At 39.1% G+C, this 72,089-nt stretch overlaps 2 protein-coding genes across 3 annotated transcripts; both read right to left on the reverse strand.

Annotated features, from left to right (window-relative positions):
• Positions 1-8,715: 8,715 nt before the first annotated feature.
• SLC30A9 (solute carrier family 30 member 9) lies at positions 8,716-48,562 on the reverse strand. Its single transcript, XM_086463732.1, has 18 exons — positions 48,466-48,562; positions 46,366-46,542; positions 40,803-40,865; positions 36,776-36,875; positions 35,335-35,427; positions 34,875-34,957; positions 33,482-33,540; positions 32,648-32,715; positions 27,851-27,953; positions 25,228-25,283; positions 23,711-23,846; positions 23,243-23,282; positions 22,736-22,807; positions 22,202-22,309; positions 20,744-20,909; positions 16,463-16,592; positions 13,996-14,109; positions 8,716-11,673 (listed from the first exon to the last, which is right to left on the reverse strand). Exons 1-18 carry the CDS (start codon positions 48,560-48,562, stop codon positions 11,629-11,631), a joined length of 1,710 nt encoding a protein of 569 aa, XP_086319858.1. The 3' UTR covers positions 8,716-11,628.
• A 10,769-nt stretch (positions 48,563-59,331) lies between these two features.
• Positions 59,332-68,948, reverse strand: TMEM33 (transmembrane protein 33). Of its 2 annotated transcripts, XM_086464040.1 has the most exons (9): positions 68,925-68,948; positions 68,755-68,819; positions 67,547-67,641; positions 66,923-67,110; positions 65,892-65,959; positions 64,452-64,585; positions 62,456-62,539; positions 61,040-61,106; positions 59,332-60,012 (listed from the first exon to the last, which is right to left on the reverse strand). In XM_086464040.1, the coding sequence occupies exons 2-9, from the start codon at positions 68,809-68,811 to the stop codon at positions 59,959-59,961; spliced, it is 747 nt and encodes a 248-aa protein (XP_086320166.1). In that variant the 5' UTR covers positions 68,812-68,819; positions 68,925-68,948; the 3' UTR covers positions 59,332-59,958. The 2 variants fall into 2 exon arrangements, with proteins under 2 accessions (XP_086320166.1, XP_086320165.1); XM_086464039.1 differs by having other exon boundaries at positions 59,973-61,106.
• Between the last annotated feature and the right edge of the window lie 3,141 nt (positions 68,949-72,089).

The following is a 72,089-nucleotide window of genomic DNA, read 5'->3' on the forward strand; positions in this document are numbered from 1 at the left end:
ATAAATCCTCCCTGCTGCAGTGTGAAGTCCCTTGAAATACTTGGCAGGTGTCTGTTTATGACCTTGCCCTGTGAATACAAAAACCCTCCTACAAAGACTCTTCAACATCTGAAGTATAAAAGCAGCTTCTATTGCAGATGTATGGGGGGGGGGACACACACGACACGGGGGGACGGGGATGGACACCAACACAAAACCAAAAACACATACCAAAAAAAACCAACCCACCCACTACACCAGCAGATCAATTACTGAGTCCAGAGGAAAAAAATCTGACATGAACTTACATAACAGTGTTCAGAAAAAGCTAAAAAACCTTTTGTCCTTAAAAACACTTCAAACTCTCCCATTTACCTGGCAGATATAATTGCCACAACCAAGGCAGTCTTTGTAGAAAAATGGAAAGAAACAGGTTTGCTAATGACTCAAAGTAGTTTCCCATTAGAAAAGTTAATATTAAATTTAGTTCCCATTTAGGAACAGGGTCAGTACTACAGCAGAAAAAGTCTAATTAAACCTTTCAAAAATGCCTTGTAATGTGAGTGAAAAGATGAAAAGTCTTCTTGCAAAAAGATGTGAACCTGAAAGAGCCAACAACCAAATTACTTACTGAACTGATGGAAAGAGTCATTTCTTTCTGAAGGATAATCCAAAAGAAGAAGCAGAGCAGAAAGCAGTCCTAACACAGTCTCTTGACAAAAGGAATGTGAAGGAAACACCCAGGCTACATTTTCCATCCACAGCATCAGGAAGACAGTTCCAGGGCGAGACTAATCCCCAAGAAAAAAAAATAATTATCCTTGGCACATTCATAAACCCACCAAACACTAGCCAGAGCATTGCTGTACATCTCCCCTGAGGATCCAGAAGTGTCCAGTTGCCTGCTAAGCAGATGGAGACCTTGGAACATAGACTTTGGAATTAGTCTTCTCCACCCAAAACCCTTGTTTTGAACCACTTGGAGACTGAAGCTGTATACTGAAGGTCAGAACCAAGGAAATCGGTGCAAGGCATAAAGGGGAAGGAACAGAATGGGTCAAAGTGCACAAGCTTCACATAGGCCTAGCTAAAAGCAGCAGTTATGTCCTTTGCTTAGTTCTCTATGATGAGATGCTGTATTTACCTATTTCCTTTGATCAAAACCTGTTGCGTCCACTAAGAGCTTAGATCTGAGCTCTTTAGAGAAGCTGGGGACAATCATGTTCTAAGAAAGCTTGGCTTTCTTCAATGGCCGAAGAAAGAACAAATGCCCTCATATTTATGCTCAGCGAGAGTTAAGAAATGTGAACAGCCTACCTATTCAGGAGCTTCACTCCAGCAAGAGACGTAAGTGTTTGGGGTCATAAGCAGGCATATCATGGAAATTTCGCACAAATGTAACTTGCAAGAAGAACATTTCCTCATTCAAATTCAACAGTTACCAAAGCAAACATTATTTCGTGTCTTATTGCCATGGGACCAAGTCTTAAAGGCAGAGATCTCATTCAACATTAAGAAACAAGCCACCACCACAAACGTGGCTCCTCCTCTCTCATCCCTCTCCTATTTTTCTTTGCCTCTTGTATTTAATAGACCAATATCTGCTGAAGGAAATTAAAGGCTGCAAAAAGACTTCTCCCATGAGAAACTCATCCCCAGGACAGGACTTGGGGTGCCTTGCCAGTGCCTCAACCTTTGTCTAAGGCTAGGGCTGAAAGATGACTATATAAGAGGGAGGGTATATGATTTTCATTGCTCTCTGCTCACTTTTGTTCTGCTGGGGATACATCATTTTGATCCTTTCTCCAGGGAATGGGCTGTCGGGAGAAACTGATTGCTGCCAAAAGTATTCTCCCACCGAGGAAGTCATCTGAGCTCAGCCCTGGATGTCCTGCTTAGGCATCAGCTTTTGGTAAGGATTAGCACTGACATACCTTTAATTTATCCTTAGCATAGAGAGGTCAAAATTACGCATCCCTAGCAAACAAAAGTGAGCAGAGGCTGTGAAAAAAAAAACATACATCTCTACCCAAGTCACTTGAAAATTGTTTCTTTTATGTACATTGGAGACTGAGTATATCAAAGCAATAAACGGAATAAAACTATTCAAACTTTTCCCTGTTGTGAAGAGCATCCCTTCCATTTCTGTTAACTGCTTTAGCTTGCACTGTAACACGTGATGGTATAGCTCAGGTATCCCCTTGCAAGGTGTCTCGCTTAATATACATGTGAAGTTAACCACCTGCTCCATTGCTGAGTTTTCCCTACCTTCCTCCTCTAATGTCAGAGCAGCTAAAGACGTAAAAGCAGGCACACAGAGTTCAACCACAGGTCTGTTAAACCTCTCTATGCTGTCTCTGATGGCAGCCAGATAAAAAACATAGGACAGAACACAGACCACCACAAGTTTGGTCTTCCCAAAGCCACAGCCTCACTGAAATGCTTTCCTTTCAACAAGGTTTCCAAATTGTCCAAATTCATTAAAATCTTCTTCCACGGTATTTAATTATTTTTGCTAAGAAAGCTATTCTCTTTTGTGAGAAACACGATCAGTGAGGTACAAATCTACAACCAAAGATACCTACATACAATTATGCATCAAATGTAAGATCGATTTTATTACTGCAGCTTGCTTTGGAAAAAAAGCATTTCGACTCTAAACTTAATGCTTTATGTATCCAGAACCACCTGATTTATTTCAATGGTAAACTGCTGTTCAATCAGTATTTCTGGGGGAAAAAAAATAATTCTCTAAACCACTGAGTATCAGTTTACACTACAGCACTGAACAACATTTAAGCTACCTTGTTTGTAGGAAAGAGGACCTAGAAAAGATCCCACTAAGCCCCAATTCAGCACCAGAAGAACTGAAGGAGTGTAAATTTAAAAAACAAAACCAATCGCTACAGAACTTGGGTAAGTCAATATAGCTAATTTACTAGAGGCTGAGCTGGCACAGCTTTTGTGAAGGCAGAAATTATGTCCCTTTCCTAAGGTTTTCAAGACGTTTAATTCAAATTATGAAGGAAGGTTCACTTTCCATGATATTTTAATGAAGTCCCCCATAAAATATTAGGAAAGACAGGCAAAACTGATTCTTGAACAGGACTGTTAAATCTGCCTCCAGCCAGCTGACTGCAGGTTCCCACTTCAACTCATTACCAACCATTTAACACAGTTACTTAAGAATGGCCCTGCAACACATGCCACAGATGGCAAATAAAGAAAGGATTTTGAGGATTCCAGGTTACATTATGTGAAAAGACAAAGCTGTCCTTCTTTCGAAGTGGCTGAGAGCATCTGCCCGGTCATTCAAACAGCCCAGAAGACAGTCCAGTATTTGGACCTGACCTCAAACAGACAAGGCCCTGAAGTCTGTCACTTCCCTGCTCAGGCAGGATTTGTGCTTGTCCTTGTTTGGGCTAAACCAGACCTAATTCTGTTTTAGTGTTTTAACTTTTCAGTTAAGTCTCCTCTAACTAATGGCACTTTCTGAAACAGCAGCCTGTTTTGCCAGACAGTGACTGCTTCTAGCAGTGATAAGGCCTGATGTTTATAGTCCGTACCAAGGAATGGGATGCAGAGAGGCCCTTGCTTATACTTGTTCTTGTAGCGACCGAGGTCACTGCTAAATCTTGTGCTCCGTGTTGGGGTGCCGGGAGTGAAAAGGGTCACAAGCACGAAAAAAGTCGCACCTGCAGGGAGGAGCGAACTGGACAGGTGACCCAAACCTGACCAACAGAGTGTTCCATCTCATAGACGTCGTATTCAACATAAAGCTGAGGGATCATGAGGGTCTCTCTCTCTTCTTTGATGGCCGACATCTGAGGAGGACTCTGTCTGTTCTTCTGTCATCGATCCCGGTCCGTGCATCCCTGAATCCAGCACCTGAGTCCAGCTCCTGCATCCAGTCCCTGTCTGCTGCCGAGTCCAGCCTGGGACTGCCCCAGTGCCAGCCCTGCAGCGTGGCGGTGACGTGTCGTCATCAGGGTCGGGGGAGTTGGGTTCGATATTGGTGTTGTATTCATTTTGTATACATTTGTACATACTGTATATATTTCATTATTTCCTTATTCTTATCTTTTATCGGTTTGTTCTATTAAAGCTGGTTTAGTTTTCTTTTCCAAACTGTAAAGTCTCTCTCCCTTGCCCTTCTGGAAGGGGAGAAGGGTTAATAGAGAGCGTCTGTCATTCGTAGATGGCCGGCTCACCCTCAACCCATGACAGTGCTATTTGGTTCACTCAAAAAAAACAAAGCAAAACTAAAACCAAACACAACAACAAAGAAAACCCCACACGACAACTGTTGGCAATGGTATCACCACCCAAAAATAATGTTGCTGACTGTAGATGAGTTTGTGACACACAGCGTTTTGCAGCTGACCACCACACATTACTGTCCAGTGTTCCTGTGAGACAATCCCTTGAGAAAGGGAGTCTCTTAACTCTGAAACATCTTTAGCAATCAAGACATATGCTGCATACCCATAATCTTTCCTGATATATGTGGCTTGACCTTTCCGATATCTGATACCATAATGACAAGAACTCCACAGTTTTTCAAATTTCTCCACTTTATCGCCCTGGCTTCTTGCATTTTTGTCTCTTCTTTCCAACCATATACAGACTTTTTTAGCCCAATTAGAAGTAGTTCTTTCCATAACTTGATAAATTGCCAGTTTTCACCAGTATTAGTGATAAAAAGTGGCACTTTAATGAACAAGGCAGTATGTTAAATCCTTTCTAAGCTGACTAATTTCAAGTGAATGATACCTAGCTTTTTCTTAAGAGGTTTGGACAGCTTTGCTGGGGTTGTTAAACTACAGTTATTATGTAAGCCTGATACACAAACCCAGCCTCTTCAAGAAATTCTCCATACCGATGACTACACACAGACACGCAATGCATCTGTCTTACCACCTTTCTTCACATCATCCTTAGATCTGGACCAGGACCGGTAGTCGAAACTGGAGACAGTGCCAGTGCGGAGCCTCTGGGCTAGGCAGAAAGAGGTTACTCTGTACTGGGGAAGGAACTGCACTCTGTGGGCTGGGAGTGAACGGGATGAAAGGCACAGTCCCCAGTGCAGTAGGGAGCATCAATAAATACAGCTTGGCTATCCTAGGCAGGCTGCTCACGTACCGAGTGCGTGCTGTTTAACAGAGTGGGTACTGTCAACATCACAAAGGCAAATTGAGTAACTAGTACAAACAGATGGATATAACCTTTGTTTTGCATCCATAAAATACTGTTACATGCATTTTGAATTGAGAAATGTACCAAACCATCAACTGCCTAAAGCCAGTGTTATTGCTTACTTTTAAAATTTATATAAAATTGCTTGAATTAACAGAACACAACCTTTACCGGCTATGTAACATTTTACTGATTAAAACTTCTAGGCATTTTACAGGATGTACCGAATTCAACTGTATTTACAAAAGAACGAACATAGGCAGAGAAATATTTAAAGGCCTACACGTCACAAATCAAAATTACTTCCCCATACTAATACGAAGTAACCAAGACAGAGAAGGAAAAAGCCAATACACCAAAAAAAGCATGAAGCAGGGGGAATACATTTGATTAAAAGGCTGCATGGAAAAACATGTTTCAACTTTGAGGTCACCCTTTCAAAGTCCTCATCATTGACTTTCAAATTTAATACACTTTTGGCAATAGCCAAAATGCTTTCCAAATGCTTCAAGCATTTTTCAAACACTACTTCTCACATAGTTCTTCAGCATCTTTAATTTGAAGAGAAATTTACAACAAATGCTCTATATTACATCATTTATAAAACATTGCATATTTTTTTTCTCCTTCTGTCTTCAGATTTGAAGCAGCTGATCACAACCTCAAAAGTTTTAAATACAGTCTAAATTTAGGTTACAAAAAATCAAACATATCCTACAGTGTGGAGCTGTATTCCACTATTTTAACAGACACCTCCTCCCAATAACAGCACAATGAACACTGGCAATACAAAAATTTGACCAGGCTTACTGTGAGTGTAACGCTTTTAAAAAGCTAGCAAGACCTTTTATTTTAATTGGTGGCTTTAATTTATACAGAAAAAAGTAATTGTCCTCAAGAGCCTCAAGTAATATAGGATAGAACGACAATTTCCTGCCTATTTACTATAATCTATTCTAGTATCTGCCTGTGATATTTAAAGCGTACATCCTTTTCACATTATGTTTTGAATGTTTTCTTCAGAGTGTGATGATTTAACCAGAAATCTTTGTTAGCCACAGACATTTAAGCAACTTGAAAAAAATACGGACTAACATAGTCACCAATGGTTACAGTCCACTGCAAGAATTCTGTAGACCTTAGAACACCACACCTCTTTTTTTTTCCCCCCGTAACATCTTCAGTATGGTCCTTCACTCATTTTCTGCCTGGAAGAATCATTTCAATTTCTCTTTAACTCACTCTGTCTCCCATTTCCACAATTAAAATTACTCACTCTGTGCTTACCAAATACATACCTCACCAACAAAGCTCCAGACTAAGATTATGCCACCACCCTTAGCAATACGACTAAGTTTTCAGAGGACAAAACGGTTTATACCTGCAAGACTGAATACCATATTAGGAAAGCGTTAAATGGAGGCACTGGTTTTCATTACAGGAGAAAAAAAGGTAAGTCTTTGCTGGGGGTTGGAGGGAGGAATCACCCAACTATCTGAATATTGCTAAAAGAAAGAGACATACCACATAGTTTTAAGCATTCTAATAAAATATAATTTCTCACTGTTCTCCTCTCCAATCATAATCTCTTATTTCTCGCCATATTTTTTAGATTGTGGTCATGTCTTCCTTTTCCCAACCGCTCAACACCTTAGTTTTTTCCTTCCTTGTATTCTTTTCTTTTTACCACACACTTTGTTATAGTTTCTTTTCTTTTGCTTCAGCAAAGCCTGATTGACTGCAGTTTCTATAGTCCACACAACCACTTAGAGCTCCTGGCACATTCTATTTTCCTCAAAGGACGTGCATTTCAAAAATCTGACTATTGTGCTTTAAAGCCTGGATTCCTATTTCTTTTTATATGTAATAAAGATATAGTCCGTCCACTTTTGATCTTAATTATTTGTGTCTCACTAACAAGAAAGGAAGAATTACTTAAGCTTCACAACCTTGCTACCAAAAAAAAAAATCTTTTTGGTACAATTTGGCTTCTCATTTACATTAAGCAAGTAAACTGCAAAGAGATGTTAATTGTACTCTCTATTCAGAGCTAAAAATAATAGAAGCAGAACAATACTTAAGCTAGAAGGAAAAAAAGCACATTGTCTTTTTATATTCACTTCTGCAATGCAAGCCTTCAGGCAAGCACAGAAGTTCAGTTTTTTTACAGGAGTCAGTATTAATCAATTGTTGTATTCTACCAAGCCAAAATGTCTTAAGAATGTATGACCACAAAATGAAATACTTTCAAATCTTGAACAATATGCTTCTGTGGATTCTTTTGTAAGAAACACATCTAAATCAACTTCAGAAAAAGCATTACTTAACTGAGAATTTTCAAAAATTCCCACACTTTCAACGCACAAAAGCCTAAAAGCTTTTTGCAGGAAGCCTGTATTTGAGGCACTTCCATAATGTCTAATTCTTGCCTTGTTGCGGAAAAAAGGTAAGTCAGCTAAAATGATAATAAAGAAGGAGAACACGGAATTGCAATCAGTGTATTACCTAGACAAAACGTACCTAAAGCTCTTCCCCATGCTCCTCCTTATGAAAGAGGGGCCAGTAAAAATCTCTCAGTAAAAACTGAGTCTCTGGATATAGCTGAAAAAACTGCACTGCCAGAATCACAAAACTCTGGTAGTTTTGGCTATAGCTTTCAAAACAGCAATCACTTTTGTCAGCTCTCAATGAACAAGGAGTACAGTGCAAAATCCAGAGACCAAGAGTAGCATCTAGCCCTGCTATTAAAAACGTAACATGCTCGTAATGGCTTCCTCTCCTAAAAGTAATAGTTATTAAAAGACCCAGTAAAATCTGTGTGGGAATTCAAGGAAGGGGAAAAGCTAAGGCTAAAAAACCTTCAGCTTCAGCATGAGTCACAGAGGACAAAGGATGCAACTTGTCCTTAAAAAACAGGTTCTCCTGTTCCCTAAGTCCCTCCTACTTCTGGACCAGAACAGCAGCAAACAGTCTCTGTAACACAGCAGTCCGCTACAGTATTTCCTACTACAATATCCTTAATAAATGCTTTAGAAAGTGGAGGGGTAGAGGTGGACCACATAAAATACTGAATTCCACAGTGTAGAAAGGAGACAATTTAGACTTGAAATGGATTCATGGGGGAATGATAATCACTTCATAATTTTATCTTTTACAGAAAAACAAATTCTACAGGAAAACACATGTTATTAGTGTCCAGGCAACCTTGACATTAAGATGACTCAGTATATTGGAACACTAAGACAGTATTTTCAAACACTGCAAGTTTTACAGAATTATGAGACATTGTGCAACATTTAAGCCGTCTTCCACAAAGCAGGGGGTAGTACTTTGAATACAATTTGAAAAAATAGAACAAGCAAGGCCAGTCTACAAAAATAAATTCTTTTAAAAGACAACACCTTCATTGAAAAAATGCTAGAATATAACTTTATTGTTAGCTAAATCTTTACTCCTTTTCCTTAAAATCCTTTTCCTTAAAAATCAGTCTAAAAGAAACATTATGTAATTGCATTTGTGATAAAAAAAAGTCTACTCATCCACACTTCATGTTTTCTTTAATTCTGAGGACTCTATCATGTAAATGTATTAGCTAAACATTTTCCCCAAAAACACTAAACCAAAAGTAAACTAAGTACTGGACCCACATCACCTCAAGTTTTAGACCATAAAGACAGTTAAGAAAAAAAGCAGTAAAAATGTCAAAACTGTTAAAAACAATCTGCAAATTATAATATAAATTAAAATGTAACATCTTGGAATTTTCCTTTCCAACTCAACAGGCTCAGTGAATCATTATTTTCATCCAACTGCAAGACACGTAAACTCACAAGGTACTGCCCAAAAGGGTCTGCCTGCATTTTTCTGGTACATCACCATCCAGGTAATTTAAAAATGGAACTGAGTCCTCAAACAATGCAACTGTTATGTACCCAAAAACATTCAAGTTCTGGCTTCTTAAATTTAACATACTGTGATGCTATAATCAATAACGTAACTGGGAGACAAGGATCTGAATTTTATCTTGGAATATAAACAAAGGGTGTGAGGATGGGTATGCTTCTGACTCGGACAAGGAAATTAAGATCAGAATTCATACGAATTACATCCCTGGTGAATAACAAAATATTTTTATAGGCTTTTGGAGCAGATGCCCTCTAAGAACATAAACTCATGCCCCCTCTTAAACAAGATACAGGAACGCTTCGGTATTGAGATAACATTGACTAGCCTCTCAGTGACATTTCTGCCCTACAAAGTGCATGCTAACACTACTCATTCACCAGCATACATCACATTGGCTGTCCTCACCAACCTCCCTAGTAAGAACAGTTTCCCAGTTTTACTTCTCTTCAGGTCTTTAAGATTTCTGGAATAATGGTTTATTAAAGTGTTTATTCAAATTCAAAATCCATATAAATATCCTAGGAAGAAGGAAAGAGGTTATATGTTATCAAATTCCAGTGCTCTTCATGAATAAGACTACTATCAGCAGAGTGCATACTGAGATGAGAGGAGATGAAGTTGACATGGAAGGGTGAGGAGAAAGGTAAATGATTTATGATGTGCTAAAATATGCCTTATTTACTTCATACAGTACACTTCCAAATTACCTTTAAACTGCATTTCAAATAATCAGGCTTAAATATACTACCTAGTTCTACAACAGGAGAAAACCAGACACAGGAAGCCTTCTTTTGGATTAGCCATAATAAATTAATATGCTACAAAGAAGCCACCGGTGAACAGGGATTATGGACAATGGTACGAAAGAGATCCCTTCACCCACAATTACTGTGTGTGAAGTGCCATCTGTAACTAAACTCTGGAATGTTTGTCTACTTAAAATGACCAGCATGCGAAGTGCTTTGCAGTTGCCAAAAGGCTTGCTATTTTAAATTCTCATAACTCACTGGTAAGTGACACTTAGTACGAAAAAAAAACATTCTAAAAAGCTTTTAGTCAAATCTGGACATATGGTCTTCAGAATTATTATTTGACGCAATGATTATAATTTAATCTTAAATTTATTTTTGAAGATTTGTGTTTCATATCAACATTTCTTCTTTCAGCAAGTCAGTCATTACTCAGCAACTGAGTCACTAGGAGGGTCTTATTATCACCTCTCATCCACGAGCAATTCTCATTTTACTGAAATATGTTAAAGTGCATAAAGGATTTTCCTCAGAGTTATTTATATGCAGTTATTTCACTTGTATTTCAACTTGCATGATCAGTACTCATGGCCTTATTAATAAAGACTGGGTCTCAAAGAATCTGGTACCACTTCGGTGCTTATCGCAGAAAGCCTTGAGGCTGATTATATACAGTGCTAGCATTGCACATTTCAAAGTTATAAACTCTAAGCACTTAGCTCAGGATTGTTGAGGACCACTGACAAAATTTCTTTCCCAAACAAACAAGGTCAATTCTTAAAAAATGCAAAATAAGTGGTTTAGAATTCAGGTAACAGATAATGTCTGGAAGTAAATAAATACAATGTATTAATTTCTTTAATTATAAATAGTTCTAATACATTTTTTACTATCGTAACTTCCAACTACATTCTCTTATACCTTCTAGCAAAGACCATATCTGGCAATACAGTCTATTAAAGTATAAAAAGCAAAAAATGCCAGGTAACTTTTAATAAGCACTACCATAAATATCTCCCAGATTACATCTGAAGATACTTACAAATAAGAGAACAAGTATCAAAGTAGGGAAAAAAGAACAAAATTTAAACAGAGGAAGTTCACTGAAATCTCTACACAGAAATTTCTTCACAGTAATTTAAGATACTCTGGCTAACCACATACAGCTGACTCCACTGAAGAGAAAAACCTTATTTTTCTGAAGCGCAGTTGGTAATCACAACGGTGGCAAAAAGGTTTCCAGGCCATGGTACTTGAGAGAAGGCCAGTGCCTGTTTGAAAGAATTTATCTCATAGAAAAGAAAAACTGTGAAACAATCACACAGTTGAAATATTACAATTAGTTTAAGGTTGGCAGGTTCCACTGGAACAAACTCTTCCTAGCTAATCTTAATATCTCCCAAGAACCTTTAATGATATCTTGAAAGAAACTAAAGAAGTGCAAACTGACTGCAAAGGGACACAAATGGAAAAACTAAGTGTGTTGTATATTTTCAGGCAGCTATATTTGCCTAACTTAACCTCAAGTCTTAAGTTCTGAATTGCAGTAAATACACTCTGACAGACTCTCCTGCGGAATTTAAGTCAAGTAGCCTTTTAAAATTGATTCTGCCGTGGAAATTTTTGTTTGTAAGTCTAGCGGTCTTCCAGAAACAGAAGCAGTGCTAACAGTCCAGGAAGCCTACAGCAAAAGTAAGCAAGGTATGGTGCTGAGGTCACTGCAGTTTCAGAAGCTTTTCAGCCCTTTACACGAACTCTTCCCAAAACGGTAGCAACTTGAAGATTTCTTCCGCCAAGTTTATAGTATCTCCAAATCCACATGACGAACATCAGGATTTCGTTGCTGAAATAAAATTAAAAAAGAAACAAAACTCAAATATTGTTATTGAAAATACTCAAATGCATTTTTGCACATGGGTACAAATAATGTATTTATATTGGAAGGCCTGTGCTCCATTCAGCAAGACCTGGGCATAGAGGAACCTGGTGAGATTCAACAAGGGCAAGTTGTAGGGTCCTGCACTTGGGGAAGAATAACCCGAGGCACAGACTTGGGGCTGATCTGCTGGAGAGCACCTCTGCAGAGAAGGACCTGGGAGTCCTGGTGGACAGCAAGTTGACCATGAGCCAGCTATGTGCCCTTGTGGCCAAGAAGGCCAATGGTATCCTGGGGTGCATTAAGAAGAGTGTGGCCAGCAGGTCAAAGGAGGTTATCCTCCTCTGCCCTGCTGAGGCCACATCTGGAGTAGTGTCCAGTTCTGGGCTCTGCAGTTCAAGAGAGACAAGGAACTACCGGAGAGAGTCCAGCAGAGGGCTACTAAGATGATGAGGGGACTGGAGCATCTCTCCTGTGAGGAAAGGCTGAGAGACCTGGGGCTCTTTAGCCTGGAGAAGAGTAGACTGAGAGGGGACCTTATCAACACTTATCAATATCTAAAGGGTGGGTGTCAAGAGGATGGGGCCAGGCTCTTTTCAGTGGCGCCCAGTGACAGGACAAGGGGCAACGAGCACAAACTGGAGCACAGGAAGTTCCACCTGAACATGAGGAAAAGTTTTTTTACATTGAGGGTGACAGAGCACTGGAACAGGCTGCCCAGGGAGGTTGTGAAGTCTCTTTCTCTGGAGATACTCAAAACCCGCCTGAATGCCATCCTGTGTGATCACTGGGTGATCTCCAGGGGTCCCTTCTAACCCCTGCCATTCTGTGATTCTGTGAGTTCTGGTACGATGCTGGCAGCTGGATAACAAATCCCCTTTTTCTGGTAACATAGGGACTATTTTAACATGGGGACTTTTTTAACTTGAGGAATAGCGTCAACAAACACTGCCCATACTATAAGCAATTTTTGGAAGGCTAAGTCATCTTTTTATTTGACAAATACTTTTCAACATCACAGATAAACTAGTTCTTATGCTTTATAAAGTATGCAGCAGCTCTCTTGATTTTAAAAAGGCAGTTAGTTTTTATATAAAACTGTTCAAACAAACATATATAGCACTCATTTTAAGAAATTTTTAACAGATACTTTCCTGAATAATGGTTAAGATTGCTGAAGTAATTTTTTCTATGCCACTGAAGTTATTTATAAAAATTCAAAATACTGTTTCTATTAAGAAATATGCATTTTCTGATATTGTAGAAATATGCTTTTGTCATTATGTGGACTGTATAATCCATGACAGGTTTACTGAAAGTCACCAACTTCAAAGTCATCCAGCATGTGATTTTGACTAGTGTATTTAGTAAAGCGTATTCAACAGCAACATAAGCACTGAAATCCCTGCCTATACCAAAAATCAGTATTCATGTTTATAAAATGATTAGTCATGATCCTACCCCTCAAAAACCATGAAGAACTGGATCTGCTGGTGCAATTAAACTCAAAAATAATATTTTGATTTTTAAACAGCACCACTCTAGGGACAGAAACTAAAACTAGAATATTTATCAAATATAATAAGCAAGGACAGACATGCTCTTGAGCAGTGTCTCATGACTGGAAAAGGCAGTCATTACAGGATTGTATTTGTCTGGCAGTCAGTATAATTCTGTATTCATGCCAGAAAAAGTAAGAGATTATCAGCCACAATGTAATTTTAAAATTTAAAATGGAAACAATCCTTTCTTGCACCAACCAAAGGCTATTTAAATTGTAGAATGAAAAAAAAAAAAAGTAGTGATAAGAATGTTATGACAGGCTTATAAAAGAAGTAAACACTGTAGTGCTTCAACAAGAGAAAAAAATGTTGAGTAAAGCCCTCATCACACACTGATATATCTGATACAATACTAAGTATCATATTTAAAAAAAAAAGAACCAAAATTAGTTTCTTTACAATCAAAACAAAATTCAACAGCCTACAAATAACCCGACATTCTGAGAATACAGTAACAAAGACATAATCAGGTCTCACTTCATGAAAATACTGTTCTACAGTCATATAAAACTGAATAAAATATGTAACAAACGGATCAACAGCAAAGTAAGGGTTTGTTGCTGGTCAGAACTTAGTTAATGATACTACAGCAAGAAAATTTGCATTAGGATTATCAATCTCTTCCCCTCTCCCATGTTTACAAACAAAATCCCAAAAAGTAGATGCAGTGATATTGTTTACGATACATCACAGAATAAGCACTCCCTAATAAGCTGCTAAATTTTACCTTTAGGTCCTTCTCAAGTCTGTCTACTTCAGCTCCCAGTGTATCAACGATATTCTCGCCATGCTTAAGCATGAAGGCTTCTAATTCTTCAAGTGTTTTCACTTGTTGAATTTCCTAGGAAGAAATCAAATTTAAGAGGTTGAGAAAGGAATAACACTACAGAGGGTCCTGACATATTTCAAGTGGGGGAAAAAAAACCACACCAAAAAACCCAAACACTTTTCAGCTTTCGCCATTTCTTTTCAAAACATCATCTGTTCTTATGTCTCAGAGACACAGAAGAGTAGCAACTATTCAGTGAAAAGAGCTGGCTTACCATTACATCTGCACTTGATATAAAACCTTCTCCTAGCCTTAACGGATTACCTCCTTTATTTTCCAAACAATTTAAAGAGAATTTTAGTCATTTTCTAGAAGGTTCTGGGGTATCCCTTGCTCACAGCAAGGCAGAGCAGGGTACGTCTGTGTATTCTTTTCTCGCTTTCATACATTCTTACTATTCCATTACACTACTCTGAAAATCCACAAGGATTAGTATGAATGCTGCTGTGAACAACACCTCCTCCATAATATCAAAAAACCTGAAGATAGTTGATAGGAACTCAGACTAGGAGACCCACAGCATATGAGACTGAAGGAATGAGGTTAAGGAAGACAGGATTGTCATGAGCTTTCCTTAGAGGTCTCACACCAGGTTGGCCCGAAACCTTTTTCCCTGTAGTATCTCAGCCACAGTTCAGGCAATACAGCTGCAGTATGTTTAGGACAAATAGAGTAATTATTAAATAGTCAATTCTTCTTGTGTATACAACTACAACACAACACCAGTTTCTCGCCCCCCCCTTACTCTAAAACTGAAGAGGAATAACGTAATTGAGTGAGCTTAAAAGATACCCCAATGACATTAACCTATGACTACGATCACGACAAGTCTTGACATGAAAAAGAAACTAGATTAATCTGGGTGACAGCATTTCAACACATATTTCACAGCTTCAGAAAGAGTAATGTTGATAGCAATGCTAGTTGAATGAGCTAGTTATTTGAAAAACTATACATCAAAAGGCAAGCACCATGTCTGCCCTTAACCTCAGGTGGCTGAGTCCTGCTGAAGGCAGCTATCCTTCAATAACGGTTTTATAGCTGACAGGAGGTTACTACATGTAACTACAATGACCTGTGTAAGAAACAGTTGCCAACCTAGAAACAATCAGGAAGAACCTTCCCAGCAATACTAGTTGGAAGAACCAGCGAAGGTTATACGCAGTCACCAAAGGGAACAGTGGGTAAAGAACAAAATCTAAAAAAGCCTTTGAAAAGCAAAGTAGCATGCTAAACAGCTGCAACAGCAAAGCAACTGAGATCTGGCAATTTTAAACAAAGCAAACTCGCAGTGCCTCAGCTGTCCAAAGCTGATAGCACTCTTCCCCTCAAAAATGTATTAAATTGATATCCAGTAGCTGAACAGATCACCTACTGCCCTATATATATATATATATATATATATATATATATCATACATATACATTCTTATTTTGACATTAAATGGCAGTACTTTTTAAAGTGCTTTTTAAATTACTGCTTAAGAAATTGCAGTAATTTAAATGTAAACTCAGGTAACTTCTAAGTTGTGTTTAACAGACAGACATAAAATGCAGACATCTGACATCTACTTTTCATTTTGAAAGGGTAGCAAAGAAAGAAATCTTGTAGGTACACAAGCAAATATATATAAGCAGACTACTGGTGAAAATGGGTAAGCAACCGAAAATATTTTGCTCACTTAAAACTCTCCTTGTAATTTAGATAAATTATTCCTCACTTCATAGCTTTGCCACGTAGAATCCAACTGAAAGCGGGTTTGCATTTTTATATTGAAGAGAGTGATTAAGAAAAGCTACACTGAACAACACTAAAATCAGACACCCTTCCCTGAGGATGGTTAAGTGTTACATGCTGTCAAAATGCTAAGTCATGTGATGCAAGCAATCCATATTCAAGCCTAGTCTGAATACAGTATTCAGTATATGAATAGTTTACAGGATCTGTAAACTGTAATGCTGCCTTTTCAGCACTCAAAGCAAACAGCTCTGCAAAACAGGTGCTTATTCTCAGGTGACAGAATTCCAGTTTTAACTGGAGATATCGTAATTCAATAAAAATTTATTGGAAGAATCATGCCCTCATCAAAATTATTTTGGATAAATCCATATCTTCTAACAAAAACTCTGCCCTCCTTCTACCCAGGCCCTACTCAGCCCAGAAGTGGCCCTATTTCAACAGCACATAATACGATTCTGTGTACGGACATTTAACATGCTAAGACAAAGTAAAAATGTCTGCAATCCTTCAAAATGAAGAAGTGGAATATATCTCACCTACTTGAAAATCTTGGGTTTAGACATACTTGAAATTGGAAAGTACACATCAAATACTGAAAGTTACAAAATCATGGTTTTAAACATACTTGTAGCAGCTGTTCAATGTCTTGTTTTTCCAGGTAAGAACGAGTAACAACCCGTCCATCAAAGTCTACTTCTGCCTTGAATCTCACTTTGCTCATTCCCATGTCTGTAGCTTTAACATCATGAATTGCTCTGAAATACATAATTTTTAAAGAAAATGTAGAACAACATAAACCAAACGACTAGCTAGTTTGACTTCTGTTGTTAACAATATCACCAGACTCAAACGATCCTGTATTTTTAAAAGGCCACAGGAAATGTTTATGGAATATTTCTTATAATACTGAGGGTGGAGGAGGGTTAAGCACATTAAAAAAGAAACAGAACATGAACTAAATATAGAGACACCAAAAAAATACATCTTAGTAAACATTTAAGCAGATTAAAAGAACTATCAGCTTACTGGTAGCAATAAAGAATTTCCAGCCCCAATCAAATTTACACAGCTATTCTGTGGGAAGCTACCAAATCAAAACAGTATTAACCGGAGTAACATAATTGGCATCAAACTACCTCCTCACACAAGAAGGTATTTAAGATAACAGATGTGGTTCAACGAGGGTTATTGAAGAGAATTTGAATCCATGTGATTCAAAATGTTGAAGATATATCAAGTGCCTATCACAATGAAGCAAGAAGATAACAAGAGTTATCTGAGAGTCTCATTAAGCAGTAACCTGATAAAATTCAGTGGAATGATGCATATTCTGCAAATGTGAAGAAAAACGTCTACCTTACTGCTTATAATCTGTCCAGGAAAGATAAGACAGTGACTTAGGAGGAGAAAAATCACTAATAATTCAAAAATACAAATGTGTATGCTAAAACTTAAGCTCCAAAGCTTGCTTACAGAAGCTTTTGGATGGCTAGTAGACACCATCAATTCAAATTAGGGAAAAGAGCAAGTTTCACATTAAAGAGAAATTTGTCAGAGGACGTCAAGTTATCGGTTTTGAGCCATCAGTTGTGATACTTTTTTTTTTTTCTCCCTCCAAACCAGAATGACAGATTTTCCAGCATGACAACAGCACAATTACTGAAAATCAAAGATGAAACTGTCACTAAGAGTAGTTTATGCCTAGGGATCTGTGATTACACTCCATAAGAACAGAATCAGGACAGTCTGTACCACATCCTACATTTTATTTCACAGTTCTGAAAGCCTAATCTCCTACACTTCAGTTAAGCTGAACACAAGAAAGATTTAGGCACCAAAGGTGTGAATAAGAGTTAAGAATGGAATGTTTCTATAGCAAAAAATAAAATAATTTTCCAGCTGAGAACAACTCTGACCCACTCTGGATCACAAATGAAATAAGGGCTATAAGTAGCAATTACCAAGCAAAATGAAAAGAAAGGGAAAACAAATAGCCATGAGCCTAAAAAAGAAATCATGAAGTCCAGCAAAGTGATAGAAGAAGCACAAAAAAAAGGCAACCAACATATTTAAAAGTTCAGCAAAACCAAAGGATAACCTGGAAACAAGCCTGCTGCTAGACGGAAATGGTAAAACTGTTACTGATGATACAGAATAGGCAGAAACGTGCAATAACCATTATTTTTTTGATCTAAAAAAGCAAAACAATATATTAGTACAACAAAGCATTTCCCTACTAGTATTGGATATTTAAAAGGAAAAAAAAAACTTTTAAATCAGCAGGGTCCATAATTTGCACTCAAGAGTAAAAAGAACTAAGAGTAACTGTGAATGCAAATTAATTTTTTCATCCTGCAATACTGATGAGAGTTTCAAAAAAAAAAAAAAAAAAAAGAGAATTACAACAAACACTGTGCCAAAATTTAAGAAAAGCAAATGAGGCAATCCATTTAACTAAAGACAACTACACCTGACAATCCAAGGAAAAGCAGTGAAAAAGGTGGGGGAAAAATTATATATTAAGAGTATTAATCCCAGTCATTAAGCTTTTAGGGCATGTAGATCTTGTCAAACAACTTTGTTAAAAAAAAAATAAATATCAAGATTTAGCTGAAAAAAAAGATCGACAACATAGAGATTATTTATTTTAGCAGTACAACAGTTAGCATTGTCTGATAAATCAAATATTTTATAATTAGTAGTGGAACATGATGTTCAGGCAACCTACTGCTGGAATAGTAAGTTAAGTGGTGGTGGTGCTGACAGGGGGGAATGGAAACCAGAGCCTCTGGATCCTTTGGTCAATTTGGATCTAAAATACATTCCAATGAATACTACGTGATTCCCTAATATATGCCCTTCATATTTGGCAGAACATATCTGAAAATAAAGATTGTAAACCCTCCCTGAAAGAATGAGTGAGGATGTTCTGGGAAGCAGCAACTGCAAAAAGGACTTCATTGAGAACTCAGCTGAAAACCTTGAAAGGTTGAAATAAAAAGAACAAGTATTAGTCACAGCATTAGAAGCAGACTAGTACTCAGGAGCTTTTTCTTTTACATTTGGTGTCAGCAGGAAAAATGCAGGAGTAGGACATACTACTACGTAACTCCATTTAAGAAAATGGAAAAGTTCGAATGTTCAGGAAAATGATGAAACTTAGAAGCCCAAAGCTATGTAAAAGTAGCCTTCTGAAGAAATATTTGATGCTAAAAGACTTCCTCATTTCACAGGAAAAAGTTGAAAAAAAAAAAAACCAAAAAAAACCCTAACTCATCAAAGGTTGGAATAAGAAAAAAAAAAATAGTGTAGGTAGCTTTTCCCCCAAATTATGCTTAGTTACAAGCAAGGGTAATGTACGTTTACATCTCAGAGAATTCTGGGATCAAGACCAAGTGTCTTATTAGAAGATGTAAGTTAACCAAGCTTAAGATATTAGGCTTGTTACAAGAATCTGGTCAAAGACAACATGTGGGCTAAAAGAAATCAAAGTGGGTAACGTAACGGATCTAAGAGATCACTCAAGTCAAATGGCATACAGAAGGTCCTGAAACAGTGTTATGAGAAGTACCTAAACATGTTTCAGCCTCTAACCTTAAAAGAAACATACAGTTTCTTACCAAGTCTTCACCTTTTTTATTCTTAGTGCTTTTTAAAAATTAAGTTACTACTTGGGTTTTTTTTTTTTAAAAAAAAGTCTACAGGAAGAAGGAGATGAACTGAGTCTGCTCTGTTCAGAAGTTATATCCATCTACAAAATGGAATACCCTACAAAATGGTGCTTGGGATAGGAGAAATTCTATGATTCCAGCCTGAGACAAGCAAAAGTCACCTGTACATTTTGGAAAAAAGAGCTACATAAGTCGCATAAAAATAACCATGTGACCTCACCTACTCTAACACAGCTCTGTTGAGACATGCTGCACCATTCAGACTAACCCAGGGCCACCACAAATACTTGAACAGAGTTTAGTTCCTGATACATGACAATTCTAACACAATTCTACTCCAAAATAGGCATCTTGTTTAGCTTCTGGAATGAAAGGCATGTCGTTCAGACCTGTTGCTTGCAACTGAAATGATGCAGCACCTAGTTTCTTTCAGGTATACTGGCGGTAACTAATGGGTTTGGGTTTTCCCCCCCCTAGAGCTCAGTAATGACTATGAATTAAAAAAGCACTGAAATATTCCAGCTTATTTACACAGAAATATATTCCTGAATAAATATGAAGAAGCAAACAAAACAGGTTTTGCTTCTAAATCTAGATTAATAGGGTTAAAGTTAAAATAGCTCCTTAAAAAGCATTTAAACAAATTTCAGAATTACAATGAGCTGTAAGTTTATTTCGCTACAAATTGCAGATTTCCAAAGAAAAAGAAATTACCATTGAGTTCATTCTGTAAGCTTCTAACATGCAGAATCTATTACATCATAATATTACTGCAGCACTTCACTGCCAACTGCTACAGAATTCCAGACACTAAATATTAACAGTAACAGAACTAAAGTGCTAATAAACTATAAAAGCAACATTACAGTATCACTTAACTGCTTGTATTTCATGCACTCGAAAATAGTTTTAAGTTTGTGATGCTTTCTCATTAAGTCATTGTCAATTCCTGTAATTAATGTTAGAACATATTTGCAACTTTATTTCATCTGTGGAACATCTGAGAGGTAGGAGTATTCACTTACTGAAATGTTTAGCACAGAAATAGAAGTTAGTAATAATTAAGATTCTAAAATCTCAATACTGAAGAATCCACCCTAAAAATAATCAATCACATCAGATTTCTCTAACTTAAAGTGCTTGAACTATTTTTTCTGAATGTTATTTTCTTGCACAGAATCACTGTTTTTGCGTTTTGTTGTTCTTAGTAGAGACTGTGCTGTAATGATTCTTACCTTACTACAGGATCACTTTCCAGTAACTCGGTGAGTCGCTGCAGTTGTTCAGGTTGAATGGATCGTCCCAGTAGGGCTTCCGTGTTAGTGTAGATTAGAAATGCTGACACAGTTCCTAACAAAGTTCCAACACCTAGAGACCCCACACTGTCATAATAAGGGTTTCCTAAACAAGACATGTCAAATGAGTTTCACAGAGCATTTCTAAAACATAGCAGATAATTCAGATTTCACACTGAAAAGATTACATAGTTTTAGGGTTTTTTTGGTTTTTCCTTTTTGGTGGGATTTTTGGGGTTTTGTTGTTGTTGTTGTTGTTTGGGTTTGTTTTGTTTTTAAATGCACTGGCAATCCTTTCTCACTGAGGAACAAGATGAGGCTGGAAGAAAACAAGCTATCTTAAGATAAAGTCTCAAGTTCCTCCTGTCACTCAGCCACTCCTGTCTCCTGCAGGACTAATAGACGAGTAAATTCTTGTCAGATATTTGGGTTTCTGTGTATAGGTTTACCTTTATTAATAAAAAATTATATACACCTAAACACAGGCAGTAGCACAAAAGTCTGTGTTCTTTTATTAGTAACTTGCAAGTATTAGCCATTTCTGGAATACAGTAAAATTTAATACATTTAAAACATGTATTCATTCATATTCAGATTTGTAGAAACAGTAAGGTATTTTTAAGTTTGTGAAAGAAACTAGAGATGGAATAAAAAAAAATTACTTCTATATAAAAAATGAAACTTGCAATTAACTCATTAGAAGCCACAAAGAAACAAAATTCTCATTTTTTTTTTAAAACCATTGAAAAGCCAAAGCAAATACTTAAAAAGCAACAAATGAATAATCTTCCCTCTTTAGAAAACTTAACTGTGCAAAGACAGACTTTGAATCAGTTGCCATATAGATCAACCTACCTGCGTGGGTTAGGTTTGCCACACTGTTCAGGAGCAGCTATTGCAATTTCAAGATAACACTAATACCACTACATATCAAAGGGAGGGAAAGAACTGCTTCCTTAAATCCTCCCCACATGCACATGGAGCTCCACACCACTGAATAAGGAAACTCAAATTATGTAACCCCACTATGGCACAAAGTGATTTACATGACTGACTATAATAAATATACCTTTAGTAAAAAATACCTTAGTTTGTATGACAAAATAGCTCAAAAGGAAGTTAGACCCATCTGCATGTACTCTTTCAAGCTTAATCCCAACAACAGATATACAAAAAAACCACCAAACTTTTTTTTTTAATTTTAAATATTTTCAACTCAAACTACTAGAAATCAGATCAGAGAACAGTATAAACCTCCAGATGCTTACACAGTACAAGTACCACAAAAAGAGTAGAGATGTATTTAAGTCAACCAATATAAACCAAATGCTCCGTGTTCGTATCATGCTCAGGAAGAAATTCACATCCTGCTTGCCTCAGTTTGAGGCAGAATTTTACCTGTTAAAGAAGTCAGACCCATACAGGTAGCAGCTACGGCCACACTCAGAACTGCTGCAGCATCCTCCAGTAACACCACATTTGTACTAGGATCACGACTCTGCACAACTGAGCATACAACAAAAAAAATTACATTGCTTTGGAAAGCATAGCTTTACTACATTATGCACAGTACTTAAACTACACCAAACCCAGCAATTTAAAAAAAAAAATTCCTAAGTATATAGGTGTAAACTGAATTTTTGATTAGGCACACACTTCTGAAGCATTCATAAATACACAGAACAAGGCCTGTGCCAATTATGGAAGCTTCTCCAAAATGTTTGAAAAATTTAAAGGCGCATTTACCCTGAAAAATGCAAGTAGTTCAGCAAGTGTCTAAGTAGCGTTACTTAAATCAACAGGTTTTCACCCAATTTGTAAAATGTATTTGTTACTAGAACAGAAAATAGATCTCATTGCTATCATTATGCTAATACTGGCAAACAGATTGTTTTAAATAATCACATACCTTATTGCTATACTGACACATACCATATTGATAAAACGACAGACCCTTGGCTCGAGCACTCCTGCGAATTTCATTTATAGCAACGAGAAGGGTAGCTGAAACAACACCAAAGCAGTTGCTGAAAATGGTTAGAGGCAAAAAAGACTTGTTTCCGTTTTGAAAAGAAGGAACTTTATATCATGGCACAGATCATCATGAAAGCTCTGATTATTGATACTTTGAATAATGACAAAGCATTAAGTTACCTTCTTTTCTACATGCACGTCTCCCATACAAATCGGAACAGCTATATTCACTGATCGTTTAGTACCAAAAAGGCATTCTACGTACACTTTCCAAATGGTGTGTTCTTCAACTTATTATATAGACAGGTAAAAGTTTTCACACTTTTTTTTTTGTTTACAACACAAGTATTTGCAGAGCTCAAAACTTTACCGTGTAAGCAAGGACCAATTACTACTGTAATTAGTCACATTGTACTCTTAGAGACTATGAATACTTAAACAGAAATAATTCTGGAAACTGCATACCTCCTTCAGATACCAACGACCCCGCTAAAATGCAGTACGCCTGCATGAAAAAAAAAACAAAGAGTCTCAATTATTTTGTTATACGCATATGTCTACAGATCTCTTCACCACAGACTATCCAAACACAGCATTCCAGCACCTCATCACCCACTGTGCCAGGTAGGTGTCCCTTAACAGAAGGCAACCAACAATATTTGAATTATGCAACGTATTGCAAAATAGGAGAGGAAGAAGGAAGACCTCTTGGGAGGGGTGAAGGGAAGATGTAGCGTTTTAAGAACATCTCACTTTGCTATAAGATCAGCTATAGCTTAACATGATTTTTTTCTTAAAACATATTCTCATTAAGGAGGGTTTGAGTTAATTGTGTTGGGATTCAAACTGACTCCGGAAGTGAATTTCAGACTGTGCGATTACTTTCTATCAAGTCACCAGTGTTAGATACGATATCAAATAAGATCAGCTTACCCAGAGAAGAGATTCTATAGGATGAGGGTGGAGTAAACCCATAATCCCATGATACCAAGAAAGTCCTGCGCCCATCATGAAAATGCCCACCCCGCTAATCAGGGAGGCAATATAGCGCATGTTTGTGAAACCATACCTAGATGGAAACAAAGAAAGTGACTTAGGAAAACAAAATTCTGTATCTCTGCAAACATACCCACAAGTTTTTTCCATTAATTTTTATGTGTCTTAAATTATCATCATAGGACTGGACATCTATTTAAGACAAAGCTGCAAAACTCAACCTAATCCAAGGAAGAAGCAGCCACCTGGAAAAGGATTATCAAGTATGGATATTTTTCTAATTCGTTTTTAAACAAGCTGTTTACACAGCTGTATTAGCTCTTCTGCAAAGACTAAGGATTTTACTACTGTAAAAAACAAAACAAAACACAAAACAAAAACCCCAAATGCTTATATCACTTTTACATTTTACTGAAATGCTACTTCTAAACGAAAACTCTAGCCTTACAGGCAGCTAGTCTACATATTTTATAATGCTAATTTAAAGGGAATAAAATTTGTGACATTGTTAAGTAGTTCAGCTAACTGCAGACTTTCAACACTTGCCATTATTAAGAGCAGTGGGAACAGCTAAAGCAATATTAAAAGTGTACCTTTATTCCTTGTTTTGGTATTAACTGCTACTACAAACAGTACATTTCTTTAGCAGCATTTAAAAACCAATAGTACAAAAGACTATATTGAGGACGAAGGGAAAAGTAGTAAGAGAGGGGAAGGAGACAAAATGAATACAGACAAATTTAGGATTAAAATATTTTCCAAATTACCTGATGCTTTTAATGAAGAGAAGCTTAAGTAATTCTGTAAATTAGACATATTTTGAACTAGTGCTTACAGGATGAATGACTTGTCCAAACACATGAAGTGTAAAGCAGGTCAACACCAAGAAAATATCATGGAGAGTATAGCTTCTAACCGTCATGAAGCTGTAAGAACTTAACAGTAATATCCCTATTACTCAGATAAAAATGAAGGGTAGTTTAAGTCAAACGCATCTCCTTATGATACAAATAGCTGCCTTGCAGAAAAGCACTTCGTTGAAAACAGGAAGAGGACAGTATTTTTTATTTTTAAAAAATTTTGTCATTCACATGAACAGTGTTTAAAAACAAGCAAATCTATCCATCGGAAGAGGCAGAAGAGCCCAGAATAACTTAAAAAGAAACAATGTCAACTAAAATAACACACATCAAGAAGTTTACCACAAAAAAAACAAAAACAAAAAAAACCCCCACAAAAATCAGGAAACGTAACATCCATCAAGCCACTGAAGCTACTACTCCTGCAGTTTGGAAGAAACCAGTTTTCTTATTTTATCTATTGTAAAATCAGAAGCAATGCATTTCAGAAATGATACAAAACAGCAGACTGAAAAGAACAAGGTGACACACAAACAAGAACTACCTTACTGCTATATATAATTACCAAAATCATTATTTACTCAAAAAGCTTACGGATGACTAGGGTCAGGCGTCCTTGCAGACTGACTGATGCCCAGAGCTAGCAACGCCTATTCAGGAAAAAAAGAAAAAAACTTTATTTAAAAAAAAAAAAAAAAAAAATTTAGAAACATTCTACATCAACTAAACTTGAAAGATAAAGGCAGATGAAATTTGCTGATCTGCATATATGCTTTGTTACTAATATTTATTACAGCTGGAATACAATCCTTAAAATCTGTCATCTAAATATACTGCCCCTCAAAAATTGTTAATTATACCTAAATATATAATATATAAGTAATTACATAGCCTCTCTGTGTGTGTATATATATATAAAAGAATGACTGTTAATTATAATTTTAGAATTGCAACCGAAAGTGAACATTACATGCCATCACAAATGTTGTTGCCCTGCTTCAATGTGAAGGAATGAAGTTGTTCAGGAAAAAAAGCTATTTAAATAAATACCTCTTCAAGAGAAATTATACAGAGACTATGGTGATGGCATACGACAATTAAAGTAATAATCTGAAACTGCAGCTTCCTTCAGGAGGAAACTTTATACTCTCCAAACTAAAGAAAAAAATACTTTTAAGGAAGAAATAAAAACCTCTTGCTAGCTAAATGGCCTATTTGGGATACATTTAATTAGGCATGTATTAAACTATTCATGCAGTAAGTTATAAATCTAGACCTCAGTTTTGCAAAGCACATGCTTTGGTTTAGGACTATGAATTACAGAAACATAATAACAAGTATTAAAATTCAGATACTTTAGTCTTTGCAGCAGCAAGTTGCTTTGAGGCAGCAAGGTTTCTCCCGTGTTTTTCCCAAAAGCACATACTTGAATGTTTGAGCAAAAACCCCTGCATTTCCAGCGGAACATTTAAATTTCACATTTAAAAAGAGAATAGCTCTTCCACATGTAAGTGGTAGATAATATCACTATCAAACGTGGTTCACCTATAAATTGACAGACTTGACCAAAAGAAAATCACTTTAAGTCTGCCTCCCAATATAAGCATTATCGGTTCAGTTAGTAGCATCCCTGTCTTCACTTTACAGCTGGAACAGTTGAAAGGTTGTATAAAAGAGAAAACATACTGGAAAAATAGTAAACAAAATGCGAGTCTTCAAGTCAGTCCTTCTGGACAGAGAAGCATAGGTACAACTGACACAAAAAAGTAGCCAAAATTATGTTAAAATGCTTTTAAACATACTAAGTCTGCTCTGTGGTTCCACACATTCCTCAAATTTGGAGGAATACAAGACCGTTGCATTTTACACAAGCCACAAGCTATCCAACGACTCCTCTTGCCTGAGCTGCATGAGGGTTTCAGCCACTCATCTTTTAAGTACTTTTTTTGTTTCCAAAGCCTTGCTATACCAAAACTGCAACAAGAAAGATTCTTTCTACACTGGAAGGAGGGGAAATGTCAAGGTCTCGTAATGTATGCCTCAAGCATACTAAAGAAAATTGTGGGAAAAACATTAATTCTGTCCCTGCACTTTAATATTGCATGCCTAGCTCTGTGTCTGCCACATCGCCTATGAAAGTAAACGTGCCAGGTATGCAGCTACTTGTGTTGTGAGAGGCTGCTAAGGCAGTCTAGGAATAGAAAAAGAAACAGAGATGCTCAAATTCTCATCATTATTATTCTAAACAATACCTAAGCCACAAAGTCACTGTTAGCTTATAAACCTTCCATTAAATTACTGGCATCAATATAAAAAAAATAAAAGAGCAGCTAGATAAACCTGTACAAACAACTAGTTGAAACCACTAGTTTTGGCAAGTAAATTTGCAACAGAGTAACAACAGCTTTGCACTCAGATTGGGGAACAGTAGAGCGAGCTCTGGGCTTAGCAGTGTTTCTAAAGTAACGTGACTTTCTGGCAAAACACGTCTTCATCTGCCTACAGTTTGATAAAAACCATATATAACAATAAAATTACTTTGTAAGTGAGGTTCACTTTTGTCTCTGGGAAGCTGAAAAATATACACGTATACTACACACACACAGAAGAGCACATCATCTTCCCACTGCATGCACACAGAGCTTGTCACACTCCGGGCAGGCTTTGTAATCTGAATGACAGAAACCAGAAATTATTTAATAATAAAGAAAAATACAAAAAGACCCTCTCCTAGATGAAACTGTTTATTTACAAAGCACCTTTAAGACTGTTTTGCCAGATATTATTCAAATGGTCATTAGATTAAGTACTAGCTTTTTTTTGCTCCTAGAATGTATTACTACTAATTCTAGGAAGCATATAAATCATACAAAACAGTACAAAAATTATCACAGGTATTGAACAGGAAGAGCACTATAAATATACAGCACAGCAGAATCTGAGAGTAATTTTTAATATGAGTTGTGGCTAACAAACTTGGCATTTCTAGGCTTCTCTACAATGTCAATGTTATCTACAAGCAAACTTTGTAAAGAAAATATTTTGCCATGGGCTCTAGTTGTCCTAAATAAAATACTGGTTTCATTTTTTCATTTCTCTGATGTTTCCTATTTAGAAAGCATAGGCAAACCATAATGTCTAAGTGTATAGTGTATAGTATATATATTAGTATAACTGTGTAAGTACTAACTTAAGCAGAATGGAAAAAAATACTCACCTGGTTACACGTGTCTGCTAAAGAATGTATGGCTTCTGAAAACATACTTGCAGAACCCGTGTAAACCCAAGCAAGTAGCTTAAAGAAAAAATTCAAGCCATTTCTGAAAACAAAGAAAAGAAATAAGATAAAGAACAACAGAATATTGGGTCTTCAATATTTCCAGCAAAACCACAAGTGCTGCATAATCATGCATTACCTGCCAGCAAGTGGTGAAACCAAGTATCAGTTTAATCATTAGAGACCTGTACAGGCAGATAAGCCATACGGGATTTTCTGCAGGGTTACTGTTAAAAAGCCCTTTCAGCTAAACTTGATATAAACTTACTTATCAAAAATAGTTAACTTCTAGCTCCTGGGTAAATTACACTTCTTGAAAACTACCATCACATCCACTACTCAGAAAAACTAATTGCCTACCAGTAAGAGGATACAAGCCTTAATGATTTTCTTTTCTCTTTCTTCAATCCTTTGCCTCCTACACATTCCCTCCTAATACTGGAGTGCAAGGTTCCCCACTTCAATCCCAGCTTGGGCAACTCCCAGTAGAATACAAACATAAGACAACAGACAGGAAGACAAGGCTGTCATTAGATTATGCTGTAAAAATGATCTATGCAACTTTTCCATTAAGATGTCCAGTGTGACTTGTCAAATCTTTTTTAAGGTTACAAGCTCACTGCAGTAAGCACTGTGTTATGTTGTACAGACAAAGGTAACTATCAGCACTAAAATCCGAGTCTACATTCTCACTTCAAACATTCGTTTTCAGAATCAGTAGGTTAATTGTTACAATCATATCGCAAAGAAAATCAGAACAGAGGATTACAACATTCTCCTCTATCGTTTTTTATATATTTGAGTTTAGCTTGCTGGCAATTTTTAGAAGTATCCAAATGAAATTAAGTGCTACAAGTAAGTATTAACAACATCTTGTAGTCGCGTTTTTGAACAACCACATGCTAAGAAATTACACTTAAGTTAGAGGAAGCACAAGTCCAGCCCCTTGCCATACACCAAATTATACAGTTGATTAAATAACATTCATTTCCAAGGTCATCCTTAAAGAATTTCTGTGAGAGTACATCCACTTCTTCAAGCAAGAGATAGCACTGTTTTCTATACCTCCTTTCATCCAAGGACCTGAATGTGCTTTACAATTTTTAATTTAGTCTTATTACCTCATGAGATGGTGAAGCATCACCATAATTTATAGGTGGGAAGTAAAAAAATGCGTAAGTTATTGGATAACCCAAGAAGAAAGGAAGGCTGTTGTAACACTAAACCATAATTTAAACTCCCTGTGTTAATTACAAGTTCTTCCAACTCACAGCATAGTGCATCTTTAGCGCAGAAAGAGAATGAAATAAGTTACAGTGGGATTCATGAGCACAGTCTCTTGACTTTTGTATTGTTCTTCTCAATGTTGTATTAATGGAGTTGACAGCTTATCTGAAGGTACAATTCAGTTGTGGGACCCCCACCTGTTCAGATGACACAACAGGCACTCAGCTGATATTTTTTTTCACCTCTACAAATTCTGAATTTGTCAGGGGATCTGACATCCTAGAAATTGAGAAAGAAACCACGCTACGATTTTCAGATGTCCGACATAGCAAAACCAATCTGTTAATGATGCCCAGCAAGCTGGAAACAGGACAGAAAGATGAAGAACTCTACATGTGAAATAATCACAAAAAACCTAGAGAATCTACAGATCCATCAAGGCTATTTGGTGCTTCCTGTCTGACTAGATGTTCACATCAGTATAAGACAATAGATAAAGTCAGTTTTGGAGGGGAAAAAACCAAAGAGAGACAGGTTTTTACTGCAAGTAAAATATGTACTACTTTAAAAAAAAAATCATCACTGCATTTGAAAACAATAAGCCCTATGAAAGCCTAAATTCTGTTGCAGAAACACTACACAGTTTTTAAGCAGCAGAGGAAAAATAATCCAAAACCAGCAGACTCTGAGAAGGCAGCTAAAATACTCTGAATCAGTTTGAAACCAAGTTTTCTTTTACACCAGTGACCACCAATTCAGAAAGTATTTTCTCTATTGTACTGAAATGAACTGAACTGGTTTAGCTACCTCATTTCTATCTGTGTGGACCTGAAAGAGTAGGAAATTTTAACAGAACTTAAACCAAAGCTAGGTAAAGTCTGAAAAAGACTTAATGTAATATTTTGAGCATCATGCCAAGAAATAACAAACAAACAAATCACACAAAAAACCTGCCACAATTCATTAGGTACAATTCTCTTGCTTATTAAACCTACTACTATACAGCACTTTCTAATAAACCTCTCTTCTGCATTTAGAAAATACGCAGTTTCATTCAACAAACTGTTTATAACTGTATTCCAAAGTCCACACAGGAGGCAGACGTTCACCAACAAAATGCAAAAAAAAAAAAAAAAAAAAGTGTTGGAACAGATATTCATCTTCATTGCTGTCAGAAGTCTTGCCAATTTTAGTGTAGAATCTAAATTTAATTGGTAATTTTAAAATGTACTGATAGATGAACAGAACCAGCCTTTCTTTGAAAAAAAAAAATACAGAAACGCAAAAGTAGATCAAAATCAATTATTCAAATCAAGGTTCCTAACTTCAAATTACAATTAAAAAAATTCAAATAAATTGATCCTGACTGAAATGTAAACTTGAAAAAATTAAAGGGCATTAATACTTGCTTTTATGTATTTATCATTCCAAATTTGCTTCAAGATACCCACCTCAAAACCCCAAGATGTATATGGGGAACAGGAATTATGGGGAATTGAGAAATATACAAGGAATTGCACCATCATGTGATTGCCCACTTTTTTATACTCTACCTCACAGCATAAGATACTGGTCTAGAAGGACCCAGCCTGATTTACACAACTGTCCTGTCTACTTACATAAAATATTTAGGGTTTTAAAGAAAGGACAGTAAATGTCAAAATTAAAAAAAAAAATCAAACTGAAAATATTCAGATCCATTATGAATCTATGGGAAAAAATCTCCTATTTGGGCTCCGGATTTGAAAGCTAAACACATTTCATCATATTATTTCCAAAGAAGTAATAACACTACGAACATCCTTGACCACCAGTATTTTTTTAAAAAAAAATTATAAACCGTGCAAACTTTGTATTGTTTAAAAGGTAAAGCATTAGCATGCCAATGAAATCACTTCGAAAATGCCATACTCTGAAGAACATTTTGCTAACATAGATCATCTCCTTTTTGATAAAAGACATTACCTTCCTGTAGTTCTCTAACAGACCTTCAAAGTTTTTCCTTGTACACAGAATTCTATTAACAACATAGAGTGTGCCAGTGCAGCTGGTCTACACTTTGACACGTGGATCTGTAGAGACGAACTTTGCTTTTGACTGAACCACATTTGATCCTCACTGGGGAAGCCTGAATTTTGTGAAAAGCCTACCAAACCATTCCAAAGGAAAAAGTTAAGACAGATTGGCCCTTCTTGACCCAAAACCAGAAGCCATTAAAAATCTGCTGATGTCAAGATCAGGGCCACACACGAAGCATCACTGATGGTGGCCTTGACTTAAATCTCTGAAAAGTCATCAGGTATTTATTTGAGGGTCACAAGATCCTTAACTTTTAAAAAAGCTCTACAGAAGCATGACTGAGCAATACAACAGCCTCTACAAACTTCTGCTGGCCTGGCTGCCAGGTATTCCTCTATAAAAGTACCTAATCATCCAAAAGGTATTTCTAAAGTGAGGAGAGTGCAATGTTTATGGCAATGCCCTGTTTACAAAGCAGGAGTAAAGGTCTGTTGTCTCTAGATCATTGTAAGAAAGTGAAGGAGGTGGAAGTGACCATACAATATCCCTCCCCTTCCCCACCCCCACCCCCCTTACAAACATCCATACTAGCAGTTCTTCTGTGTTTTTAACTTGGAAAGCTCTGAATAATTACTAGTCAAATATTCAATAATGCAAAATGGAGGTTTTCAGTCAAACAAGCTTTGTGAGTCTTTTCTCCCCAAGCAAAAAGTGATAGTTTTGTAGGAAAAGCCAAAGGCTTATTTGCTGCTCAAAACGGTGTTTCCTGTGCTCAAAAAAAGTATTTTCCCTGTTTCTATTTTGCTCCTTTGTATCAACAGTGTCTTAGCAAAACCTTTTATAAAATCAAATTTATTTTAAAAATTCACAGGTTTTATGGCAAGTAAATTTTAGCCATCATTTCCTGAGATAAACTTAGCACACTTCCACGTATTTAACGCCAGATAGTCTCTGTGTTCCTTTGCTTTAAATAAGGATGTTTAGGGTTGTTTCATTCAAACCTGCAAGTCAAGTTAAAGGCAAAAACCTCCTAAAATATCCCCTTCTCAGTTAGAGAGGAAAAAAGTTTAACAACAGCAGAAAGACTGAATTTTTGCTGTCTGTTATATGGAAGATTATTTAAAACATACGAAAAACTTCCTCTCAAGAAGGAGCCAGAAAAAAGGACAACTTTAAATGCCTGCCTCTTCATGTCCTTCAAAATTTTAGCTTTTGCTTTAATAAACTGTTTAGTCTGGTCAACTACAAAAAAATTGTTCTTCTCTGATCAGAGATATATTCTACTCCTGATCTCCATATATTGATGAATGTATTTACCTAAACTCTCTCCCATCAATAATAAATACACAAATCTATTAACTTCAGTTACAGAGACACAGGTATCTTTAGCTTGAATACACAGACTGTTCTCATTTCCAGGATAGTAAAAGTAAATTGGTTTATATTTGCATAAACAAAACATTATTTTTTTTTTTTTTTTTTTAAACTTACATGCAAATAGCTACCATTACCACCTTCCCTGGTCCCTTGAAAAACATAGCTGCTGCGCTGGAGCGTGGCTACATAAAGAAATAAGAGATTATTAAAATAAAATAACCAAATCTTGACCTCATGAAGGCCCTACCATACACATTATTAAATAAAAAATTTGCATTGCCCTGTATTGCAGAAGTAAAGCTACAGTCCTTGAAGCCTACTAATTTACTACTGAATGCTGACCCAAACTGCAGTTGGGTCTTACACATTTCTACAGATGGCTATAAAAAGGATAAACAACAAACAAAGCCTCCAGCAGGGGCCACTGCAACCATAAGGACAGGAGCCAGCTGTGCAGCAGAAACATTAAGAAACCACTCTACCAGAGCACCTGGATCTAGGGATAGGTCTGCTTAAGCAAAGACCAAGGGCCAGTAGGGCACAGAGCAAAGTGTTCATGTTTGGGGGTTTTTTTCTCCTTAAGAAACTTACTCCATTTCTTTATATTAGCAATATATTTACTATACGTGTTTATAGGCTATAGATGAAATCACAAATACAGCTGCAATTTTGTTAATAAGAAGGCAACTGACAACAAAAAAAAAAACACCAAAAACCCACACAAACAAACAAAAAAACACCTTACACTGCCACAGGAGGAACTCATTTAAACTGGCATCGTAACATTTACCACCGCATTACAGAGACAGATCCGGTATAAATCTTCCAATAATATTCAGTTAGTTAAGCTTCTGCAACTGTTTCACAACTTTTTCCTTCAAAAGGTGTCATAGTACATCTCATGGCATTTTTTTTAGCCAAAAAAAAACACTTTTAAACACGCCTTACCTTAGTATTTCCAAAGAACTCCCTGTATTCCCATAACAGCCTTTGGTTTCTAAATAGATCTGCAACACAAAATTGTTATAATGAATACACACTAGTAACCAGTAGTTTCAGAAACTTATTTTTTTTATGCAGCAGTCAACTTCTAGTAAGAGCTACACGGTCTAGCTTTCTTTGTGAACAACTCTCCTAGTATTGTTAATCAGAAACACATATTGTGTGTTTCATGCAAAATGCCAAATATGATCAGTTATGATCCTATATGTCATTGCCATTTTTACCAACAAAGGATGATACACAGAGGGAAAAACTCAAAACACACTGCACCAAATCCAGGCATTCTACTGCCCCCCTCCCACCCCTTAACCATGAAGAAGAGGGGAAAGGATGTTTCAAAGCAAGTCTCTTAACATCAGTATTTCTTCCATTCACTAATGATGTTCAGTAACTTCAAAATAAGCATTGGCATACTAACAGTATTTAGAAGCTGTAGTGCTAAATTCTCCCCCACAAAGTCACACAAAATACATTGTACACATTTAAATCGATTAAAACAACCGGTGAAGTACAAGGACAGTCCGTAAATAAAAGGGAGTTACCGCTTCAAGTATACAATGTTGCACTATGCTATTATGACTGAGTAGTATTTTTTAACCTAATTTTTTGGATGTTGAAGGTACTGACTGCACTTTCAGTACAAACACTTACAGGTACCTTAGCAAATGCCTGCAGCTCTAGACTTTTTACTAGGAGGGTGTTCCAGTGGCAAAACTGTTTCCAAAACAATTAGGTGCCAATTAGGCACCTTAAAATTAGAGGTAAGAACCTTGAAGCAATATTGCCTCTCCTGTGATTTTTAACTGACTAGACAAAACAAAATCCACTACAAACTACTGATTTGACTGTACCCGTCATTGATAATACCAGCAAGGAGGACAACAATAATTTTAAGCAAAGAGATGACTTGGGGATGATTCCCCCGTCTGAAGCACAAAGGTAAGCTGAATTCATTTCAGAGGAAAAACAAACGAGTAACGGTATCGTATCAAAATTTGGATTGGTTTTAAGTCTTTTCAAAATTCTCAGTTAAAAAAATCCCAAACCATTGAAGATGTTAATTATAATCTAAAAATTGAAAGCCCCCCAAAAAACAAAGTATGACTACAGATCTCAGCTGAATATATAGTCTTGCTATATCACATAAATTGTAAGACAGTAATAGAGCGTATCTGCATAGATAGTAACGTGTTACTCTAACACTGTGCTATAAAACCTGATCAGTAATTGCTAATTCCAAATGTTTATGTTCTCAGTGAAATAACACACCATCTAGTGGATTTCTAACAACCATACTTCGTTGTTTACATCTGAAGTTATTTGGAAACTCTATACTCACTTTCTCTGTACTTGATCTCTGCCTCTTTACGTCTTTTTCTTTCTCTAGCAAGAGCCTCTGGACTACCCCAAACTTCAAGAGACCTGCACAGAGTAAAAGTAACTTAACAATGCTTCTATTTATGCAACATCTTTCCAGTTTGACTACATCACAAATGCCTTTCCTAAAATCAGAACATCATTCTGATAAGAAGCCACACAGACTACTTTACAGAATAAAAAGCTGGGCAAGAGGGAGCTGAGGACAAGCAATTAATCTTTGGACACATGAAACATACTCTCTAATTTTATATACACCATGTAATTATTACAAAAATGAGGATATAAAATGTGTCCAGATAGCAAATGGAAAACATTGCCCTTCCACATTGTAAACCTGACCTTCAAAGGTTTTTTTCTCTCTCTCTCATATAATCCATTTTAAATGATCCAAACATTTTCCTTCATAAAAATGTTCTTACTTTGCCTCTACATCCGATCTCAGGTACACAGTGAAAGTCTCAGTGTCATCATGGGGGCTTCGTCGTTTAATCTTCCTCAGCTGGTCTAAATCACTAAGGGAAGTGGACAAACAGTTCAGTGCAAGAAAAAGTTCGTATTGTTCTAGTTTTACTTTTACGTCTGAGTGATCTTCCACAATTTTGATACTATTAATTTGCAGTACAAAAAACCTGAAGTTGTTTACTTGAGCCAAACAGAACAGATATGCAACACGAAGCAAGCAATCCCTAGGATGCTGTTCCAAATTATGACCTCAAACTATTAAATACCATACATGGAAGACAAAGTAATAAAACATTGAATAATAAAACATCCAATGAATGATCCGCATGTAACTGATAATGTGGACAAGTCCTAAACAAGAGGGTTCATAACTCTCTAAATGGAAATCAGAAGTCATGTGACATAAAAAGTTAAGAAATTTAACCTCGAAACCTACACCCCCAGCTCAAGCTGCAAAAGGTTGGAGAAAACAGAACTACTTGGGGGAACAGATAAATTTCCTGTGCTGAGCTACACATTAGGGCATCTACACCGAGAAGCATCAGGGACTTTTTTAAAATTTTTTTTTAAATAGAACAGAATGTTTCATTTTTAGCCCAACCAATTATCTACTAATTTTTTTTCCCCCCCTCCTTTTGGTCAATCCAGCAAAACTGTAGCTAGTTATTTCTCTGCACAACAAGCCAGTTATGATAAAAATATGGCAGAGGACTAAGCATAATTTGGGACTGGATTTTCATCAAAGACCAAGTCTGGTGACATACTCTATATGTAAAAACTGGGGAGGAACAGTGACAGCAGAAAAAGTTACAAACAAAGCTGCTAAGCCTTTAGATTTAATATGGGTCACACACGTGACTTGCATGAAATTCAACAGACACCTCAACTATAGCGATAGTCACTAAGACCTGCTGGCAGGCATGGCACATAGCAAAAGGCAGTAAATAAGAATCAAGTGACAACAGTTAGGCTACAATGAATCAGATTATATTTTATACCAAATTACAGACCTCATGTAATACAAGGTTTCCACTGATCTGGAGATGTTCACGTCAAACCATCACGACCCCAAAATGCTGAAAACAAGAGTTATTTGCCATCCCTCCCTGTAACTAGCTACTCTAGAGGTGGAATCTCCCCAACTATATTTATGTCATGTAAGTACAAATAAATTACTTCAAGAAGCAACTACTGAAACATGCAAGCTGAGTACAAGTTCCTAATCCACTGTAACACTAAGCAAACAAGAACTAACTTCAGCCACTTATGATTATGTACACCACAAAAGCATTTAGAAAAAGTTGCTGTGCAAAATCACTCTACAATCACAAATACTTTTAAAGCACATACAAACAAACAAATATTAACAATTTAAATTTCAACTCAAAGCCATCGTACCTGGATTTAAGACAAAACTCATTTATTGCTCTGACTCCAGTGATGAAGTTATTCTGTGTGTATTTTGGTCCATACTCTCTTTTCTTAAGGACTGCTTTCACTTAAAAACAGAAATAGATAACCAAGTTAAGTCATTCATGGAAACTACAGCAGAAACTTCAAAAGGTAATTCAGTCTACTGTCGTACCATGATACCTCTAAGTGGAGATTTGAAAAACAATGCTTGTAACTGAGATAGGAAACAGTGAAGAGAAAGGAATGTTCTTCATTGCGGAAATGAGTAACGGTAGAATGATTTACCTCCAAAAATGCTGTTTGCTAAGTTGTTGTTCAGGGCCCTCAAACATCCCCACAGTTAACTGCCACTGTCAGCTACTTCTCCAACTTTGACGTCAGAGATGGCGTTTAGCTACTAAGATAGCATTCAAAAATGGCAACTTGGAAACCCTCACTCTAGTGACTGAAATGGCACCACAGGGATCCATTTCTTTTTTTCCAGTACTGAACCAACTCCACCCTCTGCAGGTAAGATTTTGACCATTGCAGACCATACAGAGAACTGAGACAGACTATATATGTCATTTTTCTCAACTATTACTTTCAAAATTAGCACACTTAATATTAGGCATTTATAACAATTAAAAAAATACATTCTTTCTTTATAATGCTTTGTATGTCTAGAAGATGTACTCTTACCATGCAAAAGAATAGCACGTATATTCAGAAAAAAGGATAAATGGCATTTTAAATTTATGCCATTATTTCCTGCTTGTCTAAACATTCATAACTTTGTCTTATTTTCAAATGTAAGTCACTGTACACTCACTTCCATTAAAAACATCATGCTTATTGGAAGAGCAGTTACAATTGCTGAGGCATATAACATTAAAGAACACAATTGAAAACAAAAAGCTCAAATTCTGCAGGTGAGGAGACTTATGAACACACATGAACTTCCTGCGTACCACAGGATTGACAGGATTTCTATAGTCTAGAACTCTTTAAGTCACAGTATACTCATAGAAAGTTACTTCACTTGAAGACTTTAAAGAAAAATTTTCCCAGAGATCTACATTACCTTATTTCTGAGTTTTGAAAGCTTAAAGGCAACACATATTGCTTGACACTCAAGAATGCACTATCACTACAGACATCAATATTTACAATAATCACCTGATTTCCATCATCCAGTTTGAACTTTTTTTAAGTTTTTTAAGTTTGAACAATTTTTAAGTACTTGAGTAACCACATTCATCGCACAATGCTCCTGAGCAAAGGTGACAAAAAAATTAGAGATTTCCTAAAACCAGTCCATTTACTAAGGCTAGAACAAGATGAACATTTTTTAACAAGAAGAACGCTTCCCACCTTTTCTTATTTAAAAAAGATATGTATGTTACGTGTATTAACCTTAGTAAAAAAATAACTTGTAGATTTATCAAACACACACTAATCCATCTTTCAGAAACACAGGTAAATTTCACTAAAGAAAGTATTATGACCAATTGTACATTGTACACTATCTCAACAACCCTACCCCTAATTCAAATAACTGTATCAAATTTGCAATAAAAATAAATCAATTTGGTATTTACAAGAAGGACAAAGCCAAATAAAAGATTATGTAAATAAACCACTTCAAATAGTACAAATTTTTAAGATTAGTGATCCTTTAAAAATGTTATTGTCTTAGAAACTTATTGATCCAAGTATTACTAAGTCACAGCAGCATCTGAAGACTAGGATTCCACTTTCTAGACACTATCAAAATGTTTAACGTAAGCATTCTTGCTTGCACGTTGATAATCTAGAGAGGCAAAACTCTCTTCTCACTGAAAGAGATATCTATTTTTACAACAGTCTATCCAATTTCTCCTGTCTACCTTGTATGGTCCCCCTGCATGCAGACACTAAGTGAAAATAAACCCAAAGAAACTGACATAAAGGATATAGAAAAAAGTCTACAGAAAATATGCATAGAGACACACTGATCTCACCTTGTTACTAACAAGTATTATGATTTGATGCTTCTTTAAATTTGTGGAAAGACAGGAAGGAATTTTGATACAGTTTACAGCCTGCTGAGTCCCTTTCACCCCAGAGATTTTTTTTTTTTTTGGAAGGAGTTTAAAAGAGAAATGGCAATTTCTGTTTTGTAAAGTTATTTCGATACATAGAAGGCTAGAAGTGATTAAAAGCGCAGGATTTTTTAATAGCATAATTCTCACAATAACCTAATAGAAACTACAGGAGTGACGATGGAGTGAAATCAAGCCACGATAAATTAAAAACACTACAGTTGTGCCCTTATTTTATCCACTTACATCTTTAAACTACATAACTAAAGACAAAAGCATGTATTTATTTGTATTGGGTTTGTGTGGCAAGGTTTTGGTAGTGGGATGGGCTACAGGGGTGGCTTCTGTGAGAAGCTGCAATGTCCAATACAGCCAATGCCACCGGCTCCAAGATAGACTCACCGCTGGCCAAGGCCGAGCCCATCAGCAATGGTGGTCATGCCTCTGGAATAATGTATTTAAGAAAGGGGAAAAAAACCTGTGCTACAGCAATTGCAGCGGGAGAGAGGAGTGAGAATATGTGAGAGAAACAACTCTGCAGACACCAGGGTCAGTGAAGAAGCAGGGGGGGGGGGGGGGGGGGGGTGGAGAGATGCTCCAGGCACCAGAGCAGAGATTAACCTGCAGCCCGTGGTAAACACCATGGCGAGGCAGGTTGTCCCCCTGCAGCCCATGGAGGTCCACAGTGGAGTAGATGTCTGCCTGCAGCCCGTCGAGGACCCCACACTGGAGCAGGTGGACACCCAAAGAAGGCTGCGACCCCGTGGGAAGCCCATGCCAGAGCAGGCTTCTGGTGGGACCTGTGGACCCATGGAGAGAGGAGCCCACGCTGAAACAGGTTTGCTGGCAGGACTCATGACTCCATGGGGGACCTGCGCTGGAGCAGTCTGTTCCTGAAGGACTGCACCCCGTGGAAGGAACTCACGCTGGAGCAGTTTGTGAAGAACCGCCTGTAGGAAGGGCTCACACTGGAGAAGCTCTCGGAGAACTGTCTCCCATGGGAGGGACCCCACACTGGAGCAGGGGAAGAGAGCGAGGAGTCTTCCCCTGAGGAGGAAGGAGCAGCAGAAACAACGTGTGATGAACTGACTGCAACCCCCATTCCCTATCCCCCTGTGCCATTGTGGGGCAGGAGGTAGAGAAAATCAGGAGTAAAGTTAAGCCTGGGAAAAATGGAGGGGGGGGGGGAAGGTGTTTTAAATTTAGGTTTTATTTCTCATTACCTTCCTCTGATTCGATTGGTAATAAATTAAACGAATTTTCTCCAAGTCGAGTCTCTTTTGGCCATGACAGTAACTGCTAAGTGATGTTCCTGTCCTTATCTCAGCCACGAGCCTTTTGTTATATTTTTTCTCTCCCTGTTTAGTTGAGGTGGGGAGCAATACAGCAGCCTTGGTGAGCACCTGGCACCCAGCCAGGGTCAGCCCACCACACTACTACAGGCACAAATGGGAACATTACAGGACTCAGATTATGCAGGTTCATGTGGTCAAAATATATTTAGAAGCAACACTGATTAGATTAACTCAGCAATAAGAAGGAACAGAGGAAGACTTAGAACAAGGAACAGGGGAAGATCAAGTATTCGGCTTAGCCACAGTTAAGTCTGAGATGGTGAATGGCCATGCCTAAGAACACACAAGGAGGACAGAAGGCAGTAACAGATGAGAAAAAATAGTCCTTTCCTGCCAAACTCAACAGCTTAAATGAAACAATTAAAGGCAGACACAGAAGAGTGAGTAATTAGAAGGCATACTGCTATATTTGATTTTTCAGGAGTCATTTTCAAACAACTGGGTATCAAACAAAGCTGACATACAAGTGTGTTCTAAAATGTTATTCACAGAACCTGTTACACAGCTGAAGAGGAACCACAGTTTCCTTAGATGTATCTTTCTTGACTACTAGCAGACAGCAGTAAAGTTTCAACACAGGAAGTATTTCATTACCTTTTACTTGGATTGGCTCTTTAAGGAAAGCCGGCTTTTGACCTGCATTGGTCGTATCTTGTCCTGTAAAATAAAAATAAAGCTCACTGTAAATATGGAAGTACCTACTTCTCTTTTTAGTAAAGAGTTTGGTTGACACAACAAAATAAGAATATATTTTAATATTGCTTCTCACCCGGACAATTAAACAACATTTCTGCCAGATTTCCAACAAGACTTTCAAAATAAAAGACAGAAATAGTAAAAAAATAAATAACAAAATAAGACATTTAATATAGCATTGATCAATAAACTAGACCAGAAGGGGGAGTAGGATAATATCAGGCTTGCCTGCGACAAGCTGTGGGACAACACGCCAAGGCTGGAGTGATGGGGTGCTAGCAAGGGCCCTCAGCCTGTCACTCTGCACGCTTGAAGTCTTATGAAGATGAGCCGGGGCTCCTGAGGTAGTAGGAGCCAACAGGGAAACACCAGAGAAATACCTCAAAGGAACTCAGGGGTGTTCTTCTAAGAAGATGGCACAGCCGACAGCCCAGCTAAGTACCTCTACACCAATGCACGCAGCGTGGGCAACAAACAGGAGAAGTTGGAAGCCACCGTGCTGCTAGAAAGCTACAACCTGGTTGCCATTACTGAAACTTGCTGGGACAAATCCCATGACTGCCATGTGGCTATCAATGGCTACAGGCTGTTCAGAAGGGACAGGCAAGGAAGGAGGGGTGGAGGCGTTGCTCTCTACATCAAGAAATGGACAGACTGTGAAGAGCCGTCTCTGAAGAACAGCCATGAAAGCTTGAAAGCTTATGGGTAAAAATTAGAGACCGAGGCCACAAGGTTCCCCTTGTGGTCGCTGTCTACTACAGGCTCCCCCAATCAAGGGGAGCCTGTGGGCAAAGCCTTCTTACTCCAGCTACAGGAGGCTTCGCGCTTGCAGGCTCTCATCCTGCTGGGGGACTTCAACCATCCTGACATCTGCTGGAAAATCTGCACAACGAGCTCTAGGCAATCCAGGAGATTCCTGGAGTGCATGGAGGAGAACTTCTTAAGCCAAGTAATAGCTCTAGCAGAAGGAATGCTGTACTGGACCTGATGATCACCAACACAAGTGAGCTCATCAGTGACATCAGGACTGGAAGCAGCCTGGGCTGCAGTGATCACAGGCTGGTGGAGTTCACAGTCCCGAGGGACATGGGTCAGGCAAAGAGTAAAGTCAGCACCCCGAATTTTAGGAAAGCAAACTTCCAGTTCTTCAAGGAGACAGTCAATAGGACCCCCTGGGAAACTGCCCTCAGGGACAAGGGAGCAGAACACACCTAGCAGATCTTTAAGGATGCCTTCCACAGAACCCAAGAGCTCTCAATCCCCAGGGGTAAGAAATCAGGAAAGCAAGGCAAGAGACAGGCATGGCTGAGTCAAGATCTGCTGGTCAAACTAAAGGGCAAGAAGGAAGTGTACAAGCAGTGGAAGCTGGGACAGGTATCCTGGGAAGAGTATAGGGACGCTGCCTGGTTGTGTAGGGATGTGGTCAGGAAGGCCAAGGCACGGCTTTGAGCTGAACTTGGCAAAGGACGCAAAGAATAATAGGAAGGGCTTCTACAGATACATCAACCAGAAAAGGAAGGTTAAAGTGTACCCCACTCCAATGAGCAAGACTAGCAAGCTGGTAACAATGGACGACAAGAACGCTGAGGTACTCAACGACTTTTTTGCCTCCATCTTCACTGGCAACCTCTCCTCCCACACCTCTCGAGTGGATGGGGCGCAAGATGGGGACTGGGAGAGCAAAGTCCCTCCCACTTTCAGGGAAGATCAGGTTCATGACCACCTGAGGAACCTGACATACATAAGTCTATGGGACCTGACAAGATGCATCCCAGAGTCCTGAGCAAATTGGCCGATGTTGCCAAGCCACTCTCCATGATATCTGAAAAGCCATGGCAGTCAGGTGAAGTCCCTGCTGACTGGAAAAAGGGAAACATTGCACCCATCTTTAAAAACGGTACAAAGGAGGACCCCAGGAACTACTAACCTGTCAGCCTCACCACTGTGCCTGGGAAGACCATGGAACAGATCCTCCTAGAAGCTGTGCTAAGGCACATGGAGGACAGGGGGGTGATTTGGCACAGACAGCATGGCTTCACCAAGGGCAAGTCCTGCCTGACCAGCCTAGTGGCCTTCTATGATGGAGTGACTACATCAGTGCACAAGGGAAGAGCTATGGATGTCATCTACCTAGGCTTCTGTAAGGCCTTTGGCACGGTCCCCCACAAGATCCTTCTCTAAATTGGAGAGATACGGATTTGATGGGTGGACTGTTCAGTGGATGAGGAACTGGTTGGATGGTCACATCCAAAGGGTAGTGGTCAACGGCTCAATGTCCAGATGGAGATTAGTGACGAGTGGTGTCCTTCAGGGGTCCGTACTGGGAACAGTGCTGTTTAAAATCTTCATCAATGACATAGACAGCGGGACTGAGTGCACCCTCAGCAAGTTTGCTGATGACACCAAGCTGAGTGGCGTGGTTGACATGCCTGAGGGATGGGATGCCATCCAGAGGGATCTGGACAAGCTTGAGAAGTGGGCCTGTGTGAACTTCACGAGGTTCAATAAGGCCAAGTGCAAGGTTCTGCAGCTGGGTCGGGGCAACCCCCAGTATCAATACAGGCTGTGGGATGAAGGGACTGAGAGCAGCCCTGCCAAGAAGGACTTGGGGGTGTGGGTGGATGAAAAGCTGGACATGAGCCAGCAATGTGCACTCATAGTCCAGAAGGCCAACCATATCCTGGGGCTGCATCAAAAGAAGTGTGGCCAGCAGGTCAAGGGGGGTGATGCTCCCTCTCTACTCCGCTGTGGTGAGACCCCATAGAATAGTTCGGGTTGGAAGAGACCTTTAGAGGTCATCTAGTCCAACCCTCCCACAGTGACCAGGGACATCTTTAGCTGGATCAGGTTGCTTAAAGCTCCATCCAACCTCTCCTTGAATGTTTTCAGGGATGGGGCTTCTACCACCTCTCTGGGCAACCTTTTCCAGTGTTTCATTACCCTCATTGCAAAAAATTTCTTCCTTATAGCCCACTTTTAGCTTAAAACCATTAGTCCTTGCCCTATCACAACAGGCCCTACTAAAAAGACTGTCCCCATCTTTCTTACAGGCCCCCTTTAAGTACTGAAAGGCCACAATAAGGTGTCCCCAGAGCCTTCTCCAGGCTAAAGAGCCCCCGTTCTCTCAGCCCTTCCTTGTAGAAGAGATGTTCCAGCCCCCTCATCATCTTTGGGCCCCTCCCTCTGGACTCTCTCCAGCAGTTCCTTGTCTCTCTTGAACTCGGGGGACCAGAACTGGACAGAGGACTCCAGATGTGGCCTCATCAGAGCAGAGCAGAGGGGGAGGAGAACCTCCCTCAACCTGCTGGCCACACTCTTCTCAATGCACCCCAGGATACCATTGGCCTTCTTGGCCACAAGGGCACATTGCTGGCTCATGGTCGACTTGCTGTCCACCAGGACCCCCAGGTCCTTCTCTGCAGAGCTGCTCTCCAGCAGATTGACCCCCAACCTGTACTGGTGCATGGGGTTATTCCTCCCCAAGTGCAGGACCCTATACTTGCCCTTGTTGAACCTCATTAGGTTCCCCTCCACCCAGCTCTCCAGCCTGTCCAGGTCTCACTGAACAGCAGCACAGCCTTCCAGTGTATCAGCCACTCCTCCCAGTTTAGTATCATCAGCAGACTTGCTGAGGGTGCACTCTGTCCCTTCATCCAGGTCATTGACGAATGTATTGAGTAAGACTGGACCTGGTACCAACCCCTGGGGAATACCAACAGCCACAGGCCTCCAGCTGAACTCTGCGTCACTGGTCACAACCCTCTTAGCTCTGTCCTTCAGCCAGTTCTCAATCCACCTCACTGTCCACTCATCCAACCCACACTTCCTAAGCTTACCTATGAGGATGTGATGGGAGATAGTGTCAAAAGCCTTGCTGAAGTCGAGGTGGGCAACACCCACTGCTCTCCCCTCATCTGCCCAGCCAGTCATGCCACCATAGAAGGCTATCAGGTTGGTCAAGTCTCATGATGCCCATGTGGCTCAGTTCCACTCAAGGCTTACTATGACTCAAGGCTGCGCCACCACAAAGGGCAGCATCTTGCCTTCAGCTATTTTAGAGACAGTGAGCAGAGACATCAGCTGCCTGATCCATCCTACCTCTACTCTAGCTCTGCAAAACAAGGAAGCAATTATTTTTTCACAAAACAGGCCTAAACTTCATTAATGCCAGCACAAAAGAGGGAATAACCAGATTGGAGTGGGAGAAGGTGGGAACACCCCTTCTAATGACAGTCTACAATTATATAAAGTTAAGGCATGAAAGCAGTAGTGCTAGACTATTTTCACATGTCCGATTTTTAACACCAGTAACTGCACGTTAAGAACCCAGAAAATACCAACAGCTACAACTGGCTCTACAGTCTTCCACTGTATTCAGGCAGACATTCTTGTGCATGAATCTCACCCTCTAGCAGCCACCTTCAGCTCAAGTCTTTCCAAGAAACATGAACGGTCTTAAGTATTATTCTCTTTTAAAATCCAATCACAGACTTAAGAAACAGTATCTTATTGTTACACTTAGAACAACATTTAAGATCCACTTTTGTACTTCCAAATATCTGAAAAGTAATACTCTTAGCTGGCTAGAGTTACTAGCTTTTAAAGACTGCTGCAAGCCTTAGGAATTTACAAGTTACTAAAGGAAGAACAAATACTTGCTAACTTGACAATAAAGAGAAGGAAATTTTCTTTAGTAGACCACTTAGTTTTAGACAAAAGCACAACACAAAAGATAGCTTCCATTTTAAAAAGCATTTCTTATTTCTTAAGCACGGCAGTCTTCCAAACATGCATCTGTGCAGTCCTACACTTAATAAGCAGAAAAAATAGAGGATGCTACAACAGAGCAAGGACAAGACAATTCTGAATTTCATAAGCACCTGACTAGCACAATTGACAATCAAACTGAACAGCAAGGAGGGTCAGGTTATGTCCGTTATATCAAGCATCCAACGTGAATGCTGCAGTTCTGACAACTGTCAGATTAGAAAGCTCTAGCAGATGGAACAGCTCAACCTTCTTTACCAGTCAGCTATAGGCTGACCTGGAGAAGTCACACTGCTCAGTATTCACACTTATTCAATCTTTATCACTAGTTCATTTCACACAACAAACCTGAAATACTACAAAAAGAATTCAAGTAAGCAAGCAAAGTGGTGAAAGACAAGTAATACATTCCATTTCTTATCCCTTATTACCTAATCCCTTTTAGCATCCACACTTTATAATCACCACTTTAAATTTGATTAAACTTAAATCCTTTAAATACTGGGATAACAAAGAAATAAATTTTAGCATTCCTCTCTGCTTAGCATTTGAAATGTATAGATGCCCACAAGCAACACATACTAAGAATTCTGCAACTGTAACACCACATAATTGGAAAAAAAAAGTTATCAATTGTTAAATACATAAAGTTTTTAAATTTATATAAAAACTCTTTATTTTAGCTTAGTACTACCTGTTACAACTTTATGCAGGGTTTCTTCAGGGGTTGATCCATTTTTCTCTTCTGACCCAAGATCTTTTTTCTGACCATTGGAGGTATAAACTCTCACTTGACTCATCAACTGCACAGGCAAACGATTGCATGGTAGAATATAAGCCAGACTGCCACTTTTCATTGAAGCTTGCCATCCTAACAGGCGAGGAAAAAAGATGTTTAACCATTCTGGAAGGAAAAAGAAGGGAAAGTGGTCCAGCTATACCAGCATAAGATATGGAAAGTTAGCTTTTAAGTACTGATCTGTGTTTATTTTACCCATGTTTAGGAATTACAAAACGGGAGTACCCAGCATGCTTTCACTGCCTCCCTTCAAACATTCACTTTCAAAATTCATTCTAACATTAGGGGGTTTTCCCATACAATCCGGTATGCACTATTTCCAAAGACCTCTAGATGATCTTAACGGGGTTAAAAAAAAAATAAACAAACTACAAAGCTATTTGATAAGACTGGCTTACTGAAACAGTAGGTTCCATTCTAGTCATACTGCCTCAAAATCTTTAAAAAACAAGTATTGATAAAAGAACAAAACCAGACCACTACAAAACTATTGGCCACTGTTGCCATTTCATTTCACTGTGTACTCATACAAACCACAGCTTAACAAATAAGAAAAACTGAACTGAGTGCATTACACATTAAGAGCAACTTGCTACAGAAATTACGTAGAAAAGCACATAACATCATATAAAACATTTTAGACAGAAGAATCTTAAATTTTGCAACAGACAAATTACAAGATAAATATGTAAAAAGTCTATTGAGAAATCTTCAATTTCAAAAGACTAGCCAAAAGTAGAGTTATATGCAGTACAGGCCAACCTGTACTAACAACCAGTTTCTTCTAGGCAGCATAAAGACTTCTGCAGAGATGGTACTTAACTCCTCCAACCAGAAATGCAACTGACAAACTGGCTGCTTTGGAAAGCACTCATTAAAAGAATTTTTTTTTTTTTTTTTTTTTTAATTAAGCAGTGCTGGTAAATCAAGTCATATAAAGTATAACTAATCACATATGCATAATGCACCACTCACAAAATGATATTTTATAAAACTGTTTATTCCATAAAAGTCTCAACAGATTTCCTTTTGGTTTAGTCCTCTACAGTATCTGCACGTGTGCATGCAGCGACCTGAAACTTACAGAACAATTTCACCAAAAAAAGTCAGATAAGCTCTTATTAAGTTGTCGCTAATGCAACAAAAGACCACAAAAATCAACTCAGCACAGCTCAGTGAACTTACTCATTACCACTCACATAACACTACAATAAACATATGGCACAGGATGAGCAGTGTTGTTTCCTAAGCTTTGGTGATACTGGCGCAGTTGAAAAAAGGAAACTTAATCAGCATGTTTAGAGGACATCTTTCCTATTAACCCATACGTACACAAGAAGCCATTAAAGCAAAAGGCTATTTGCTGCAATTCAAACAGAAGTGATTATGGGAAAAGCAACAAAACCGGTCAGAATTTAAATTTCATGGGATCTGTGGCCTAAAGGAAAAGCCAGGGCTCACTCCCCAGACGAACACAAATCCTGCAAGACCGCGCTTCATTTTATATAATTACTGTAAACTTCAACCCCAACACGGGCATGACGTACCAGCTTTACGTAAGGCTCGGGCTGACAGGGCAGCAGGCCTACAAAAGGCGTGTGAAAATACCCGCGATGAGGTATTACGCTCGTCGGGATACGCCTCGCCTACCGAGGCAGCTACGACTTGAACACTTGCTTCTTTTTCCAGCCGATTCCCGGAGAGCAGCCGCAGCTCTCCGGCGGCTCCCGGCCCGGAGATGCTCCACCGCCGGGGCAGGGTCACCGCCCCAAGAGGAGTCCCTTACCGCCCCGGGGGCACCCCAGGCCGGCGGCCCCCAGCGAGCGCTAGCACTCGCTCTTCCCCACGCCACCACGCAGCTTGCTGACACACTCCTACGAGGCTCGCCCGGGGAAAGCGGGGGTCCGCCGGCCCGGCCCGGCCCGGCCCGGCCCGGCCCGGCCCTGCCCGCTCCGGGGGCCCGCAATGCAGCAGGCCGGGCCCTGAGGGACTCACCGTGACAGGCGCGGGAGAGCGGCGCCGCCTGGCACCGCAGGTACAGGCGGTAGAGACCGCGGCAGCCCCGCCGCTGGGCGGCCAGGGCCGGCATCATGGCGGCGACCGCACACAGAGCCCGGCCGCTCCCCGCCGCACGCCCGCGGCCGGCGAGCGGGCGGCGATTCGCATCGGAAACGCCCGGCCCGGCTGCGGCGCGGCCCCCGCTGGCCCCGGGCGGCAGCGATAGCCGGGAGGCCGGCGGTGGGCGGCGCCGCGGCACCCGGATGTGCGAGGGACCTCGGGGCCGCCGCCCGGGCGCGACGCCCAGCGGCCGCCGCTGACTCACCCGCCCCGCTGCGCCTGCGCGGACCGGCCGCCGGCGCCCGTCACCTCAGCGCTGCTCCGCGTCTGGGGCGGGCGAGGCGGCCCGGGGGGAAGGGGAAGCAGCTCCGAGACCCGGGGGGGAAGGGGCGGCCGCGGGGAGGAGCCGCCCCCGAGACCCAGGTGGGCCGGGGCGGCCGCGGGGCAGCCCGGAGCTTGAAACCGGCTCGGGCCGGAGTGGCCTCCGCTTCCCTGCAGTGCGCGTCGGGGCGCCTCCTGCTCAGGAACTGCTCGTAATAATGAGATAATACGTACGTGTGTGCGTAGCGTATGTACGTACGCTAACTCTGTTAACACAGGTAAAAACACGTAACTATGTTTTTACAGATAACAACACTGAAAGATGGATGCTAAATCTGTTCGGCAGATTTTGATGTGAAAACACTCTCCCCTAAAGCGTGCTTCCCCCATCAGTGCTGCTGAAACAAGCTCTAATCAAAAGCTCTTCCTTCCTCCAGCGAGAGCGCGCCCTGAGGATGATCCCGAGCCGAGGGATTACGAATACCTTCTTGTACCCATCATGGCCCACTTGGGACACTGCCTTTTGCTCTTCTCCCCTGAAGTCTGGCTCAGGGCCGCACCTGTAATTCATCCCACCGGCAACAGATTACACACTTTTTTATTAAAAAAGTTTGGGCAATTTTAAGTTTTTCCAGAATAGCTTTGATATTAGTTTATATGACTCTGCCAAAATGTCTCTGGCTTCCTTGTCTTCATTTGCACACTGGGTGGAACATGGGAGCTCACCAGAAGTTAGCTTGGCAGGGAATTTAGATAATTAATGAAGCCACAAAGCATTTGATCACTGAGGAGGATTATTACCATGCCTGTCTTTAACATACTCAATTAGATTTTGAACAAGGTTTGCTGGCATGTTACTTCTTTACCAGCCAGCTAGTGATTAGCATTGCCAATACAAGTTTTGCTAGAAGCCCAAATGGAGGCAGGCTGAAGTAAAATACTTGCATAAAATAATTAACACCCCTCTTCCCAATAGTCCAATCACAGCCATACCAGGTGACCCAGGAATAGCACAACAGATGCTGTATCATTAAGTACCAGATGTACAGCGATGGAGTTAAACACTAAAGTCACTGCAAGTTGTAAAGTAACAGAGGTGAGGTCAATTCACCAGTTCTTGTAGGGGTCTCAAATACAGCTGATGTACATTTTGCTGGCTGCTTGTTATTTTATCAAGAGGGTAACAGTAAAAGAAAAAAATAAACACAAGGTTGACAGTTTCCTTTCTTTTCCCTACATAAAGATGTTTGAAAGTATAAATTCTGGAAACATTTGTAATTCCTAGAGAGTCTCTGCTATACTCTAAAAGAGATGCTAACTGTTGCAGTAATTCTAAAAATATTTTTCTTTAGGTTTACCATTTCCTATCCAAAACCAAATATTTTTTTATCCAGCTAAATAACTCAAATTTGCCTTGTCTGGTTTTGTTGTTGCAAATATGAAACAAGAAGGAAAACCATAAAGCTGGAACAGCATAAACAGAGTAACAGATAGTACCAGTGTGGCGGTCAACCAGGATGTACATGATCAAGGGCTCTGCATGAACCTTTTTATTGATAAACCCTGAAACCTGAGGAAGGAGACAAAGAACAAGCAAAAGAACATCGATAACAGCCCATTCAGTGTGGGACAGCCAAGTACCTAAAGCAGCTGATAATTAAATTACCATGCCTCATGGCATGTAGCTGCAGCATCTTAATACAAAAGTCTCAAATCCTTATTTATGAGTATCACAACTGTTAGTTATCAATCACTAGCAATGAATGGATAAACACCCTAGATGTTAAGGAACTGTTTACATATTTCAGCACATCCAAAATATATCAAACTTTGCCTACAGCAAAGACTAATATATATATATATATATATAGCCATAGTGAATAGGTGATATCTTGTTTCTCATTGAATGAAAATGTTGCCACTCAATATAATTGGAATTGCATCCTAGGGTTTAATTTTGAATAATGGTTATTCAACAGCTATTTTAAGCCCATATTTCATGAAATCAAGCCAGTTTAAAGAGAAAAAAAAAAAAAGATCCCATTCAGGTTCAAGTTGCTAAATTCTGACCTGATAAAAAAAGATTATTATATATGCCATGCTTGTGCAGGGGCTTCTGTGCCATCTGAACCTCTGGCTAGGGGACAGAGGTTGCTCATATACCTATCACAAAGATCTTGATATATTGCTCATAAGAGGAGGGAAGCTGGCTACCATACTGCAGTCATTTCCTCAGGCATCCTTTTGCAAAAACTCTAGGACCTTGTTGTATAAAACATATTACCTTGACAGTAAAAACTTACAAGTTAAGTTGCATTACCAGGTCTTCAGGAAGAATGAAGGCTGTGTAGATGCAACCTTTTAAGATTTAGAACCATCTTTATGGAGACACTTGAAAAATTTCTTGATCTGTAAGCAGTTCTAAGACAGGCAACTGGACTGAAATATAGACCTTTGGAAATTTTTCCTCGTTCTTGTTTATTTAAAAGAAACAACTGACGGGATTACTTAAGCTACAACAGTACATCATGATGAAATTCTCCAGTGTTACTGCCTGGCAAGAAACGTGTGATACAAAAAGGCTAATATACAGTGAAGGATTTTAGTGTTCCTTATATGACAAATGATGTAATATAAAGCCAGTCTGAGTATTTTTGAATCTGAAATTCATTCAAGATTTCAAGTTCATACAGTGGAGGACACTTGCAGTGCCCCCAGACCAGCAGCAAAAGTTGTAGTCATGACTTCGTATAGTTTAAATTACTCTTTGGGATTCCTATAACATCCTGCCTTGTGCCTCTTTCACACAGCATAGCAAGGTTTGAAAAAGGGAAAGACTGTTCTGATTTTGTACTTTTTATGACCCTACATATATATTAACAGCAAGAAAATACATTTTAAAAGTACGAATACATAGAGTGTCCAGTGATCCCAAACAGCCTTTAAGTTTTTCAGATAAAAATATTTAAATCAACAACAAAAAAAAAGACAAAGTATTTTGTGGTGGGCAGGTGCACGAGGAGAATGACTCTTCTGAAGCACAAAATGGTGAATCTACAGAAGTCTGCTTAACACCACTCTGAGTCTCAAAGGTCTGTAAAGCTATTTCATAGTCAGAGATCAACATAAACTAAATATCTTTCATTTCCAGCATGTGGGTGTTTTCCATTATTCACATGCAGTTCATTCACCTGAACACCAGCAGTCACCTTCAGTTTCTTGAACTGCATAGAGCTGGGCTTGACCAGCCCTTTCAACCCCAGAGCAGCCGAGCAGCTAGTGACCTCCTGCTGCTGCTGGAGCAGCTTGCAGCCCTCTCACAGCACAGGCTGGCAACCACATCCTTTCCTCAGGAACCCAGGTGACACATCCCAGACCTTCTGGGAGGCTGAGCTGACACCGCTACTGCAGAATTGGTTGAAGTGGGAGTACAGTAAAGCAGAGGGAGGTAACTCTGGAAAGGGTTTCACAAGAGCAGTCAACAACAGGAGACAGGACACTTAGAGAAGGGAAGGAACATCAGGATAGGAGAAAGATGGGAAAACTTTGAGGGCTAGAGATTGGCAGACATGGAGGCTCAAAAGACCTCAGAACACCACAAGGTGCCTCCACGGTTTGGAAGCCCTCTGTTGCCATGTGCACCTAGTACACACAGGAGAACTTGGCAGTAATGCAGCCCCCACACCAGTCAGGCCTTGTAACCCTGACAGAGACTAGAGCTCATTAGGAGTGAGCCTAGAGCAGGTGTTCCAGGTTGGTTTCATGGGAAGTGAGAACAATCAGGGGATTCGCTTAAAAAAAAAAAAATCCAGTATGGTTCTGATTTAGCATGTCAATGCAGACACTCCTTTTAGCTACCTAATACTCTCTTTTCCTAAAGGGAGGTGTTACACTTTTAAACAATTGGCTCTCCCACTGGGGCATGGAGATTATTTGCTTGCCTATCTCAACAAAAATCAATGGGAGTTCTCTGGGACATATACAGCTATTAGGGGAAAGGGAAAGATTCATACAATGCATACCCAGAAACATGCGCTTCGTGGGTATGCACCAAAAATATGAAAATATTACGATCACAACAAACATTTGGGCTTGTGAGTAGTTACTTCATTAAAGAAATCTTAACCATAAATCCGATTTTCTTTTGATCTCCTTTCTAATGCATAACGCAGATAGATACTTGCAAAGCCAAAGTACAATAAACCATGAAAAGACATTGTCCTCCTGAGATATTTAAAGGGAAAAAAATCTCCTGTAGCTAATAGACACATGAGAAGCAGACTAAATTACTAAAATATTTTGCTTCATCGTTGCAAACCAGCCACTAGAGGTCAGTGGTTTGGAATAAAATTAGCACAGGGAAGAACAACCGCATTTTATTTCAAATGACCAAATCATACAGTCAAATAAAGTTTCCAGCCTTCGGGTAAGGAAAAAGAATTCTTAAAGCTAGCAGCACTTACCTTCCTCCTAAAGGAGAAACCTAGTTTAAAATTCTTAAAAACAATACTAGGTACATAGCACATAATATATTCAAATAACTACTCTTACTCTCTCCAGTAATATGCAGACACGCATAGGAACAAAGGACTGGAGGAAGCTTCCTGCATCTTTAGGTCTAGCCTCCTGCTATTCCACCTGTCCTACAGTCTCTTACACAAACAAAGCAAGGCCCAGCTTAAAAGCAGCTTGATTCTTTTGCTTGTAAAGAAAAAAAAAAATATTACAAGAATGTGAAATAAGCTTGACTAGTACTTTTGAAGTGTATAAAGGCAGGATACTAGAAGCACCCATGCAGTCCAAGAATCTTTAAGAACTATTTCCCTTACAAATGCATAACACTTTGCAAAGAGAGAAGGCTGACGGAGGGCAGGAAGAAGCTTTTTAATCATAAAGAGCAAAGTGTATTAACATATCCAAACGGCAAGAAACCCTCAAAATATTACATTTTATTTAGTCATTTATCTGCTGCTGTAAGTATACATACACACCATCAATCCACAGCACATGTACATTGATGCAACCAAAAGTCTTGCTTACCTCTGCCCCAGAGTGACTTTAAAAAATTTGAGAGGTGAATAGATCCACTGGATGCTCAGACACACACTGAACTAACGTTTGATGCTATACCTGAAGTTTCTAAGGTTTTAATATTTCTGTGTATTATACAATTATGCAACAGAAGAAATGCCAGTAGACACATGAGAATTCAAAAAGTCAACTTCAGATTTCCATCTGCCATTACAAAAAAAAAACCACCTTGCTAATAATGGTTTTCATTTAAACTTTGTCACTGAAAAGATTCACAATTATGTTTGTTGTGCTTTAGTCAGAACCTAACTCAAGTTGCTATAGCAGAAGGTATGTCAAAAGTGATTGTAATAGGCAAACATTCGTCATCTCAAAACATTGTTTACTCAGATTTTCTAGATTAAACAATTAAATCAAAAAAGTTACAATGCTAAGTTACAAGTATGTACTGTATGTGTCTGCACACAGAAGCAAACATACATCAGGACACAACCCCATGCAGCTGCACATATTATATCTTCCCCTAGATTGGCCATATAAACATGTAGCAAAGCAAGACGGAAAGAGAAAAAGCTTAAAAAAGCAGCCAGCCAAGAAGCCCAGTAGCAACATAGACCACAGTGGCTATTTCTCCACTTCCCACTACAGGAGCTTCAAACATAATGGAAAAGAACACAATTCCACTGCAGCTGTTTTCCATTTTAAGCAAACCAAGATCAGCCTGTCAGCTCCTGTACAATGTGGCAGCATCTGAACATGCTACTCCAATGGTATTTTAACAGAAACTAAGTTAGAAATAATTTACAGCTAGAAAACTTAAGTACTATCCAGAGGATGCTGGTGGCATAAAACCATGAATGGTGAATTGGGTTTTGTGAAAGCAACAGAGCACCCAGCAAGATTTCCGTATTTTTTTTATTATCAGATAGAGCTGAACTCTTCTGTGTTCTCATTATTTTTCTCCCCATTCTTCTTCCTTCTCCTTCTATTACATTTCTACCTTTGTGAAAACTAGTTGATATTGCTTTAACTCTTTGATATAATCTAGCCCTGCACCTTTGTAATTTCTGATTTTCAGCTTAATTTTCCTGTCAAATCTCTCAACCAAATGACGCACCACCTTCATCCAACATACCCTTGCTCTTCACACTGGCAAAGGTGCACAAGTGAACATTCATAGGAATGCACACAGCAAACAAATACCATGACCTGCACATGTTCTCAAGGAAACCAGTTTCCTCACCCCAGGCAGGTGTCCGGACTGCGGCAACACTTCACTCGCCTCGTAAGCAAGATATCATGGTCAGGCACATGGAAACCAGGATAAAGGGAGAGGAACTCAAATGAACCCTTGCTTTCTTTTAAGAGCAAAGTCTTTCACGGTTCCTCAGAATACAATCCACAATACTGCTTCTACAAAACCACAGCTGTATGGTGGTAGCCAGCTGTGGTAGAATAAAGCCCATCTGGCTGACACTGGGGTTGAACGGAAGTCAGCTATTTAACATGTCATCACAAATGAGCTAAGCCTAGCCCACAAGAGGAGGGTAACATAGGGTCACGTCATTAACACCACGTTTACAATTCTGCTTACTAGTTGCAAAACAAATTATTATTAATATAAATTCCAAGTAAGCAAGCTCTAGCTATGTCTTGTTTTCAGTTCAGCAGTGGCACTTATTTCAGTAGCGGGAATGTAATCATAGTCACAAAGTAACCCACTGTAAGATTAAAGGGACAGGACTCCTACCAAAACACAGGTGTACAGTCAACTTTCTCTAACACCTGCACTGAAAATATGGCAGTAAACTGAGCGCTTAGGTAATTTTTTCACAGGACTTGGTGTTACCTATGCTATGTGTAAAGCACAATAGCTCAAATGACTTCAAGACAGGGATCAGCTTTTTTTTTTTTGGTTTTAATATACAGCTTAATCTTCCTTTTTCTCTAGAAAAAGCAAATGAGAAGCTGCAGTACCTCTCTGCATCCTGCACTATTCTAAACACAAAACCCAAAACACAATACCCAACACACACCTAGAACATTTAACATGGAAAGCTGTTGGTCAGTAACTCAAACTCGGAGATTTGAACTTAAACTTTAAGTGCTGTTTTGAAACACAACACTGGTAATATTTTAAATCCAGAAAAAAACCTATACAATTTGATTTCAAGAATATCAACAAAACCATAGCTGTATCAATACAGAAAACAATTTAATTTGTTTTGAAATAAATATTTGCCATACAAAGCACATACAGTGAAAAAGGGTCACAATAAATTACAAATGGAGATACTGGCTCATTCACTGAGAAAAACCCTTGATATTTCCAATTTCATACCATCAAATTTATCATTCTTGCTGATTTAAGCACAGCACTAAACAAATATGGATCCCAGTGCTTTCTTTCACAGGTACTAGCATGGATAATTTACTGCAGTGATCCAATTTGAAAATCAGTAGGGACCAGTAAATCGCTGCATAAAAGAAAGAGCGAATGAGGTGCTTTTTCCTTAGTGTCAGCAGCCTGTGATTATTATGTTTATTAGATTTTCTTGAAAGGGCTTCACACTTTCTCAAATATGCAGGAGAACTATATTTCCCCTCTGAGCCCTTATATTAGCATTTTGTGCCTCAGTCCTTGAATACAAGTAAAAGATGAATTTTTCAATTAATTTTAGAAGTTTGTACCATCTGGACAGCACAGAACTAAGCAATGAAACTCCCTTACCTGCACAATACCTTCTATTATCACAGAGCTAGCTACTGCAGAAGAGTTAATAAGTAATGCTGACATTTTATGAAAAAGATATTTTTCAATCCGCATTTAAGATTAAATTCAATTACATTATCCATACTGATAACGCATCTTTGAAATAAAGGATTGCTCAAGGTTCTATCCTTACAAGGTGATTTAAAACAGCTGACTTCCTGTGATTTTAAGAAAATTATCACACAATAAGTTACAGTACAAAGGTACACTAACCAACTTCAGTATATATTGTTTAGCCACAAATATTTGCACTGCAGCAACTAAAAATTTTAGACAATTAAAACAGATCAGCATACCCTACTAACACCTAGCATGCAAGTGCTTGCTATCTTATTCTGTTGCATTATTTTTCCTCACCAGAAAAATGACAATACCAAGGGCCACAACTAGCTCTTGCACATGGGAATCAATTTTTGACACCGCATTAAACACGCTGTTCTAGCGCAATGGTCTTTGCTACCCTTAACCTGAGCACCATAAGGTACAGTACTTATTGAAACTGTTTAAGCAGCAGTTAGCATCATTTTGGAAACAGGACCAAGAAGTCATATGCGGTGTAGAAACAAGTCACAGTTCCCTCTGGATGCTTTTCCAATTTTTTCTATCTCCTGCTCTGCCAGAGCTCTTGCATCACCTCAGGCAAGTGGTCTTTCCTTCCATGCCTCAGTTCCTGTCTGTAAAATGGGCAAGAACTGTGTTTCCTTAATTAAAAAGGCATCTGTACAGCAAATGTTGCAATACTGGTGCCTAACAATAAAAAGGTCCAACACAGACTGTACAAAATAACCAGCTACATTATTTGTTTGGACAGTACTATCACAAACCATTCGAATAAATAGTGGCTCATGATTGTAATACATTTTAAAAAATCCTTAGAACATGTAACTTAAATATTAACAGATATTGCTCCCCTTGAGCATCCATCAAAGAGGGAAGCAAAACAAAACTGACATCAGACAAACGACAATAAAAGTAAAAAATGAAATAAAAGACAAAAAAGGATGGCTGCATTAGTGAATTACTTTGTGCGTAAGAAATCCCAACCGGCATTAGCTACTCCAACAGACCCAGTGGTTTGTTGCTTTATTTATTATTACTTACTATTATTTATTTATTATTACCTATTATTATCCAGTGGACCTGATGCTTTATTTATCTACAGGTAAGAACACACAAATCTTACACTGCAGGTCACTCCTACAGCAAGCTTGTGTACAGCAAGGGGTAGGTCTACCCACAGAGTCTATGCAACAGCACTAAATTACAAAAGCTAAGACAATAAAAAACCCACCAACCACCAGTGTGATTTATACCAGCGGAAACAATTACATTAGGTAATTGGATTTTGTCCTTTCAGTAGGATAAAAACTCCTCTGCTTCACATTTGGGGTTGGCAGGCATTTTATGGTCAGTTGCAAAATTTCTCTACTACCACAGACTTCTGTTACAGCCTCTGCATCACAGCTAGCCATTGACAGCATGAACATACAGTTCTTTTCACCAGGAAAACCGCAAGCTATCAGGACACAACCAGCATTTCATGTGTTTAATTTAATCGTTAGTATAGAAACAATCACAAACTGTGGTGAGGAAGCAAGCACAAGGACAGAATGTTTTTGCCAGCATTGAGGAAACTAGCATTATCACTCAGGCAGCCTAAAGGTTGCAGTAAAAATCAAAGTTGATGCTGAGTGCAGGTCAGTTGCCCTATTTATTTTGCTTGGAAGTTATTCTTACCCCATTTTTCCATATTTTCTTGGCACAGAGGCAAGTTTTACCAGGCCACAAGTAAAATCCAGGCCTCATTTGTCAAGCAACTCCTTGCAAAGCCAAGAACGTACTACTAGCCAAATCAAATAAAATCCCATTTATGGAACATCATCCTCCTCTTGATCCATTTTTAAGACCTAATAGGAAGAGTTAACAAGAAACTCAGTATCCACATATAAGCTCTACTTCATGGCGTTGTCTTCTAACTCTCTACTTACTGAAATTTCATTCACTCATTCCTTTCAATCTTCCTCATCCATTCAGAGTTGGATCTCAAGACTTGCATCCTTCAGTTACAGTTGCAACACATCAGATCCAATACATCAGATCCAATTTAGACTTCTAATTTAAAACAGCATACAATTAAAGGAACGGTAGACTGCACCCATAACAGCAGTCTTAGACCACAAAAATTTGCTCAGAAGTAACATGTTATTTTGCTTACAGTGATTACAAAAGTACTTATCTGCCTTCCACTCCCAGTATGGGGGACCGACTTAGACGACCAAATTAATTTTTACATCACAGTGGTGCAAAGAGCTGAACAGTCTGATGTCACCACTCAAAAGACATACCATGTAACATGAAAGAGGGTCTAGAATAGTGCTGAATAATTTAAATGGTAGTAAGTAGGTCTAGACTTCTGCTCTGATTAGATACCATTGCTGCAGTGCTTATTCTTGGGTTAAATTTTGCAGGAAAGATTAATAAGATTTTGCACTTCAGAAGGCAAAGATTGCATATAAAATAATTTAGAAACACACAAGACATTATGTCCCAATTCAGAAGCAGCAGTGGGAATATAAGAACATGCACACATACACACAGAACAGCATTCTGCTCAACTTCCAGGTTCAAGCATCAGTATGTTCTGTTAAAGAGAAAATAAGCTTGAAGAGCCTAGCAAGTTACATTTAACACTCCTTTTATTGCAGTAGAAATTTTAGTTTTTATAAAATCCTCAAATTACAGGATATACATATAGTGAATCTCATTGCAAGTCTTAGCAGCTGTAGAGCATTACTGCATGCAGTTGCTTCTGCAGTGTGCAAGTGCTCCATAAATAGCTAAACGCGTTCAGAGAGCAAGTAGTCAAAGAATATCATATTCAATTACCAACTGGTTCACCAGTACCAAGAGGTTGAGCAAAAAACCTGATCTAACAAACTAATACAACTGGAGAGTCTGAATGATATCCACATCACAAACAAGATAAATCAATAGTTACAGGAAAATACTTTGCTTCAAGACTGTTTTCAAAAGTGTTTCACATAAGATTTCTCTAATCAAGGAAGGGCAGTTAAGTACAGTGCTACAGAAGTTTACAAAAGGCCAATGAAACCCATTTAATTGTATGCAACCAGAATACTAACATTCACTACAGAAGATCAGGCAAATACTTTGCCTTGGATTTATGGAAAGAAGTTGTGTTCAGACAGGTAATATTCTTTTTCCAAGACCTACCTTTCAGCTGCTGGGTGAATGCATAATCAGCACTCAATACTCACTTCTGTAGTCATGACACTGTCTTCAGATCAGTCATCAAATGAATTCATGCCAAAAAATCCCACACCCATTTGTTTCAGAAGCTGCCTAAACAGGTGAGATCCTTTATGCAAATTTCCCATCACAATGAGAGTCTCAGAAACAGAGAACAATTTATCTAGAGCTAGCTACAGATTAATTTTCTAAAAAGCTGACATGCTTGAATTACTGCAGTCTCACATTCGTGTGGACACAAGAACAGATCTGCAATGATTCTGCAGAAGTTACTTCGTTTACATTGATTAGCTCACTTAAGAGATGGTTAAAAGTTTAAGTATTGCATCTTTGTCTGAAAAGCCTACAGGTCAGCAATTTGGCTTGGTAAAACATCTTGTTACGATAAGATAACCACACAGTTGTCCATGATCAGAGTCTTGAGATTTCTTCCAACAATGTAATGTACCACTATGTTACAAGGTAGAAACTTTGAAGAGTTCTTTTTAAGTAGTATTAATTAAAATAGCCTCTCCTTCAGATAAGGTGTTAACTACATCAGCTTGATGGATTTTAATCCCTTTGAATTTACAAAAGTGGGCCATGTTTTTACATTGATTATAGTAATTTAGACAAAATGGTTCTACGGATATGCAGAATACTGTCCAAAGTGTACTGCATAGGTATGTGTACCAACCGCTATCCACTGGACACATCCTACAGTAGCTATAGTTCCAACTAACATAAACCTACCAAGCACAGACTCCTTAAAGTTTTAATCAACCTCAAACAATCCTTGATTTCTAAAAAATCAATTCTGTATGACTGGGCATGTTTTGGATAGGAAGCAGCTACTTTTTTTCCCACCAATTAGCAATACAGTACAGTAATTTTAAGTTTCCATGACTTGCTTTTGATATGCTAAATTTCATATTATCTCCAAGAAAAGCATATACACTTTTTTTTTTAACACACAGCTTGGAGTGAGATCAGTGTAAAACCAGGAATTTATAATCATCAGCAGAAATACCAGCTGCTCATAATGTTCACAAAACACAAGTGCCTGAAAACTGGCTATGCAACAGTTGGTGCCAATCTGCTTATAAAGGAAATGCTGCTAAGGCATAGTCTTCTTACAAAAACAGGACACGAGGGCTTCATTATTAAGTGTTCAACAACAATCCTCAGCTCGGTGAAAAGAGTCCTGAAAAATCAGATTTAGAGAGAGTTTTAAAATCCCACAGCATTTATAAAAATTAAGTATCATCTAATCTATCTTTTTCATTCACTACTTTTCTCAATACCTCCCTATACTCTAGTTAACATGTTCTTTAGATCAACTGAGTTGCAGTATCTTGCAAGAACTTCAGAATCCTTGTCCTTTAAACATTAAAATGTTAATTAACTTTATTTCAGCAGCTTCCAGCTGAGGACAGATACAAAGACAGCAGAAAAATTCCACCTTCAAGCAAAAAACCCAAGAAAAACCACAACACCAAAAAAACACTATACAAAAAAAGAAAGAGTAATGCTTTATCAGAAAGAGTGTAAGGAGTTGGGAGGTAACTGCATTTGCGCTGCTTCTTGACAGAACACAAGAACCCTACACTCTAGAAGCAGCTATTAGAAGACAGACATGAGAAATAAAATCCTTAAAACTACATAAATGCTAGCAGAACACCTTGGATAAGCTACTTCCATTGAAAGTTAGTTTTAGTATTGCACAACTCAAATTATTTTTAGATTCCAAAGTAGCAAAGTGCCTTTATAGATTTTTTTTTTTAGTTAAAAAATACATGTACTAAGAACAACTGATTTCTTACAAAATATTAGGGAATAGGAGGAAATTAAGTTCATGGTTCTCAGACCTGTCTTTGCATACCATGGTAGTCAAAGCCACTTCCTTGGTACTTTAGCAAACCATTTTCTAATTGGGTAGTGATCAGACTGGAAAGTATGTTCCCAAAATCTTACACTATGCAACGCTTGTCATAAGGAAAGCTCTGAGAAAGCACTGACCTGAGCAAACCCTCACAGAAATATCTACAGTTTCAAATTTTAAAGCAATAGTATTGGCTTGACCAACTGCAAACAAAATTCAGTAAAGCAAAATTAGCCTGACTTACGAATTTAAAGGGAGGCAAGATCATCCGTTTTCTGTCAACATTACACAAGTTCATAAATGCTTGTTCATGTATAGACTTAGCCTCAGATAGGCATAGAATCTAAAAATAAGGTTATCTTTCTGGTAAATGGTTGCAGAACAATTAAAAAACTTTCTCCCAAAGCACAGTTTTAATTATGCAAGCATGTTCTGAAAGCTCCTGTTCAAGGATGGTGGTATATTTCAGAAAAGTTCAGTTACATAAATGTAACCTTGAACCAGCTGATTGTTGGGGTTTTTTTTTAGCATCCAGGTGCATTCCACATTCTATAATTACCAGTTGCAGATTCAGTATTACAAGTTATGCACTCATTTTAGAATGAAAAATTTATGAATGCCGAAACACTATGCAGTTAAACATTAACTTCCAAAATCAATTTAAGGCTTACCGACAGTATGGATTTCGCCGAGAGGAGTAACGTAATGTAAGAAATCTATAGTAAATGAACGGCTGGAGCAGACTCCCTTGCCCACTGAAAAAGAATAGAGAAGTAGAGCTTAATACTGACAAAAAAAAAAAAATCAGGACTTTTCCTATTAAAAGCAAGCAAACCACTTAGGCTCAAAAAAAAGCTAGACTGGGGTCACATTGCTTCAGATAATCTAGATCTGAGAAGTAGTACATAACCATACACTCATGAAAGAAGAAACTTGCATTATGGAACAAAATTGCTCAATGAAGCAGTTGAAGCGCTGCTCTTGTATGGATTTTATATTTATGAAGGGTTTTTTTATATGCCTCATTTCAGGTGGTGGGCAAAGAATCACAGAAGTGATACTGGATGCCTGTTGAGTATTAAGAAAAAGCTTGCTGGTCAAACACAGAAATTGGCCGACATGAACAGCCCAGTTACAGTGAGCTTTTTCAGCTCTAATCATACCACTTTGAATATCTGGACCACTTTTCTAGTATCTTCATCAAAACTTCTCAGAACACACTGGAGGCTGTTACAGATGTACTGAGATATTAATGCCAAGCTGATACCAAACCATTTCAGTTACACTGAAATCAGGTTTTGATACTTTGCAAAGCTGCTGTTTCACACAATGGTGCTGTAAAATAGTGAAAGCGTAGCATTCAAACAATACATAGCAGACCACAGAAATGCCATAAGTTTAATTTTAATGACTAATCTTCTTTATGTAATACAATATTAAAAAGCTCTGGTTGAACTTGACAGTTACAGTAATTACAGCTCCTTCAAGTATGAGCAGTATCTTTACCCAGAAGAAAAAACATAAAGTGAAAAGGAAAGTGAGCTATAGGAGGGGGAAAAGAAGAAATCTTGCACCTGTACAGTATTTACAAGCAATTTAACATGCTAAAACAGTTTAAAGAATATTCTCACAATAGCTGCATTTAACCACTACACAGTTTTAAAGTCTGGTATATGATCTTTTATAAGCTTCAGTATCTACCAGCTGACATATCAAGTATCAACGCTTCACATGCTAAATTCTCCAGAGAGAGAAGGGAAAAAATTCTCAAAAAGAGAAGTTTAAAGAACTCTAAAGTTTCAGATACTGGATACAGAGTCTATCTGTCAGTTGGTAAGTGGCCTTAAATGAAATGGAACCCTTCAGGGCTGAAGCACTGAAGTGTTCAGCTGACATACAAACGATAAAGACAAATTATGCATTCTATCAACTTCCAAGAAGATAAAGCCTCCCTTCTGCTGCCTGTGAGACCACTCAAGACAAATGCTCTCACTGTGCTATGACTTGTATCGAACAAAGGGTGTTATTCCCCCTCCAAATATTAAAAGGCAATGACCCAAACTTCAGTGACTGGCAGGTCATTATGCCTATATGACTTCAGTAGGATTCCAACATGCATATGCTCAAGATCCCTAAAATTAATTCAACAGGCTATACAGCAGGCAAAACCAAATGGAATAAAAAAAAAAGACAAGGGTCACTGGTCAGAAGTAACACAGGAGAGGACATAAACTACTCCTGCTTGCATACTTGTAGTACAATGAAATTTCATGCCACTTAAATTTCTGTATTTAGTATTAAAGAAAAAATATTTCACCTTCAGTGAAGATGAAGATCTTAATATTCTATTACACTGACCAAAATTAAGCTTACTGCACAATGCAGGAGAACACAAGTTACAGGCCTGAAAAACATTGATTTGACCCAACAATGTCACCCATGCTACAAAAGTGAAGGGATTTTGGTGCTCAGTTATGTCAGAGTGAATGCTTTTTGATTTCATGATGCTCCAACTTGAGAAGTCTAGGCATCAAATGAATTTAAGTTCAAGCCTTGGTCAGCCAGAACCATACAAACAGAGATCTGTGACCCACAGAGAACTAAACTGCAAAAAGTAATCTTGTGTAGAAAGTTTCCAATTCTGAAAACATTTATGGTAATTCTTACCTGAAGAGCATAAAAACTGTAGCTGGCATCAGGAAAATTTCATTGCAAGCAATGAATTTTAGAATATTCTGTTGATTAGCATTCAGTTTCTCCAAAAGATTTCTCAGAAAGGGCAGACTGTTTGAACTTCGCGCCTTTAAAGAAGAAAAAAGATTGCCAGAAAACATACAAGTCACACTATCTTCTCTAGCCCAAAGAAATCAAAATACTAACAATTATAATTTACAACTCATCTCAGCATTTTAAGACTAGATCCTTTACAGGTATTGAGATTAGTATACCAAAAAAAAAAACCCACCGGAAGCTTGGAACTCCATAATTACATAGAGTTCAATTAAAAACATGAGGTGTTAGAATTCCCTCACCCACCCATTTTAGGTTCAACTGCATGGAGATGGCCACAAGCCTTATTCTGCCCACTAGTAGGAAGTGCCTGTGGTAGCAGGGTAGCCCCATTGGGAACACCAGGCCAGAGTTACATTAAGCTGCACAAGGCAGTTCACCGAGCAGCAGGTCCAACCGGCAAGTATTTGGCTTGCTAGCCTCATCCTGCAATCTTTGTCATGGTTTAACCCCAGCCAGCAACTAAGCACCACACAGCTGCTTGCTCACTCCTCCCTCCTGGCAGGGGAGGAGAATCAGGAAAAAAGTAAAACTTATGGGTTGAGATAAGAAAAATTTAGTAACTAAAATAAAGTAGTACCAGTAATAACAATAAATTAATAAAAGAGAGAGAAACAAAGCCCAAGAAAAGGACAAGTGATGCACAATGCACTTGCTCGCCACCTGCTGAGCAATGCCCAAGCAGCGATCCATGTCCCCCTGACCCAGCCACCTCCCCCCAGTTATACACTGAGCGTGATGTCCTGTAGTACAGAACAGCCCTTTGGCCAGTTCGGGTCAGCTGTTCTGGCCACGCTCCCTCCCAGCTTCTTGTGCACCCGCTTGCTAGCGGAACACGGGAAACTGGAAAATCCTTCACCTAGGATAAGCGCTACTTAGCAACAACTAAAACATCACTGCGTTACCAACGTTATTCTCACACTAAATCCAGAACACAGCACTGCACCAGCTACTAGGAAGAAAATTAACTCCATCCCAGCCGAAACCAGGACAGTTATATTACGGCTGAAATAGAACATTACATTTCACAGGCTATGGTTGAGCTTGAAGAGACATGTCTTGTTCTAACTTAACTGTTACACAGCTTTTGCTTCCTTCAAAGAACTGCATTTGAAGAAAAATAACCGGTGTCAACTCCAACATAGCATTGAGTCATAAGAGGAGGAGGGGAGAAACAACAACAAAAAAGACAACAACTTCTGAGATTCCATACTACAGTTTCACTTCAACTCCTCTGGTGTAACTAAACCCTAGCTGTGACTCAAACTTGCTTATAAACCCCAAGAATACCAACAGTATCAATCGTATCATACTTACATCAAGAACCTTCTTTGTATAGGTGGCAGCATGAAGCAAAGAGAACAGCAGAACTGGAAAAATACTCACTGAAGCAAGTGATAAGGAAAATTATAGGCTGCACAAGTGCTTCATTTCTCAGTGATGTTACACTAACACACAAGCCAAAGCTTGATGGCTCTTTGCACGAGGTTGGTTGGAACGACCTATACTGGATTAAGACATGTATATGTCTAATATATGTATTTATAGCTCTTTGCTATCCATTTTTATTAAGTTCAAAATGTGTGGGCAGGCAGGCATGCAAAAGTACAACATACATCATTACACACCAGTGCATTTCTACTGAAATGCATTCTTTCTATATGAAAGACACGTGTGAGTTTACTACTTAAAATCTATCAAATACATATAGTCACAATATCTTTTTTTAAGAGATGCTATAAAATGCATTTCTTTACCAAATAACATGCGGTTGCCAGCCATTCAGATTTTGGAGAGTAAGAACATAGACATTCCTCTATCAAAGACATTTTAAGAGTAGGACATTAAGCATACATAGAAAGCGGCACAAAGAAAAGTCAGTTCTTACATGCCACCTTTGACAAGACACAGGAGTAAGTCTTTTTGGCAGACTTTATAGACAGTTTAATAACTTATCTGAAAAAGCTACTACTAAGTACTTGTCCCTCTACATGACATATGTCCTACTTACAGTGAGGAGTCATATATAAACCCCGTACTGGTAATAAATGAAAGTTACCAACTTCCCAAAGTATCACTTGAGGCTGGTTATAAAATCCACAGAACTTAAGTCTCAGGAAAAGAAAATCTAAGTAGCCAGAGACTGCAGTGCACTAGTTACAGAGGTGATTAACCTGAATATGGATCAATCAACATAAGCCTCTCCTACTACATACAGTATGTTCTATGAATAGCAAATATTCTAGTTTGAACTACTTTTTCAAATCATGGTACAGGCGAGGGAAAAAAAATAGCAAGTTTTTAAGGTACTTAAAAACATTATCAGGATGACACAAAGTAAAGGATACTTGTAACAGGGTAGGAATTCACAAAGATAAGGGAGTACAACAGGTAGTGGCAGCTGTCCTCCAGCAAAGCCTGGGCCAGAAACGCCCTGCTAAGCTGAAAGTGTGGTAGCCTTTGGTGTAGCCGGAGGGCACTAGTAAGAGCATTGGCCAGCAAGGCACGCTGATAAAAGCTTGCTGCTTCATGCAACCTGCAAATCACAGAGGAGATGTTACCATATGAACCAAGCCCCTGCTAAGAAGCCTTCCACTCTTGAGAATTGCATCACAATTGCACAACACCTGAAGTATTTCTATTATCACACAGAAGCACTATCACCAAAATACAACCCAAAAACTGGTAACACTGACTTACTGCAGGTGCCAAAGGTAAAACAACTCAATATATTAGTCCATAACTACACATAAAAACATGCATCTGCCACTACTTTGCAGTTGCTCAACACATTTCCCAAACAGATATAAAAGCATTCTGAACTAATCTAAAACCTGTAAACTGTTCTGACAAAAAGCATCCAAGTAAACTGAACAACAGAAATTTACCCTTACATGAAGAACAACTCTATGAAAATGAGTGTAGTTACTTTGTAAATTTTTAATACTATTTTGCAGTATTACAATACGTACCCCAGAAGAGGCAGGACAAATAAAGCTGAGCAGTAAACTGTGAACAAGCGGGAAATCCACATTGCTGTATCCAACTTGTTAGCCATGAGAAATTGCTATATTAAAAGAAAAGAAAAAACCCAACCCCCACAGAAGTTGGTATCTTATTATTTGCATACAATGATCATTCTCCCCTTCTATATTAAATTGCAAGTCTTCCTCCAACCTTGAATAGAAGCAAATTATAGCTTGAAGCAAAAAGCATCTTTTTGTTCTGTGATTCTTGACTCATACGATGTTACTAATCAGATCAAAAATAGCCAGGCTTCCTCAGAACCAAAAGGCTCCTTTATACACTACAACCAAATAGAGTGGTAAGATCTCCTGTGGAAGCATTCTTCTATACAAACCAACCTCACGAGCAGCCAGCTTCAAATACGTTATCATGCAAGGTCTTTAGACCTGACTGATTTTTGCATTAAGGTTCCTTTCAGAATACACTGTACACACCTGGGTCTAAATCTCCACAGTTCTTACTGAGGGGAATAAAAAAAAGGGTCAAGTAAGGTTAGTGTAACTACATCATAAGGAAAGTGGCATCGTTTTGGCCTACATATTCTTGGCCTCCAAAAAGCTTTTAATAGCAATCTAGCACCTCTCCTGTTGTTGAGCTCTCCTTAACCACAGCCCTCTTCGCTCCCGATATAGTCCCCATACCAGAAAGGCTCTAACAAAACACAGCACACTTTTGGCTATTATGTGCCTAAGAGGCAAAACATCAACTTCCTTTTCACCTGAAAGGACTCAAAGTCTTTTTCCAAATTTGAACAGCTTTTGAGGAACGCTCTTTTATTCTATGTTCCTAGGCTCTTTCTATGGAAGCAACCCAACATTAACCTAACTAACCCGCAAGCATCCTCATATCACTATCTACTGTCTTACTTGCACAATATAACTACAGACATAGTCGCTGTCACACAGAATTAGTATGGGTCGAGACATCTGCAAGAACGGCGACGCAGCAACAGCACGTTTTCACTCGGAAAGCGAAAGAGCCGCTTGCCCCCGCACCCGGGCGGGCACCGGCCATACCGCGGCTCCAGCAGGGCCCTCCCAGCAGCACAAGGGCCGCCCGCGCTGCTGGACAAGCACCGCGGCCGGCCCAGGACCCTGACACCACCGCCCCGAGTCGGGCCTGCTCCCCGCCGCCGCGGCCGGGGGCTCCTTACCACGGCTCCGCCGCCGGCCCCGCCTTGCATGGGTCCATTCTGCGTGGAGTCCGCCATGGCCGCACCTGCGGGGAAGAGAAGAGCCTCAGCGGGGGCTGGGGCAGGGGCGGCGGCCTCCTCCCGAGCTCCCGGTCCCGATCCCGATCCCGGCCGGGCGGCCCCTGACCCACCGCAAGCGCCAAAGCACCGGCTGCCGCCGCCGCGCCCCCGCCGGATACAGGCGCACGTCGCTTCCGGCGGGGCCTGACGGACAATGTAGGCCCGGTGACGTCACGCGGCCTTGTTGGGAGCGGCGTGTGGTGGCCTCGGCCCCTCCCGGGAGCGGCACCCAAAATCGCGGAGTGCGTGTGCCAGGGCCAGGCCGCTGCGGGGGGAGACTCGCCCCCTCCGCCGGTGCGGCGCCCTGCCGGCCCCTGGGGCCCTGCCGCGCTCGGTAGGGCCTGTGCAGGGCTGCTGCTGCGTTGTGACAGTGGTGACGGTCCCAGCAGCGATGTCAGTGCTCGCTCCGGCGCTAGTCTGGGGAGTGTTTTGCGCACCAAGAGCCAAACAGGCTTTCCAGAACCATTTGGCGAGACACAGGCATAGTGCTGTGCGTCAGCAATGTAAACGGGAACTGTAAGGTCACGGGTCCCAGACAGGGCGCTCTCCGTTTCCCCAGTGCTGTGGTAGTACAGTGATGTCACACAAAAATGATGCAGTGGGCAAATTAAATAGCACACCACCTCATGCTGTGTCCATGTGTTCTGGTGTTACTGGTTCCCTATAATGTAAAAAGGCAAAAAAAGGTGCCTCTTCAGAGCGGTGTGTGTCCAAACATTCATACTGTAAGTGGTATTGCATCAAAACGAAGCAGCCTTGAAATAAGTTTCTGAAATCTTTGGCCAGTAATCATTAAACGTTAAAGCTAAGGAGCTTTAATCAAGTACATGTACATGATTGACAGGAGGACCGAGCTGGGCAGCACAAAGCAGAAGCCTCCCACTCACTCCGCAACATGTAGCATATGCCATTTGCAAGGTCTTGGAAAGGGTTAATCCTCGCTTGGTTAATCTGACCCTTGTCTTAATATTGATTTTTTTTTTAATGATCTGTGCCAAATAGCTCTGCAAACATGTTTCTGTTCTCAGCTGGAAGCCTGTAAATCTAGTGTAACTCAGCTGAAGAGTTATCCAAGTAAACAAAAAGCCAAAGTACAGGCCTCAAGCCCTACACCTTTGACTTTTAGCTCTTGTAGCCTCATGTGGTTTGTACGCCTGGGTTTCTCTCAAGGATGTGCACCAGGTTCCCCCTCCTGGCAGCATGGGTTCCAGGACAGCGAGCCATCTGTTCCAGCTTCTAATCATTCCCAGGTGCTTTCAATTACTCTTTAGCAGCAAAAAAGACGTACTTTTGTGAGCGAGGATGTTGGAATTACCATCGACAATCAGCCTCATTTCTGGGTTATGTTTATTAAACTTGGAGACTGATTGGAAGAGGCTGGGGGGAGACACTAGGAAAATATTTAATGAAGTATATTGATGGGGAAGGAGCAAAAGAAGAGTCAGCTGATAGGGATTCTAATACCCTAACAAGTAAACTAAGGCTTTAGGCTAATTAACGCTTTTTAAATTGGAGACAAAGAACCTGATTTTCCACTTCTTTTCCCAACCACTCATCTCTTGCTAAAGTGGCTGTGAAGTAGGCACAAGAACTACCTGCTATTTTGGGACCATTTTTCTACAGGTGGAGAGTCTAGTAAACAGCACTAGAGGATTAAGACTCAACTTGTCTGCTAGGAGTTCTCAAACATGTAATAAAGACTGACAAACATTTATGCTAAACAAAAATTATGGCTTTGAATATAGCCCCAGTAAGTTAAGGTTAACCATTACCAGATTATTTTATTACAAAGGAATATATTAAGATATCCAGGAGATTTATTTAGATGCAACTGAAAAGTAGAAATACACATCAAAGACCGCCAAGCGTTTAATGCTGCCAAACTGAAATATCACAAGGGAAAAAAACCTGATCAATCTTCAACCTCTTGTATTTCTTAAACGGACCTAGGATGACAAATCCATGTCTTTATAACGAGTGCTTATTTATTTGTTAGCGTTTGTGATTTAGGAATCCATACGCATGCAAAGCATTCATTTCTGAAGCCTCGTTTGCTGTCTGTCAGTTGTAACACTGTATTTTCTTTTGGCAAAAGTTGTGTTTCACAGATTGGCCTTGATTTCATTTGAATAGAATGTTAAACCATTGTTTATTCCTGAAAGTTAATGGCTTTAAAAGTGCCATACTCTGTAAAACCTAGTAAGGAATGTCACACTTGGGCCTTTACAGCCAAGTCCCCTTTGGTTTATACCAATTTTTCTTACCAAGTTTTCCCCTTCACTTTTGTTCTGCATCCATTGTTGCTTCTTGTTCGATACAGTCTCTCCTGTTAAGCAATTCAGACCCTGCTACTGTTGACTTTAACTTGAGAGAAGACACAAAATTATATCCTAAGAAATCAAGTGTCAGCTTTTGGCTTCTCCCTTCCCCAATTCTTCTCTGCTATGATATTGCTGATTGAGCAGAGAGGAGGAACAGAAATTGATTCCTGTGTTATTAACGATTTCATTTCTGACAGTTGTAAGGGGATTCTTCCGGACCATCAAAGCACCAGTTTGCTTTCACTGATGATTGATAGCCCAGATATTTAGAAGAGTATCATTGTAATTGCTGAGGACTTATCTACCTCATTAGCAATACAGTCCCATTTGTCCTCTGTGATAGTCCATCATGATCAGCACAGATGTATCTCAAATTGTAACTAACACATCTCTCTGTTTCCCCCCAGTAAATTTAAAAGCCTATCAGAGAATTATAGGTAGTAATGATACCTAGGATCAGCTCTCTCTTCATTTAAAAAATAGTGGATGCAAAGGGATATAATTTGACCTTTTGGGCCCAAATGTATACACCTACTTCCACTAACTCACTTGGAAGTCTCAGGGGAAAAAAAAATAAACCACCGTATTATGTCTGTAAAATAATTCACATATTTTAGAAATATATGAAAGAAAATACGCAGTTCTTTGCATTTGTTTAGCTGCAGCTGAGACTCTTCAGACACAGTGCAAGTTTACTAATGCACACAACGTTACTATTAGCTAGATGCTCAATGGAGACTTTCAAAAGGTCAAAAAGGTTAGTAATTTGCTTGCAGGCGCATGAGCAGTAGCATAGCTGGGCTGGAAATGGAATCCACAACTCCCAAGTCGCCATTGTCACTTTCCTTCTTACTCACTTACCTGTTTTCAGATGAAGTCATATGCAAAGCTCCATGTGTAATTTGAAGCCAGTTT

This window comes from Leptosomus discolor, chromosome 4 (assembly GCF_034619465.1).
Source record: "Leptosomus discolor isolate bLepDis1 chromosome 4, bLepDis1.hap2, whole genome shotgun sequence".
Classification (NCBI taxonomy): Eukaryota; Metazoa; Chordata; class Aves; order Leptosomiformes; family Leptosomidae; genus Leptosomus; species Leptosomus discolor.

Bases quoted from the DNA above. Each gene is read 5' to 3' on its own strand.
- TMEM33 (XM_086464039.1), bottom strand. From the start codon at position 68,811: ATGGCGGACTCCACGCAGAATGGACCCATGCAAGGCGGGGCCGGCGGC. The intron at 67,642-68,754 runs GTAAGGAGCCCC...CTTTTAATATAG, and splicing joins GGGCCGGCGGCGGAGCCGTG to CAATTTCTCATGGCTAACAA. The intron at 67,111-67,546 runs GTACGTATTGTA...TGTGATTTGCAG, and splicing joins TTTGTCCTGCCTCTTCTGGG to GTTGCATGAAGCAGCAAGCT.
- SLC30A9 (XM_086463732.1), bottom strand. From the start codon at position 48,562: ATGATGCCGGCCCTGGCCGCCCAGCGGCGGGGCTGCCGCGGTCTCTAC. The intron at 23,847-25,227 runs GTAAGCTTTTTG...GTTTCCATCTAG, and splicing joins ACGCCTGACCCTAGTCATCC to GTATGGTTTCACAAACATGC. The intron at 16,593-20,743 runs GTAAGAATCATT...TATGTATTTCAG, and splicing joins GAAAGTGATCCTGTAGTAAG to AGCAATTCATGATGTTAAAG.